Source organism: Phyllostomus discolor, chromosome 10, assembly GCF_004126475.2.
Source record: "Phyllostomus discolor isolate MPI-MPIP mPhyDis1 chromosome 10, mPhyDis1.pri.v3, whole genome shotgun sequence".
Lineage (NCBI taxonomy): Eukaryota > Metazoa > Chordata > Mammalia > Chiroptera > Phyllostomidae > Phyllostomus > Phyllostomus discolor.
In genome coordinates this window covers 34359818-34431906 of record NC_040912.2, presented here as the reverse complement: position 1 = coordinate 34431906, position 72089 = coordinate 34359818, and the positions used below count along the sequence as shown (strand labels likewise).

At 40.1% G+C, this 72089-nt stretch overlaps 1 protein-coding gene and 1 pseudogene across 2 annotated transcripts; both read right to left on the bottom strand.

Moving 5' to 3' along the window:
• Positions 1 to 3389: 3389 nt before the first annotated feature.
• Positions 3390 to 4036, bottom strand: LOC114508032 (annotated as a pseudogene).
• A 14235-nt stretch (positions 4037 to 18271) lies between these two features.
• On the bottom strand, positions 18272 to 41143 carry STEAP4 (STEAP4 metalloreductase). 2 transcript variants are annotated; one of them, XM_036010647.1, is made up of 6 exons: positions 41004 to 41143; positions 25943 to 26400; positions 24724 to 25251; positions 23314 to 23478; positions 21453 to 21787; positions 18272 to 20622 (listed from the first exon to the last, which is right to left on the bottom strand). In XM_036010647.1, the coding sequence occupies exons 2-5, from the start codon at positions 26396 to 26398 to the stop codon at positions 21524 to 21526; spliced, it is 1413 nt and encodes a 470-aa protein (XP_035866540.1). In that variant the 5' UTR covers positions 26399 to 26400; positions 41004 to 41143; the 3' UTR covers positions 18272 to 20622; positions 21453 to 21523. The 2 variants fall into 2 exon arrangements, with proteins under 2 accessions (XP_035866540.1, XP_028381629.1); XM_028525828.2 differs by having other exon boundaries at positions 18272 to 20628; positions 21459 to 21787.
• Positions 41144 to 72089: the final 30946 nt, after the last annotated feature.

Here is a 72089-nt window from a genome sequence, read left to right as displayed (position 1 = left end):
TCTCCAGCATTTGTTGTTTGTTGATTTGTTTATGATGGCCATTCTGATTAGTGTGAGGTCTTATCTCATTGTAGTTTTCATTTTAATCTCTCTGAAAACTAGTGATGCTGAGCATCCTTTCATATGCCTGTGGGCCCTCTGTATGTCTCCTTGGAGAAGTGTCTGTTCAGGTCCTTTGCCCATTTTTAATGGGTTTTCTTGTCTTCTTGGCGTTGAGTCATAGGAGTTCTTTTTACATTCTGGAGATCAAACCCTTGTCTGAGGTATCATTGGCAGGTATGTTTTCCCAGGTAGCTGTTTCCATTTTCATTTTGATGATGTTTTATTTAGCCATGCAGAAGCTTTTTAATTAGATGTAGTCCCATTGGTTTATTCTTTCCTTTATTTACATTGCCCTGGAGGATATATTGGTGAAAATATTGCTGCATGGGTATCTGAAGTCTTACTCCATATGTTTTCCTCAAAGACTTTTATGGTGTCATGGCTAATGCTTAAGTCTTTTATACATTTTGAGTTTATTCTGGTGTATTGCATAAGTTAGCCTATTCTCATTTTTTTTGCATGTACCATTCCAGTTCTCCGAACACCATTTGTTGAAGAAGCTATTTTTACTCTATTGTATACTCACGGAGTAAAAATGCTCATATACTCATGCCCCCTTTGTCAAATATTAATAGACCATAGACACATAGGTTTACTTCTGGGCCCTCTGCTCTGTTTATTGATCTATGTGCCTGTGCTCCTGCCAGTATCAGATTGTTTTGATTATCATGGCTTTGTAATATAGTTTGATGTCAGGTATGGTGATCCTTCCTACTTTGTTCTTCTTTCTCAAGATTGCTGAAGCTATTTGGGGTTGCTTTAGGTTCCATATAAATTTTTGAAATATTTGTTCTTAATCTGTGTAATATGTCATTGGTATTTTAATAGGGATTGCATTGAATCTATAAATTGCTTTGCATAATATGGGCATTTTAATGATGTTTATTTTTCCAATCCATAAACATGGTATATTCTTCCATTTATTTGCATCTTCCTTAAGTTTTTTCTTCAGTGTTCTGTGATTTTCTGAGTACACATCTTTTACCTCCTCAGTTAAATTTATTCTTAGGTACTTTATTTTTCTTGTTGCTATAGTTATTGGGATTTTTTCCTAGTTTCTGTTTCTCATATTTCATTGTTGGTCTACAAAAATGCCTTCAATTTTTGAACATTGACTTTGTATCCTGCTATTTTGCTAGGTTGAATAGATTTTCAGTTGAGTCTATAGTGTTTTCTATGTACATTATCATGTCATCTGCAAATAATGACAGTTTTACTTCCTCTTTTCCACTTTGGGTGCCTTTTATTTCTTTTTTCTTGTCTGGTTGCTGTGGTCAGAAGTTCTAATAATATGATGAATAAAAATGATGAAAGTGACCACCCTTGTCTTTTTCTTGATCTTAGTGGGAAAACTTAGTTTTTGCCTGTTGAATATGATGTTGAGTATAGGTTTCTCATATATGGCCTTTATGATATTGGGGTATGCTCCCTCTATTCACACTTTGTTGAGCATTTTTATCATAAATAGGTGTTTTACTTCATCAAATGCTTTTTCAGCATCTATTGATATGATCATGTAATTTTTGTTTTTCATCTTATTTATGTGGTATATTATATTTATTGATTTGTGAATATCTTTGCATCTCTGGGATGAATCCCAGTTGATCATGGTGTATGATCTTTTTAATGTATTGCTGATTCTGGTTTGCCAGTATTTTGCTGAGGATTTTTAACGTCTGTGTTCATCAACAGTATTGGCCTATAGTTTTCCTTCTTTGTTGTGTCTTTACCTGGTTTTGGAATTAGGATAATACTGGCCTCATAAAAAGAATTTGGGGATGAATCCCAGATGATGGAAATTCTTGAATTTTTTGGAATAGTTTGAGAAGGATAGGACTTAATCCTTCACTAAATTCTTCACTAAATATTTGGTAAAATTTGCCTGTGAAGCTGTCTGGTCCAGGGCTTTTGGGTGCCAGAAGTTTTTTGATTACTGCTTCTATTTCACTAGTTGTTATTGATCTTTTTAGGCTTTCTACTTCTTCTTCTAGCTTTAATCTAGTTTTGTAAGATTAAATTTTCTAGGAATTTGTTCATTTCACCCAGTTTTTCAAATTTCTTGGCATATAGTTCTTTGTAGTAATTTCTTACAGTCCTTAGTATTTCTGTGGCATTGGTTATAATTTCTCCTTTTTTGTTTCTGATTTTATTGATTTGGGTCCTCTTTTCTTTTCTTGATGAGTCTGGTTAAAGGCTTTTCAATTTTGTTTATCTTTTCAAAGAACCAAGTCCTTGAATTATTGATCCTATGAATTGTTCTTTTAGTCTCTATATTGTTCAGTTCTGCTCTGATCTTGGTTATTTCCTTCCTTCTACTTGCTCTGGGCTTTGTTGTTATTCCTCTAGTTTTTGTAGATGTAAGGTTTGGTTGTTTATTTGAGGTTTTTCTATCTTTTTTAAGTAGGTCAGTATTGCTATGAACTTCCCTCTCAAGACTGTGTTTACTGTGTCCCAGAGGTATTTAGCTCTTGTGTGTTCATTTTCATTTGTTTCTATAGTTTTTTTATTTCTCCCTTGATCTCATTGTTAACCCATTCATCATTTAATAGCATATTATTCAGTCTCGATGAATTTTAATATTTTTGAGTTTTTTTCCTTGAGATTGGTTTCTAGTTTCAAGCCCTTGTGAACTGAGAAGGTGTTTGATATGATTTTAATTTTCTTGAATTTGTTAAAGCTTGTTACTATATGGTCTATTTTTTAAAATTTTCCATGTGTATTTGAAAAGAATATATTTTGCTTTTGGGGGGTAAAAGTTTCTGTATATATCAATTAAGTCTTTTTAATCTAGAGTGTTGTACAATGTCACAATATCCTTGTTGCTTTTTGCTTGGAAGGCCTATCCATTGTAGACAACAGGGTGTTGAAATCCCCTACTATGAGTGTGTTGCTGTCAGTATCTTTCTTGAAGTCCTCCAAAATTTTACTTATATATTTGGGTACTCCTATGTTGGGTGCATATATATATATTTATAAGCATTATATATATATTTTATTTTGGTCATAAATGTTTATTTTATATAAATGCATAAAATTGTACAAAGATGGTATAAACATACACATTTGGATTTAATTGTCCGCACCTCTTCGCTAACAAATATGCTTTGCTGTCAATACAGTTCCTGACAAAAGTTTAAATAAAAAAGAAATGATAATGACGTGATGCCATACAGAGGCTAGACACTCCATATCCCTGTCATTTTGTAAACTTTGTTCTTTATGTAGTTAATATCCTAATTCACAGGGAAGATAAGTAATTCTAGTTTAATATGTTGTCTTAAAGAAAATTAACTACTCACAAGCTGCAGTGATGTCAAATATTTTTTTCACCACAAATACTTCTTGTAGGCTGGTCCCAATGCACATAGTCCACAGTAGGAATACATGACTACATGCACAGCTGTGTTTACAGAGGCGTGGAATGTTCCCAAACCACCTGCAGCAAATTTGACTCCAAACCACCAGGTCCATGGCATGATGGTATAATGGAAGACATGCAGAAAAGTCACTTGGCTATTCTTCTTATGCAGAACAAAAGAGATAGTATCTAGTAGCTCGATAAATTTGGAGGAGAATAGGGCCAGCAGGTGCGTACCATCCTCAATGCTGTAGGCGACTGTGAATAGTCAAAAATTTCACATCAAAATGAATAACCAGTACCCCAGCCAGACATTATAAACTCATAACACATATACAAAGAAAAGAGTACTATGAAAAAATTGTACGTTATCATTGCTTTCTTGAGTTCAAAGGGCTTTTGATTTTCCATGAGCTCTGGTCCCAGGGAAGTGACAAAATAGACATAGAGTCCCAAGATGATGGTTTGTGACAGAGGCGAGAACATGAGAAACCAGTCTGTAACTCTTGGATCAGCATGCTTGAGTCAATTACCATAAAGATTCACTGTCCTTGAAGTAAGATTGCTGAAGGCCATTTTCCACTGGATCTACTGGCTCTTACAACAGGTTCTCAATATACAGAAGATGACCTGGCAGAAATCAGGTGTTATTTACCTCTGTATCTCACTCTTTCCCCAGGTTTATGTATTCTTGATGGATTATTCCCTTAAGTATTATGTAGTGTCCTTCCTTGTCTCTTTTTATAGCCTTTGTTTAATAGTCTATTTTGTCTAATATAAGTATTGCTACCCCAGCTTTTTTTTAATGTCCATTTGCTTGTAATATTTTTTTCTATCCCTTCGCTTTCAGTCTGAGTAATTTTTTGTTCTGAGGTGGGTCTCTTGTAGGCATGTGGGTTATGTTTTCTAACCCAGTCAGCTACTCTATGTTTTTTGATATGAGCATGTAATCCATTTACATTTGTTTATTATTAAGAGGTACTTATTCTTTGACATTTTTCCCCTTTGTACCTGTGTGTCTCTCTCTCTTTTTCTTCACATTCTTAAAGTAGTTCATTTAGCATGTCTTACAATGCTGGTTTGGTTGAGATGTATTCACTTAGCATTTTTTGCTTTTGTTTTTGTTTTTTTTTTTTGGTCTGGTAAACTCCTTCCATTTTAAATGAGAGCCTTGCTGGGTAGAGTAGTGTTGGTTTTAGGCCTTTGCTTTTTATTACTTGGAATATTTCTTGCCATTCCCTTCTGGCTTGTACTGTTTCTGTTGAGAAGTCAGCTACTAGCCTTATCAGAGCTCCCTTGTGTGTTACTTCTGTTCTCCCTTGCTGCCTTTAAGATTCTTTCTTTGTTTTGGAATTTTGCCATTTTAATTTTGATGTATCATAAATTGGGCCTCTTTGGGTTCATTTTGATTGGGACCCTCTGTGCTTCCTGTACATGTGCGACTTTTTCTATTATCAAGATAGGGAAGTTTTCCATCATTACTTTCTCAAACAGGTTTTCTGTCCCTTGCTCTTCTTCTGTTCCTTCTGGTATCCCTATGGTATGAATATTATTATGTCCCATTTTGTCATGCAGCTCCCTTAAACCCCTTCATTCTTTTTGAGACTTTTTCATTTTGTTGTTCTGTCTGGGAATTTTTTCCTCTCTTGTCATCCAGCTCACTGATTCAATCCACTGCTTCACCTAGCCTGCTTTTTTAAGTCCTGCTGTTTTCTTAATTCCAGATATTGTATTTTTCATTTCCTCCTGGCTCTTCTTGATAATGTCTATGTTCTTGTTCATGCTGGTGTATTTTGCAGTAAGTTCCTTGTAGCTTCCCTGGAATTCTTTGTAGTGCTCACTGAGCTCATTGAGCTTCCTTATAATCATTATTTTTAACTCAGTGTCTGATAGTTTGCTTGCCTCTATTTCATTTAGGACACTTTCTGGGGATTCCTCCTTTCCTTTCGATTGGGGGTATTTCTTTGTCTCCCCATTTTAGACGAGTCTTCTTGTTTGTTTCTGCTTCTTAGATTGATCTACTTTGATTCCCTGTCTTCATGGTGTGACTTTCTGTGGCAGGAGACCTGTGGGATTCATTGGTGCACTCTCCTTGATCTCTTGAACTTGATGCTCTTAGGATGCCCTTTACACTGTTTATGTGGACTCTCTGGTTGTAATTGGGTTTTGACTGTTGTTGCATTGTTTTTTTGGTGAGTCCTTTCCTCCAGCTGGCTGACTGAGAGTCACTCTACTCACCATGTATGTATGCATGCTGTTGTATAGGTGCACAGTCTTTGTTCTGGGTCTACTCCTCGTGATGTCAGATGGTGTCCCCGTCTGGCCCAAGGCAGCCTGTTTGAGACTACCAGTAATTACAGTATATACACTGTCTCATTCAGTTGTTAATATAGTCAATCTGTAATCATCAGTGAGGCTTAAGCATCACAGGGTGGGGCAGAGTAATTATTGTCAGTGGGGCTATTGTTTTCCCTCAGGCTGATGCTGCTTGGAGGGGACAACTCTGCTTGAGCAAGATAGCTCTTGTAGTCTAGGGAATGACTCAGCACAGGGATCCTATGGCTGCTCCCTTAGCCTGTCCCCAAAGCCACCACCCCAAGACTTTCCTCAAGCATCTCTAGTTCACTGTGCCAGAACCCAGGGTAAGTGGCTGCAAATGAAATTATATGTGTTGGCCCTTTAAGAGTCTCTCTTTGTCTCCAGCTGTTTCTCCCTGGCAGACAGAAATCCTGCTGCTTTTCACAGCTGGATGTTATCTGGGTTCCTTTCCAGCTGTGGTGCAGTAGACTGGGAAGCACAGCTTGAGGTTTAGATCCCACACTTCTTAGGAATAACCCTCTAGCTGCCAAAATTTCCCTTTGGCACTTCAGCCACTGCCCGTGGGAGCTCAGCCAGCCTTCTCTCATCTACTCCTCACTCTGTACCAGTCACGTTGTGGTGAAGTGGTTTCTTCTGTCTATCTGTGCTTATAAGGCTTCTCTCCAGCTAGTGTTCAGTTGCTTATTCAGGGTGATTTCTCTGCAATTTATTTGTACTTCCAGATGGTCCTGGGAGGAGGTTAGTATAGCTTCTACTTACTCTTCCATCATCTTGGATCCTCCTGATAATCTTTTGCACAAACAGGTGCCTCAGACTTAGGGAGTTTTCACCTGGAGTATAGGCTTCTCTGACTTGATTGACTACATTAATGTAATTGATGATATTCAACCAATGTACCTAGATGGAAAGCCACCTGATCCAGCCTCCAGGGGGGACCAGTATTCGTGGGTGAGTTGCTGAAGCTGGAGATGAGATGTGGACCCCAGGCAGGAGACAAAGTCCCACTCCTAACCCGAGGGAGCACAGTGACTCATGCACTCCACCTGCCTCTCATGCCGTGTCCTGCTCTACACCCCAAGAGAATCAATACTTTAAATGGCTAATTATTGCTTCCTTTCCTTTTCCTATCCCCAACCATTCAATTTAATTTTTGTTTTAATTTTAATCTTTAATTTTAAAAGGACAAAATTTAATCTGTATATTCTTTTAAGTACAATTAAACTACTGTTATTCAGTTTATCAGTTTCAAGTGATATACTTAGCTCACATTTCTTTCATTGGATAGGTTAAAATATACAGCTAGGAAGCTAATACCTAATATTCAGAATTTGTATACTACCCATAGATGTCATCACCTTTATCCATCCTTTAGTGTTTGTTCTGCAGTTGAATATATTCAGTGCTTACCTCTCTACCCTATGATACATCTTCAGTAATCCTCTTGTGCTGGATTGCTCTCTAGTACCTTCTTCAGGAATATCTTATGGGAACAACATTTCCTGAACTCCAGGATGTTTACAACTCTGTCTGTGGCCTTTATATTTGAAGAGCAATTTCAGCAGATATAAATTCTTAGCTCATATTTCCTTTCATTGAGTATCTTAAAAATATTGTTCCTGTGGTTTCTTCTATAAAATGTTGCTATTCCTGAATGCTTAAGCAATATTTTTCCTTATCTTTAAAGTTCAATGATTTTCTTAAGATATGTCCAGTGCTGACCAGTTTGTGTCATTTCTCATTGGTATGTAGATCCAAGAGTTTTTAAATTCAGGAAACTTTTTTGAATTACAGTTTTAATGATTTTATTCATTCCATTTCCTAGTTGCCTTTTATTTCTTCTTCTTGTTTGATTGCCTTGTCTAAAATTTCCAGTTCTATGCTGAATAACAGTGGTAAAAGCAGCCATCTCTGTCTTATTCCTGATCTTAAGGGAAATCCTTATAGTTTTCCCTGTTGAGTATAATATTAACTGTGGCTTTGTCACATATGGCCTTAATTATGTTGAGGTATGTTCCCTCTATTCTAACTTTGCTGAGAGCTTTTATCATAAATGGGTGCTGGGTTTTGTCAAATGCTTTTTCTGTATCTGTTGATTTGATCATCTGATTTTTATCCCTATTTTGATTATGTGGAGTATCACATTAATTGATTTGTGGTTATACCAACCTTGCACCCCAGGAATTAATTTCTCTTATATTAAAATAATGTCCTTAATACTTATTTATGTTTAATATTTTATTGATTGTGTTACAGTTGTCCCAATTTCCCCCCTTCTTCCTTCCCCAACACAGCAACCCACACTTCCTCAGACAATCCCCTTACCTTTGTTCATGTCTGTGGCTTACATGTATGACTTCTTTGGCTACTCACTCCATTTCCTATGTTGTATTTTATGTCCCCATGGCTATTTTGTGACCACCAATTTATACTTCTTAATCCCCTGACCTCTTCATGAATTCCTCTCAAACCCCTCCCATCTGGCAGCCATCAAAATGTTCTCCATATCCATGATTCTGTCTCTATTCTTCTTGTTTGCTCAGTTTGTTTTTCTAGATTCAATTGTTGATAGGTATGTATTTATTGCCATTTTATTATTCATAGTTTTAATCTTCTTTTTCTTAAATAAGTCCGTTTAACATTTCATATAATAATGGCTTGGTGATGATGAACTCCTTTAGTTTTTTCTTGTTTGGGAAGCTCTTTATCAGCCCTTTGATTCTAAATGATAGCTTTGCTGAATAGAGCAGTCTTGGCTGTAGGTCTCTGCTTTTCATGACTTTGAATATTTTTTGCCAATCCTTTCTAGCCTTCAAAGTTTCTTTTGTGAAATTGGTTGACAGCTTACTGGAACTCCCCTGTAGGTAACTAATTGCTTTTCTCTTGCTGCTTTTAAGATTCTCTTTTTATCTATAGACTTTGGCATTTTAATTACGATGTGTCTTGGTGTGGACCTGTTTACATCCATCTTGTTTGGGACTCTCTGTGCTTCTAGGACTTATATATTTATTTCATTCACCAAGTCAGGGAAGTTTTCTATCATTATTTTTTCAAATAGATTTTTAATTTCTTGTTCTTTCTCATCACCTTCTGGCCCCCATATGAGAATGTTGGACTTCTGGAAGTTGTCCCAGAGGCTTCTTACACTATCTTTGTTTTTTTTTAGATTCTTTTTTCTTCTTGTGGCTCCGCTTGGTTGTTTTTCTTTTTGTATGTTCCACATCATTGATTTGATTCTTGGCTTCATCTACTTTACTGTTGATTCCCTGTAAAGTGGTCATTTCCATTAGTATATTCTTCATTTCTGTCTGACTTTTTAAAATGCTGTTGAAGTACTCACTGATTTCCTTGAGGATCCTTATAACCAGTGCTTTGAATTCTGTATCTGATAGATGACTCATCTCCATTTTGTTTAGTTCATTTTCTGGAGTTTTGATCTCTTCTTTCATTTAGGCCATGTTTCTTTGTCTCTTCATTTTGGTAGCCTTCCTGTGTTTGTTTCTGTATATTAGGTAGAGCTGCTATACCTCCCTGTCTTGGTAGTGTGGCCTGCAGGCTTCAGTGGCACAGCTTCCCCTGTCACCCAAACTGAGTGCTCAAAGTGTACCCCTGTATTAGCTGAGTACACCCTCTTCTTGTAGTTGTGTCTTGATGGTGATTGGTAGGTTTGTGGGAGGGATTTACTCAGGCCAGTCAGCTGTAAGGCCTGGCTGTGATCACTGACCATCAGACTCCACCCTCTGTGGAGGATTAGCTGTGCCAGAGCAGGGTGTTGGTTCTTTGATGTGGTCTGTAGCTGTCCACTGGGTGTGCAGGCTCTGAGGTTTCCCAGGTAGTTCAGGTCAGGGTCTGCCACTACTTGTGTGCTACCCAGGGCCACCCAGTATGAGCTACAAAGCAATCTGAGGATGGTTGCTACTTGTGCTGGGCTTGGAGTTTACCAGGTGGAGCCAAACTGTGATCCAAAACTGGCTGCTGCTAGTGCTAGGCCTGGGGTGCTTAGCCAGAGGTATGGGACTGGGGGTTGGCCCATAAGTTGGGTGGGGTAAAGGCCAGGGTGGGGCAAACAATATAAGCTGAACTGATGAAGTCTCAGATATGGTTCCTGCCTTCCAGTTCTGTGACTCAGTGAGGAGATGGCTCAGAAAAGGCACAATGGCCTCTGTCCACATTTCTGTCTGGGAGAGAGCTGTCCCCTGGCTCTCGCCCTGATGCCAGACACTTCACTTCCCCTCTGTATGCTACTGGTGCCTTTCAAGTTGCTACCCTAGTGATACGGGAGCTCAGAGGGACTGCATCTGAGTAAGTTGGGCAGGGACCCTTTAAGAGGAACTGCTAAGGAGTCCAGTAGTTTTTTTTTCTCACTGACTCCAATCCTGTTGGTTTTTACAGCCAGAAGTTATGGGGGCTTCTCTTCCTGGCACTAGTACCCTAGGCTGAGGGTCTGGTGTGGGGCTGGGACCCCTGGCTCCCAAGATATCCTTCCTGAATTTTTATCTACCACACATGGGTGTGGGGCCTGCTTGTTCTGCATATCCTACCCTTTTGGATTGATGTGGTTTCTTTAGTTTGATGGTTGTGAGATTTCCATTGAACTTGATTTATGATGGTTCTAAATGATGGTTTGTAGTTTAGTTGTAATTTTGATGTGGTTGTGTGAGGAGGTGGGCCGTGATTACCTACACCTCCATCTTGACTGAAAGTTGTATTTATTATTTTTTTATTATTAACACTATTACACATTTCCCTCATTTTCCCCACCTTTGCTCAGTTCCACCTAGCTCCTCCCTTCCACCCCCCAGCCTTCACCACACTATTGTCTGTGTCCATGGGCTATGCATATATGTTCTTTGTCTAATCTCTTCCAGTCCCCTCCAAACCCCCTTCCCTCTGAGATTTTTCAGTCTGTCTTTATATGGAGAAATATTCCAATAGGAATTAAATAATGGACAACTTTTTGTTGTTGGATATTTCTAAAAATGTCTACTAAGAATTTAAATACTATTTTAATTAGAGATATGAAAGAAGGAAACAATATTTATCATTATTTAGTATTATAGTACTCATAGGCAATTTAAATACACTATTAGATAATTCTGTTCATTTAGTCTTATTTGTCTTTTTTTTACGGTAAAGTACTTAACCACTTTATCATTGACAGGAAAGTCCAAAATTGCTTACTGAATATGCTGTTCTGATCATTCTGTTCTTTTGAGTTTTCCGGTCCAAGGACTGGAAAACTCCTGCCTGGGAATCAGGTCATCTGTGTCCTAATTCTGCTTCATTGCAATGTGGTTGTATGAGCTTGCAGAAGTTATTTACCCCCTTGGGCTTCAGTTTCTACATCTGTGAAGTGAGTTTATTAGTTTAGATAATCTCCAGGCTTCATCCAAGTTAAAGGTTATGGATAAAATGTTTTCATATTTGTTATAAAAAACTAAAATAAAGACATAGAAGCTATATTTAAGAAATGAGTGGGCAGCACGTACATTAGAAAATGCAATTAATTTAAAAAATTTTTCCAGGCTGGAAAGAGAGGTTATTTCCTGTAAGATAAACTTTAATAAAAGATATGATGTTATTTTTTAAGTAACTCTTATTTTAGAACAGTTTTAGATATACAGAATTGTTGTTGTGTTACAGGGAGGAGAGAGAGACCTGAGTCAAGAGGCTCCCTCCCTTGCCTCAGTTCTTGTTTTGCTCGCAAGAGAGTAATTCAAGCAAGCGACAAACACATATAGTGGAAATAAGCTAGCAAGTTTACTTATGAAACACACAGGAGCGCAGAGCTGCAAGCAGCCACCCAGCTGTTCTGAATGTCCCACATTAGTGGAAACGTGTTAGAAAGTTTGTTCTATATGTTTGTGCCGAGGCTACAAGTGGGCACCCAGCTAATCTAAGTATGCTGACTATTGGGGTTCAGGGGTTATATACCTCAGTCAGCTTCAAGGTTCCTCCTTTCTCCCCTTCTAAATTTTTGCAAAAGGTTTTCTTTCTCAATTACTAAAGACTCTTTCTCAGTCACTAAAGACTCTTTGTCTTAGTGAAATTTTTACAGAGGCCCCTTTCCCAGCATAGGCCCCCTCTTTCTCCTGTGCAGTTCCCTCTAGTGATGTTCAGAACGCCCAGCAATCTTAGTAAGATTGTTACAGAAGCCCCTTTTCTGAGCACAGCCTCAAGGACTCTCCCCTTCTCCTGTGCTATTTTGCTTGTAATGCTCAGGACACCTGGCAATCTTATCAAATCGGGCTTAGATCTACTGAGTTAGTTGGTGAGACAGGTTTCCCTTTTGTTCCTAGTCTCCTGCATTAAGTTCTTGGTTGGATTGTAATGGTGAGGGCCCTGCTTTATTTTCCCTCTGGCCACTCATTCCTAGCTACTACTTAGCAGTTGAAGATAGTACAGTGATTATTTGTTTTTGTTTCATACTTAAGTCTAAATATGTGCATGACAATCAGTGTTAGGTGTATGGTATCAATGGTGGAAGTGGGCAGGGTTGGGATTGATGGGGCAGATTGTGGAGAGACTGGACTTAACATTTTATGTGAAAACAACTCAGGCATATTATGGGATGTGACCCTGATATTATGTTAAAAAACAAACAAACCCTAATGATAGCGTAACTACATTAATAGAGATGCACTATCTAGACAAAATAAGGGAAGCAACAATCACATTTTACTCTAACCCAGCTGTAGCTCATCTGGAGTTCTGGGTTTGGTTCAGGGCACTATGTTTTAAAAGGAACATTGAAATGTTTATAGGAGATACAAGGAGGAGAGAGCAGGGTGATGAAAGATTTGGAAATTATTATATGAGGAAAGAGTGAATGAGTTAGAGAGGTTTAGCCTGAAGAAGAGAAGACTTAGCAGAGATATGCAACCAATTACTTTTAAAATTAAATTTATTTTAAAAATTAGGTGCAGTATTTATATAATTAAGAAATCAAAACGACATGAAGATACACAGTGCTTCCGCTCCTGTTTCTGCTCATGTGTTCCTCATCCTGTTTAGGTATGATTTTTTATTAGTTTCTCTCAAATCCTTATAGTGTTTCTTCAGACAATTATAAGCAATCCTACATATACAAAAAAATCAAGCTGTATGTGTTATTTTGCACCTTGATTTTTAAAAAATTTATAATTATGTATTTTGGAGATCTTTTCATATATGAATTGAGAAGGCACCTCATTTGTTCTAAATAGCAGCATAGAATTCTATTCTGTGAAAGCACCAGAGGTTGTTTAAGCAGCCCCAGTGATGAACGCTTGGGTTCTTGCCCCTATTGTTTTTTATGATGTTATCTTTTACAAGGAAAAAAACCCAACAAAAATGAATAGTAATGTCTATTTTTCATCTCAAAAATGCTTGCAGGAGTATCTACAGGATACATTCTCAGGAATGGGGACCCTGAGTCAAGACTTAACTACACATACTCATTTTTAATTTTGAAAGATGTCACCTAATTGCTGTCCATAGATGTTGCTCCCTTTGTACACCCAGGAGCAACGTGCAAGAATGCACATTTTCACGGCCTCTCCCAGGCTGTGTGCGCAGGCTCTTGGATTTTTGCCCTTCTGGTAGGTGAGAAATGGCCTCTCAGTGCAGTTCCAGTTTTTGTGCATCTCTTCCTAAATGAAGCAGACTATCTTTTTTGTGTCGAAAAGCCTTTCTCTGCTGTGAACTCTCTGTTCATACTCTCGGCACAGGTTCCCATTGGACTGTGTAGCAGTTAGTTGTTGGTTGTTAGTTGTCACTGTACCTTCACCCTGTTGACATTCATTCACCTCCAGGAGCAGAAAGCTGCCTGTGTGAACACCTGTAACACTGTGCCCACAGGCTGCTTTTCCTGGCTAGGGTGGCGTACACTGCTAGAGTACAGGGTAAGTCAGAAGGCCCGGAAAGCTAATGCCCTGGACGCTTTTATTATCCAATAAAAAAAAATAATGGATTTCATGCACCGAACCCCCATCTCTCTTCTGCTTGAAGGAGAGAGCTCTGAGGTATACTCGACCCTGCTTTTCAGCATTTCCCCGTGGAGTAGGGCCCACAGTGGTCACTGGCTTGAGAACCCCCATTTTATTCCTTTCCTGCTCTGTTTATTTTCCCATTCCCATCCCCCATACTTAATCATCATCTCCATAGTGAACTTTGCTTTAGAATCCTTGCCTCAGGGGCGGCTTCTGGAGGAGCCCGAGCCAAGCCAGGTTGGGAGGCCCACCCTGCATGCTCCTCGGAGTGCAGTGTGCCCTGATGGCGCAGTGTGTGCCCTGATGGTGCAGTGTGTGCCCTGCTCGTTACCGGTCTCAAATCTGGAAACTGAGCTTCACAGTGTAGAAAGTCTTAGAGCAATTTGATGCTGCCATAATATTTAAGTGTGTGGTTAATTTAATTTACACACATATACGCTGTAGTTTGTGATCAATTGGGAAAAGAACAAACAAAACATTGGCCTTTATCTCGGATATTTGCAGAAGCGCTCCTTTAAATGATGGCACCAAGAACGATGGGCAGAAATACAACCAGAAAAATTTTAGTGAGGTATCGGGGGAATTTTCTAACTGCCCAGAGTGCCTAAAAATGAGGGAGATTTCCTGTTGGTGGCAGGCAGTGCATGCTTACCATGAGAAGGGGTGAGCCTGCTTGGCTGGCTGGCTGGCTGGCTAGCTAGCTGCTGAGACTATAAAGAATCATTTGGTGGCAGATCTCTGCCATCTTCACAAGTTTTCCTACTCTGCCTTATTGAAATGTGAACAGTGATGTTACTTACCAACTTAGTTGTCCGGACCCCCATGGAGGGGACCTGGTCCCAGGAAGGACCCTTTGCCCTTCCAGAGGTTCTTTCTCAGTTCGTTGTCGCAGAGCCAAAACACCAAACAGAAGCTGAGCAGTGAGCAGTACATGCTTCATCCAATGCTCAGAGACCAGACAATGGAGAAGCGGGAGTTGCCCTCACAAATCAGCTGATCTGAGAGAAGTCTTGGGGAGATTATTATGGGGGCAACATAACGAGGGGAGGCATATACACTGGTTTCCAGGGAGTGGGCCCAATATTCTTTCCAGAATCAGGGTGCCACCTTTTTCCTTCCCTGACATGCTCCCAGACAGGCCTGTCATGGTGCCAGTGGGTGTGCCAGTCTGTCCCTCAGCTAATGTATTATAATCAGGGTGTGATGAGGGTCGTGGTTGGCTCTGGCTGTGTGTTTTTGTTTTTAAATCCTAGACTTCTTCTGTTGAATTTTTCCTGTAACTGGGATGGAAAGGCAGGTACACAAGGTTTCACCAGTGGGGTCCTACTGCCATGGTGACAGTAACTCTGTCATTCTTTTCTCTCTCTCTTAAAAAAACCAGACTTTTAGAGTAGTCTTTCCTTTTCTCCAAGTATTCTAATTTATTCGCTTTCTCTAATTGTTTCTTTTCCTTCTCTTTCTGTGAAAGAAAAGATTAGTAAAAATGAAACTACAGTTGCCCTTGGAACAACATGGGAGTTAGGGGTGCCATCCCCCAAGTATTTGAAAATTCTGTTTAACTTTTGACCCCCCTGAAAAACTTAACTAATGGTGTTCTGTTGACTAGAAACCTTACCAATGACATTTGCAGTCAAATAATACACATTTAGTTATATTGTATTCTTAAAATAAAGTAAGCCAGAGAAAAGAAAATGTTATTCAAAAATCATAAGAAAGAAAAATACATTTACGGTATTTATTGAAACTCTGCATGTAAGTGGACCAACACAGTGCAAGAGTCAAATGTAATTCACTGGTTGTGCTCCTTAAAAACCAGTCAGCTCTCTAAAATCATAGGGGCAAGTTTAATTCTAGTTGGTCCTGTTCTGATAGTTTTTGATATACTGTGAATTCCATTTCAACAGCCCTTCATATTTACAAAACTGAGAAACTGGCAACTCTAGGTAATGGGAATGAATCATCTTTTTTAACACGAAGTTTTCTCAACTAGCATTAAAATACAAAATGAAAGGCGTTATGAGATTTCCTGGGTGCTCACTGAATCTCGAGAACAAATATGTTGACATAGTACACAAAGCCCTAAGCTGAAGGCAGAGAAGGAAAGCATTTGCCTTGCAGCGCCTGGAGAATCTGTGCTCTCCTTGGCTGATACTTGGAGTCCTTGGGTTAGGGGCTTTTCCCTCCTCCCCCTGAAGGAACAAAGTTCTCTTTGATGCCTAGGAAAGCTTGTGGCCAGACTGGAGTGGGAAGATTAAAAAGGCAGCTACAGCAGAGTTGAAGTCCAGGCTGAAACTAGTCTCCTGTCACTATAATATTTAGGGTGCATTAACATCAATGACAGGCTAGCATAATCAGGAATATTTAAAGTGCTAATAAGCATCCTTAAAAAATGCTTGTAAAAAGGTTCCACTGTAGTATATGGATCTGGAGACATTGAGGAGGGCGGCATGAGTGTCCTTCAGTGTCTTGTGTTATTGAAAGGGAATGGCCATGGTTCAGGTCTCACTTCTGCTTCTCATAAGCAAAGGCACTCAGTGTGTTCAAGGCCCAGTTTCTTCTGAAAAATGGGGATAATAAGAGGATATACTGATAAGAAAAAATTATGAGATGTCTTAATGTAATTTCAGCAGGTTGGATGGAGGGAGGAAGAGACAAGAGAGGTTAATCTGTTAACAAATGCAGGTCAAACCCAACAAAAGACTGTTTATGTTCCTGAATGTACGATGAAACTTTGAAGCAATCTGCAAGTGGCTGTTTCCCTGATTATTTAAAGAGGATAACCAAGCAGCCAGCTACCAGGCGCCTCTGCATCTTGCTTATGCATGAACTTTCTAGACTATTTCCACAACCAATTTAAAGGGGAAACACTTCTTCCTTATGGACTCTGAACCTTTCCCAGAACGAGCCTCACTTTTCCTCCTCTCACTGGCTTTGTCTGCAGCCATCATCAATTCTTTCAAAACAATTTACATCTTTCTTTTCCAATAGTGATGTGCGAAAGGTCCACCAACTCCAGGCCTGCGGCATGTTTGTCTCTCCCACCTGGCCTTGCCTCTGGTGGTTCAGGCTACACGTTCCCAGGGCCAGGTCCTTTGTCCAGCCAGCATAGTCTTATAGCTCAATAAACCCTTTCTTTTGGAAAACCTTTTGACCTTAAAAAGTTTTTTAGTTAACAGTTCTTTAGAAAATTGCTTATGAGGATTAAATAAGATAACATTTATCAAGTTTTTAGCTCAGTCTTTACTCGTAGTCTTATATACAATAAACATCTTTAAAAGCTTTCCAAGATTCCCTTGTAGCAGGAAACATGCAGCACAGGGTGCCTTTGTCCTGGTTGGGCTGGGCTGGGGTGCACTGTCCCGCTCATCCACGCTTCCTTTCCCTCCACCCCCTGTTCCTTTCTCCAATGCCCTTGAGCCTTCTCCTGCCTCATTTGGGTCTTTTTCTTACTTCCTCTCACCTTAGAGCTCAGGTCTTCTCTGTGAACCTCAGGAACGGTAACGCGTACGAGAATGACTTGTTCTCTTTCCTAAATTCTACTGAGCAGATCTTTAGAAGAGCAGAGGACTTTTCTGTGTGGCCATCCTAACTCATTGTACGAAGTCAGAGCAGGCTTGTATCAGGATATCTTTGGTGCGCGCATGTTGGACAGGTGCTGGGACAGGTGCCGGTTGCAGTGATGCAGAACGAGAATCCTGAGCCCTGTCTATTCATCTGCCCTGGTCTGGGGAGGGGTCCATCCTCAGTATCCTGGCTCTTCTATGATCCCAAACAACAAACACTTGCCGTTCCTAACTGAAGTAGCTTTTGAATAGGGGTTTTTCTACTCTCTTCTAGCTTACTCTAGGTTGACAAACGTCTCTTTATCAGTTTTTATTTTGCTTTTGAAAGAATGATAACACCCACTATGGCTGCAGCTGTCCAGTTGTGTATGGAGTTTAATGTCTGGTCCCACAGACTGAAATTTAACCTGAAGTCCGTCCACTCATTAAGATATTGGCCCTATCTGATCTGGATAGCAGCCACCTGGAAGAAGGAAAGTCCAGTGAGGGGTAGTATATTCACACCCATCGGTTTGGCCAGCTGAACATGCAGGCTATTGGAATGCATCTCTGCACGGAGCTCAAGCCAACATTGAATGAGGCTGCAGATCTGTTAATGTGCTTTAAAACCCATGTAAGGGCCTCTCCTCTTCTTTATTTCTGAAGTATTTTTAGTTCCAATTGATGGAACTACTGTGATTCAAAATCTTTTTATCACTTTCTTTGAAATGCTGATTAGTTAAAACCAGAATTAAACAAAGCTAAGACATATTTTTAAAATAATATTTAATGAGTACACATTTACAAAAGCAGGCATCTTTTAAAATGGAGAGAACATATAAAAATAAAAGGTCTATGAGCTTAATAAAACTTTTCCCAGAATACAAGAAACATGCCAGTTGTGAAAAATGTATTTTTTTTTAACTGTGGAACAGTTTGGATGTGTTAAAAGGAATACAGCTCACCATTTCCATCTCTTCCTGACTCATTCTTTCCCCCTTAAGTAAACCAGAGGGATGGCTGTGTTAGGATGGCCGAACTGGGTTGATGGTTTTCGGGGAAGAAAGTTGGGGGGGGGGAAGAAAAGGAAACTGGCCTTTCTGCTGGCATGTGGGGTTTGCAGCCTTTGAGGTTGAGGCTGAGGGTCAGGCCTGGCCATGCAGTGTTATGTCAAAACCACCAGGGGGCTGCGCTCTAACTTCTAGCTTCATGGAAAGCTGTTATTAACGATCCAGGTAGAGCATTTTTGCTAGGTTAGAAAAGTAGAGTCATTTTACTCCAGGAAAGCTTGGTTACCTAGGTGTAGTATTTTCTATTCTTAGTAAAAAATTGTGAGCCGGTAAAAACATATTGCTCTGTTACTAAAAAGGAGCATAGTTAACCCAAATGGCTTTTTAAAATATCAGCCTAGATAGTCCTTAACCAATCTGCTAGCCAAAGGGCAGGCTCCAACGCTTGAACACTTGGCTGTCTGGAATAAAACAGAGCGGATGAGTACTGACATTTTCCCTGTCCTTCCCATTCACGCTTTGGGCCTGCACCACACGCCACGGCTCTGCTCAAAGTCTTCCAGCGTTCTGTATCCTTGCTGGGCGGGTCAAGGATACAGCGATGGATTGCGTGTTCTGTCTATCTTCTCCGTGAACACAAATTGAAACAAAAACCAAAATCTGTAAGGGTAGGATGAAACCAATACCCTTATAACCAATACTAGTGACGTTGACAAGGTCATTTTAGATATAATTTGGCAATATATATCAAATCCTTTAAAAGTTTTTTAATTTTATAATCCTGTGTCCTGAGGAAATAATTTGAAGTAATGAAAAAAGTTGTAAGTGCTAAGTTACTCTCTGAAATATTATTTGTTTTAGTAAAAAACAGCATACAACCTTCATGTTTAATTAGGCAGTGGGTAATAAATGTCCATTTGATATAATATTATGCAGTTATAAATTAAATATATATACTGTGTAACTAAGAGAACAATGCTGATATATTAAGTGAAAAAGGATATAAAGTTGAGTATACAGTATAGATAGACATATTTTAAAAAACTTTTATAGATAAATATCCTGGATTACTAGTGATGTTTTAATGCATTTTAATTATTTTGTATACTGTTATGTAGAATATATGATAAAAGTAATAAAAAAAGAGAGAAAAGCAAATGGCCTTGATAAAGCAGGAGAGAAATGTCAAACCCAAAGCCTTTTTATTCTTTCAGGATGTGAGAAGATTGTGCATAAGGCTCCTTTTAGCTCCATGTGGGAGCCAGGAAGGCTAATCCTGGTGAAGGTCATCTTGGAAATCGAACCATCCTCACAGAAAAGCAGAGAGTCGTCCTGCGCTGCGGTGAGGACGCGAGAAAGAGCTGGGTTTCATGGAACAACTACGGTGCACACCTCTCTGCCCTGAGGCTGCCCACAATTCTCCCTAACCTGCATGTCTGTCATGCTTACACATTCATTATTCATTTAATTTCACTGCTTAAAATGACAATGAGCTAAGACAACTTATAGAAGCTACTTTTTTATGCTAGAAATTCATTTCATAGGGCATTACTAATGAATAATATTTAGAATACATTATTTACAAAGCATATCACAATACCTAAATAAAACCAAACCTAATGTAGTGTAACTTTACAATATTTATTTAGCTTGCTATCTACAATTCTGGTTTATTTGAACTTTTGTGCACAGGCTTTTATCAACCTTTCCTTGCTCTTTGTACACTGAGAAAACCCAAGTGGGTATCCTTCGATGTTTAACTCAGCCTTTCTTGTAGAGGAGGGATCTTTGGACAACTGTACAGATTTGCATATATCTGACCCATACCTCCAATCAACTGTAGTATATTTTTGTTACAGTATACAATAGTTCCCCACTATACACATTGATACTGGTAAAAGCAAAATCAAAGAAGACATTTCACTACAGAATTCGCTGTTGCAATATTTATAACCACTTTCATGTCCAAAAAACACAAAAAAACCCTTCTTCCTTTCACTTCATTTGCCCCTCCTCTTCAGCCCTACCTACTAAAACCTTTATCAGTGGCTGCCATTTTACTGTTTTCTCTTTCACTCCACTCAGCCTGTGAGCCAGAGAAGGAAGTTGCATATACTTCCGCTGGAATTTGCAAGACATTACGTTAGTATGGCGCCCACAACGAGAAGCTTCTGAGTGTGAAGCCACAAAGCTAATCTGGAGCTCGAGGTGGGGCCTGCCTTCATTCACCACTAACCCAAGGTAAAATGCTGTTCTCTTCCAATCTCTCAAGTTCTCAAAGTCAGGCAACATTTCCTTTGTTGTTCACAAACTTCAGGCTGAGGTGGGAGTATGGGGAGGCTCCACCCAAAGGGCCCCCCCTGGCCACCATGGATGAGAATAAGTCTACCAAGTCATGGTCTTCTTGGGGAGGAAAGGTGGCTAATCTCTGAAAGGAGAATGGCCAGGATCCTATTCCTCAATGGGCTTATATTGGGTTCATTTTGCACAGGAATACAGGTAAAGCTCATCAGTCACTGTCAGGCAGTAAGGATCAAACAATAGATAGCATATAAAGAACTCTGAGGGCCTATTCTGAGTCAGGGTCTGTTAGCTAAAGGGCTACAAAACTTTGGGAAACAAACTCATTTCCTTCTCAGACCCTTATCATTTAATTGAGAGCATTCTTAGCAAAGTAGGTTTCACAAGACTTTATGCATTCTTTCTTAGGCCTGATCACCCAGGGAACCTGCCCTTTCCAGCACAGGGCTGCACTGCCCTTGGTCATTGTTTCAGGCTTAAGTCAGGCAGGGGAAGTAAGGCGGCCGAGAGATTAGGAGACTTCTTGCAGACAGAATGAGGACTCAGGCTATGTCAAAGCTGAGGGGTGAGGGTCCATCACCCCCTTTTGTTATAACCTCCCAAGTCCTTCCCTGGGGCCTCCCTGTGATTGTGCCTGTCATAGGTCATTCCCCACTTGGGAAATTTTACCCATCATTGGCTAACCAATCAAGCACTGGGGGCCAGGCAGGGTGAAGTAAAAGGAGCAGAGGCAGCACCCCAGCCAGGGAGATAAGCTTTGTCTCCTTAGTGGCTTATGGTTCGAAGGTCACTCACTTGGCCTTCTCCATGAAGGAGTCACAGCTTCTGAAACCAGGCAGGGTGGTTCCCAGCATGGGAGAAAAATGCTTTCTTGGCTAAACCCATTGTTCATCTCTAAAGACTCTGGGAGAATTGAACATTGATTTAAATGTCTGTTTTTCCATTCATTGCTGATTCCGAGGATTTCGAGCTCCTTTCCCATCCCTGTCGGATCCATGTGAGGACCTTGTCTATGCAAGGCAGGATGAGAATGAACTTGATCACCAGCACGGTGCAAGGAATGATGAGTGCTATTATGTGAGTTGAAGGAAGATACCACCTGAGACTCGAAGGACTGAGGAATCTCTTTCCGCCGTATATCAGGGTGTGAGCCGTGCACAAGATCAGGGTCAGGTAACCTAGTTTGGACTATACAAGCAAGAAACAAAAATATGCACGTTAACACTATTTACATTTTAAAGCAAAACACTGGAAGCCAATGAAGAATATTTGTCAACAACAATAAATCTTTGGAAACTATCTTATTTAGAACAGTTTACTAAGTACTGAAAAAAGCATCACCCCTCCTTCAGGATGATAAATATTTTATTTAAAACAAAATGGATTGTGCTTACAAATGGTACGGTGGTTTCACCTTAACCTGGCTGGATGGGAAAGTTTCCCAGGAGTCAACTCTTTTGAGTTTGAATAAATAAGGTGCCTTGCTTCCTTCTTCAGTGGTAAAACTCCTTTTTTGATTACCTTTTCTGGAGGTCAGAGGTTAATAAGACACCATATGTCCCCAAGAAGTACCACATTAATAGATGTTACTGACTAAAACCAGATACTAAGCTAATTTCTATCACAATAAAGAGAAGTTAGCTAACTTTACTTTTGTCTGTTTTGGCCTAAATACTAAAGCTCAGTGTTTATTTCTGTCTTAATACCTTGAAGAAAAGTGTTGACATGAGACACCGTTGACTGCATTTGTCCCTGGAAGAAACAGAAGACTTGAGAAATTTGAATTGTTCTATAAAACCCAAACCAAATACCAATTACTGGCGGTCTATTCCATTACACCGATGCATAGTGAACATGCATCAGGATAATCTTGCAGAACAAATTGCTGGGTCACGTGTGGAGTTTCTGATTCATTAGGTCTGGGAGGGCCTTGGCATTTGGTATCTAACAAGACCGCAGGTGGTGCTAATGCCACTGGTCCAGGTCCCACACTTTGAGGACCACTGGTTTATAAGAATAGTTCAGGCCCTGGCCAGGTAGCTCAGTTGGTTACAGTGTCATCCATGTTAAGGTTGTGGGTTCGATCCCCAGTCAGGGCACATACAAGAATCAATGAGTGAATGCTTATATAAGTACAGCAAATTGATGTTCTCCAAAATTAATAAATTAAAATTGTTTTTAAAGAATAGCTAAAAATCCCCTTTAATGAGGTGCCTGGTTGATGTGTGAAAAAAAACAACTTCTCCCTGTCACAGACCAGCATTAAGTCTTGTACGCTGATAGTCCAGCACATCGTGTTTGTGAGGCTTTGAACTCCTTCAGTGCACTGTGTTATAAATCAATGTGTCCCTGTCCTGTGGTTGACTTTTGGAAGTAGAAACTTTATCTCTGGGTTTCTTTTCACCTTGCACCGAGTACATCTCCACAATATATAATAGTTGTTGGTGCTTTTTGTTCTATACTTATAGCTATGGCCCTGGGAGCCAGGGATCTCAAATGCCCTGCTAGGAATCCAACCATTATGGAATCTGCCTTTTGTTTCCAACATTTAACATTTTCTAACTTGAATTTGTTTCAGTTGCTGCTTTTATGAGATTGCTAGGGAAGTGATGGAGCAAAATGAAAATTTATGCCTGGTATGAGAGAAAAATGAGGATATTTGAAAAGAAACTCTCATTTTGCAATTACAGTAGACTAAATCTTGAGGTCCTTACCTGGACAAATCGGAATTCTCTCCAGTTGACCGAGTTGCTAACTGATGGCAAGGAAGTGATCCCCAAGAGGACAAAAAAGAAAAATCCGAGGATTCCCAAAGATATATATGAATCATTAAGCCAGGCCGTAGAGGTGCTAAATGGATTTTCTTTCTTGGTTATTGCCTATGAAAAATTATAATCAATTTAAAAAAATTTCATTAGTAAGTAAACTGCCCAAACTTTCAAGGGGATTGAAAATACCTCTGCATGGTTCATTTGCTCAAGGTAAATTATATGACATTTGTTAATAATCATTTGAAAATAATTGTAAAGAAAAAAACACTTAGACATTATTATTTTTTTTGGTAGAAAAAGCAATGGATCTGGTGGAAGTTCATTATGATAGTTGATGCCAGGAGTTGTATACAGAGTTTTAATTAACCCTATAAATCCTAAACAAGGTAAACATTTACTTAAACCATCTTTACCACATGGTTTCCTGTCCTCCAAGCAAAACTTGATGTTCTCAGATGATTACATCAAGATTCTGTTTTTCTGCTTTCTATGCTGATTAGTCACACAAAAAGTTGGGGTTCTTTTTTGTCTGTTATGTGTAAATCAGCATCGAGTTTGTCACACCACAGGTGGAGAGAAATCAGGCCTCTTTAATGTGATTCTCACCCCAAAATCTCCCATGCATTTTTTAGGGAAGTAACATAGGGAAACCCACAGAAGCACCATCACTGAGTTATTGAGTGAGGCATAAACTTTGAGACTGAAGTAAGGTTGGTCAAAACCACTCATTTCCTGAGGAGAGCTGATGTGTTGCACTTCTACTGGGACTGCTCTTAGACTCCCTGAGTTAGTTCTTTCTGAAGTTTTGGTTATGCAGAAAATAGTATTTGCCATTTGCTTAGAAAACTGAACAATGGAGGACAATCCCACGAGCCAAAACATTAATGGGATTGTAAGCACTGTTTTGTGACTTTGTTTACATTCTTGTGACACGTGTTGGAACAGCCCCCTTACTTACTTACAGGATGGTTAGGTGTTGACTTCCGAGAGGAAGTGGCACGCATAAAAACCAAAGCTCAAAAATGTGCCGGTTTACATTTATTAAATGTGCACAAAGGAATTTCGCTGGGTGTCACTAGGCTGCCTGGGCCTGCAGCTCTGTCAGTCTGTCAGGGTCCCAGATGTGTGGCAGCACAGACCTGGATCCAGGGGAACCTGGGAATCTAACTTTCCTTGTCAAGTGGATTCACTCAAAAACCAAAACCAAAAACAGACATAGGGTCTAATTCTAGTTACTTGAAACAATAAAGATACTTAGAAGACTGGTTTTCTATAATTGTAAAAGAGAGTATCAGACAGCAAGTTTTCCCTTTGACTTAAGGAATAGGAGGGTACAAATGAGTAGAGACTGACCTGGGTAGCAGTTGCGTTTCCCAACCTCCATCGTACATAGTAACGAATCGGAATCACAAGTGTGTAGAGGACGTGAAGGAAGGCAAATCCCAGTCCTAGCAAGCCAAGCTGCTTCCTGCAGAGCATCCAGCGGTCCAGCCAGTCTGGGAAGCGGCGGTACTTGGTTCCTCGGTACAGTTGCAGGATGGCAGCGATCACACCAGGGAGGTAAACCACCGCAAGCAGTATCAGCGCCACCATTGGACAGACGCGATTTGGAATGGAAACAGCCATGCGAAATGTGATGTCCTTCTTGTCATTAACATAGGAGTAGATTACTTCTCTGATAACACAGTAAATAAAAAAGAAGACACACAGACAAGCAGACAAGTAGAAGGGGACCTTCCACATTGGAAACAGTTGCAGGGGGTAGTTCTCAATTTCCTTGGCTGCCCTGAGGGCTCCTTGGTCCAGTGGAGTCAGCCCAAGAGTATGAGCTATGTCCATCACTTTCTGCTTGGCTTTGTTGTCATTTCCACAGACAAACACCTGGGTTAAAAAGAATTATTTGCTATTTATTTTTCCATCAATAATTATTTTGAAAAGTCTATACAAGTACTGCTTAGAATGAGGACATATAGTGCTGAACTGCTTTTCAAACAAGGCTGTTGCGTGCACGTGTTTAGTGAGATGATGCTTTGAACTTGCACATGGGTGCTGGGTAGCTCAGTGCCGGGGTTCAAGCTGAGTGTGGTTTCAGGCTTGTCACACTGACAGGGCAGGACTCTGCCTTCCATGCGGGAGCAGCTTGGTGTTTCTCCTGTGTTCCTGGTGCCCCAGCACTAGGATTGCTCCCAGCCTCAGTGAGGAAATGGAACCAGTTTCACACAAGGTGCCGGGGTGTGTGTGTGTGTGTGTGTGTGTGTGTGTGTGTGGAAAGGATACCTAGCAACAATTTTAGGTGTGTTATTCTCCAGTACTAGCAAGAGGCCCCCCTCGGAGACTCACACCACTGGGGTCCACCAAGCCAAGAGCTTTGCAGACAGTGGGAAATAAATCACATTTGACCACCCCACATGGTTAAACCCAAGAAAACTAGTCATGGCACATTTTAGCAGAATGGAATATTTAGTGGGTATTTTCTTTTGGAGTTATATTTTGGAATCTTTGAGTTGAGGGCAGATTAAAAAATTCACTTATTAAAGATTGAGTGTGAAGTAGATTCACCGTTTAATCTTACCTGCCGACTTGCATCCAGTGCCCCTGACTGGAGAGCCCAGGCGGAGAGGGTGTTAAATGCCTTCACTACATGGGCTCCCGGCACCAGCTGAGCAAGGTATTCTGCATTGGATTCTGGGTATTGATTGACTTTGAGGTTGTTGCTGACATCGACCAATATTTTCCCCTGGAGAACCTCAGTCAGTGCTGTGAGAAAATCATAATGTTCCCTGTGGATGGCTATGATTATGGTGTCAGATTTCTGAGCCGCTTCCGAATAGCTCAAGACATCTGCGCCTTTGGGCAGCAGACTGGACATCCTGGGGGTTCGACTTCCAAAAACAATAGAATAACCGCACTGGAGCATTCTAAGTCCCAGTGATCTTCCCATATCTCCAGTTCCAAAAATACATATCGTCTCCCGCTCTTCTGAAGAAATCATGGTAAGAGGAAGTGTATCTGTAGAAGTTTTCTCCATGCCTGAAAGATAATTATAAAACAAATACCAGCAAAATATGAATGCTCTGGGCATGGAAAAATTAAGAAGAATTATCTCCAGGAAACAGTGGTTGGCTGATGTTATTCTAAACTTCTAGTGAATTCCCCACAAAATTAGGAAAGAGTAAAAATTGTCATATAGATTCTCCTGTGTCTTATTTAACAAAATCATTGATAACAACTTCTGTTGGATAAAGAGATGCATCAAGAAAACCAAAACACTGGTGGGCATTTTAAACTATGCACATGTTTTGCAATGATATTACATTTATCGAACACTTACAGTTCCAAGATTTCTCAGTCTGCCTGGCTGTCTCCTCACTTTTCTGTTCACTTATCCTAATATATTATTTTTCTCTCTCTTATGCTGGGATGAACATTTGCAAAATACAGATTTGATCAAGTTGCTGGTGCCCTGTAGTGAGACGGGTGCTGTGAATATTGACATGTTCTCACTTGGATCATCTTGATCACTGCAAAGAGAGTGATTCTGGACTCTGCATTGAGTATTTAGCTACCACATTCATTTCTTCTAACCTGCCATAAACTTTTTAAAACAAAGATACTGACTACACCATACTATTTTTTGTTTTACCTACCACTAGCAGCGTGCCCTTGAGTAAGTTACTCAAACTCTTTGTGTCTCAGTGTCTTCATCTTTTTTTTAAATCCTCAAGGATATGTTTTCATTGATTTGAGAGGGAGGGAGGGAGAGGGAGACAGAGATAGAGAGGGAGAGGAGAGAGAGACAGACAGGCAGACAGGCAGACAGGGACACATCGATGTGAGGGAGAAACATTGAATGGTTGCCTCCTGTTCACACCCTGACTGGAACCAAACCTGTGACCTTTTGGTGTAAGTATGGGACAATGCTCTAGCCAACTGAGCCACCCAGCCAGGGCTCAGTGTTCTCTTCTTACAAATGAGAAATTGATACTACCTACTTTGGAGACATAAGAAGGGTCAGATGAGTTAGTGTATCTTAAAACAGTTTTTGATACACAGCAAATTGGTCATTAATAGATTACTTAATGATCTATTAGTTACCTAATATCAATCTATTAATTATAATTTAATATAACCTATATGTTATATAGGTTATATAACAAATTCCATAAATTAAGGTTTAATTATTCTTCTATAAGTGTTTTTATTAGAAATATATAAAATTTGTCTGAAACAGCATTCAATAATTCTTAAGAAGCTTCTGCCATACTCACTTATTTCTTGTAAATAAAATCCTATATGACATGGCTTTAGAGCATATATCAAAACGTAGGTATAAGAACAGCTCAAGTGTGAATTTCTCATAATTCTTTCACAGTTTTTTTTGTTTGTTTTGTTTTTTTCTATTTTTTAATCATTGTTCAAGTACAGTTTTCTCCCTTTTACTCCCATTCCAGCCCACCCACCCTTTTTTTCTATTTTTTAATTTTAATCATTGTACAGTTTGTTTTAATATTTCTCTCTTAAAATGTGGCTTGGCAATCCAATGTAACATACTTGGGCTGTTATCCCCACCATTAGAATTTATTTTCACTCCTCACCCTTCAGAGACATCACTGGGAAAATTAAAGATACAAAACCAGGAAGGAGATGTTAAATATCACTGGCTGACAATGGAATGAAATATAGTTATTCCACTGGGCAGTGAGTTACTCCTTACTAAGTTGCAGAATTTCTTAGGTTGACAGTTGTGTTGACCATATCTTGAGCTCCACCTCAAGTCCCTCGGTTCTGTTTGCAGTCCTGGGCAGTCACCGAGTGCTGCCCAGCTTCCAGTGCCTAACAGAGGCTCACTCTGGGGCCCTCCACCTTCTATCTCTTGATTCTTGTCCTGGGGCTCTTCTGGCCCCTGTACCTGCACTGTAGCACTCAGAGGTGTACAACCCATGGGGCACCCATAGACCAGCGGGGATCAGGACTCCATCGATCAGTGGTTCCCTTTCATCTTCTGGCACACAGTTCTGACAAATATGACGAGGCTGCTCTGAAAGTCCCACTGGGTCAGAGCACTACTAGTCTGTAGCAGTGGCCAGAGTGACATCCTCTCCCTGTCTTTCCCACCTCCCCTGGTTTGTGCTCCTGGCCCCTCACTCCTGCTCCCTGAAATAACTTCCCTAATAAACTATCCACACACAAGTCTCTGTTGTAGCTCTGCTTGCTAATCAACCCAGGAAAATACAACATTTTGACTATTTTTTATGAAAAAAGAAAGACAATCAGACCTAAGATTACCATAACTGAAATGATGAAATAACATGTAAAACACAAAAAGTTAGTCATTATTGGGAAGAATCTAGTTTCTAACTCTTGGGGAAATATCCTAATAATAGGAGTACGTAAAAATGAGAGGTATGCGCACACACTCTAAACCACGAGAGGTCATTTTACAGTAAGTACTACGTAAAGGAGGAAGTCACACCCATTTCCGACTGTTTGTAACTGAAAATACCTCGTGTGTAAACATGGAATTATGGAGGTAGTAAGGTTTCTTGTTTAAAAACTTTAAAAAGAGTTTCCTGGTCCTGATTTCCTCTTAGATGTAGGATGGAAGGAATAAAGGAAATGAGAGAGGTGGCGAACAGGAACCAGAGTTATTAAGGGAAAGACGGGTTAAAGTAGTTACAACATAGTGGTCTCCTCTGTCTCCTTCACCTCTTCCTAAGCCTCAGTTACGTAACAGGAAATGCAGCAAGAATATCTCCTGGTTTGGAAAATCTCCAGGACTGGGTTTGCCTCCTATGGAAGCACCTTCCAGACAGTCTCCTTGTGAGGAGAGCCAGACAGGTAATGGGATCCCACTAGGTGTTTGTAGAGATTAGAAACTGGCTACCAGTGACGCGGATGCAAAGAGGGCCAAGATGACTGCCAAAGCCATGGTAGCAGGCACCGCTGAGATGCGTGTATGTGCGTGGCTGCATAGGTGTGTGATATGAGGGGCCGGGTGCTGGGCAAGTAGAGTCTTGCTTATCGTCTCCCTCTGTCTGCAGATCCTACCCCAGGTTTTGGGAAGCTGAGGCAGCATTCTTCTTGGGAGTTCCTAACTTGGCGTCCCATGAGGATGCTGGGGTCAGTCTGGTGTGTATGTGTGTTAGCTTCTCTCACCTCCCAGAGGCCCAGGCCACTTCCAGCTTCAGAAAATGTTAGCATAATAAAACCATGGGACTGTCCAAATAGGATTACAAAAATTGCATCTGTTAAATGCTTATGCTTAACAAATCAGTGATATTAATAAAAAAAGCTTTTCATCTGAAATAATTATAGACTCAAAGAAAGTTGTCAAGATAGTATGAGGCCCCTGGGCAGCCTTCTTTCTCCACTTCCTCTGATAATGGAAAAACATAAAATGGAGTAGGCATTGCTAAGACAGTCACTTCATACAAAACAGAGTCAGGAGGCTCCTGAGGAGGTGGCGCCTGTGCAGATGTTATGAATCAGTTCTCAAAGCTGCCAATTTGCTAAGCCTGTTGCTAAACTCAGGTCAAGGATGACTCACAAACATCCTGGAACAACAACTGCTCTGTGGACACAGAAGGACTTGAACTCCTCCTCGTAGCTTTACCCCCTCATTTGCATATCTAACCATCTCTGCTAACCTAGCCAGCAGTCCTTCGTTTACATGGAAGAATTACACTTGATGGTGTTTGCCTTCACAAACTCTGCCTTTGTTCTCTCTGGAGGGCAGCTTGGGTCGTTGCTACCTGAGTCTGTGTCTCAGGGGTTCGAATCTTTTAAAGCTCCAAATAAGCTTTTAAAGTCTTTTACATACTCAGATCTTTATTGGTTAACACCTGCAATGGTTACATTCTTATATACCTGTGGTACACTATCAAAACTGGGAAATGACATGGCTACAAAGCGTGTATCTGGTTCTGTGTCATTTTATCCCATGTGTGGTTGCCTCTATCCACTGCCGCCATCCGAGGCCAGAACCTTCCCAGCAGCACCCTTCCCTAGGGATGCCTCGCTCCTCTCCTCTGCCTCTCCTGGTCCCCGGACACCATCAATTTGTTTGTTCTCTAACTCTACAGCTTTGTCATTTTGAGAATGTTGTATAAATAAAACCCCACAACATGTAAATTTTCTTACTGGCTTTTTTTTTTTTGGTTCCATAATGCCCTTCAGATCCATCCAAGTTGGTATCTGTCAATAGCCTGACCTCTTCATTTGCTCATTTGCTACCTGTATGTTCTGTTTGGTAAAAAGTCTGTGTACGTCTCATTCCATTTTCTAGTTGGATTGTTTGTTTTTTAACTGTTGAGTGCTTTTAATTTTTTATGTATGCTAGATGTGAGTCATTGGAAGTTACATGTTTTTCAGCTATTTTCCCCCAGCCTGAAACTTGTTTTTTCCTCATCTTTAAAGGGTTGCTCACAGAGCAAAGGTTTTTAACTTTGACAAAATTCAAATTGTTTTTGGATTGTGCCTTTGATGTCATGTCTAAGACTTTTTTTACTAAGCCCTAGGCCATCAATATTTTCTCCTAAAGGTTTTATAGTTTTATGCTTTACATTTAAATCCATTATTCATTTTGAGTTAATAGTTGAATAAAGTGTGAGATTTAAGCCGACTCATTTTCTTCCTATCATTTGTTTAAAAAGATCATCTTTCACTGAATTGCTTTTCACCTCTCAAAAAAATCAGTTGTCTGCTCCTGTGTGGGTCTGTGTTTGGGCGGGCGCTCTATCCTGTTCCACTGGCCCGCGTGTCTCCCCTTCGCCTTTGACTGTAGCTATACAGTGAGTCTTAGAAATGCGCAGACTAATTCTTCCCAGTTTATTTTTTATTTTCAGAACTGTTTTAGATATTCTAGTTACTTTGCCTTTCATTGTAAGTTTTAGGATAATCTGGTATATATGTGTGTATATATATGTGTGTACATATAATGCTTATACTTAACAAATCAATGATTTTTAATGTAATCCAAAAATATAATGCAACCTATTTGTTTTGTTTAGGAGGTAATCTCATGATGTTTTAAATATATTTTTTAATGTTTTTTTTTTATTTTAATCATTGTTCAAGTACAGTTTTCTCCCCCTACTCCCATTCTAGCCCACCCACCCAACCCTCCCCCCTTTCCCCCCATTACCCGCCACCCCTAGTTTTTGTCCTCTGTTTTAAATATTAATTCATACTAAAGTATAATATCCATGTATAGATATCTGATAAACGGCTACAAAGTTAAAGTTGTATAATGGACTTATTTTCATCCTAGCAGTCTATTTCTGTATATTCATAGACCTCATTTAGAAAATATACCAAAATAAAATTTTAAAGTCCTGGTGTAACAGCAGCTAGGGACAAATGGTCCTTTCCCTCTCCCCAGCCCTGGAATAGACTCATTCTCCACTCCTCTTAGAAAGAAGAATAGGGTTTGGCGACCCAACCATGCCCTCTAAAAGGTGGCACATTCTTGCCTTGCTCTTGGAACATAAACTATTTGTTTTCCCTAGTGTTTTCCTAGAATAAAGAAGAAAATATATAAATACTTATGTACATAAGACCAGTTGTAGAAGAGAAAAGGAAGAAAAATCTTCCTCTCTGTGGTGCAGATAGGGCTAAAAGAAATTAGCTTTCATGGATTCCTCCTATATCTTTCATTCTGAGAAATCCACAGAAAATGCAAATTAAGGTGAATTATGTTATGTAAACATTCAACCTTATTTACATTATTAGAAGTCTTATTTGTTTTTAAGCTCACCCATTTTTACATATATATACATACTTAAAATGCAAAAAAAATGTTTCACATAAAAAAGGTTTGGAGGTAATCATAAAAACAACTGTAATGACGAAACTCTCAACATTACAGCATGCACACTGTGGAGTAATAGAAGTAGTGTGCTGAGATCCATAACAAAATCATAGGCAAAGAAAGACACCCTCCCCACCTCCGTCACAGAGGTGGGTTTGGAAAGGAATGGAAGGAGAAGGGAGATGGTGGTACAGGCGGAAGTCCTGGCATTCCTTTCAATCTTTCATTCAATCATCAAAGCAACTTCTTAGAATCAGTAAGGCTTAGAAATGCAAATACCTCTGCCAAGGATTACTAGAGAAACCAGTGTTTCTCAGCCCTGGTGCACACTGGAATCACGGGACAGCTTTTACAAAATACTAACGACCAGACTCTTGGAGTCTGAATCAATTGGTCTAGAGTAGGGTCAGGGATTGTTTTTTATTTTTAATTTTATTTTTTTAAATTTAAAGCTTCCCCAGATGATTCTACTGTACAGCCAAGACTGCAAACCATTGCTTGCTAACTTTCAGTGGTTCTTTTCCCTGGTCACCATTAATATCAGCTGGGCAACTAGTAAATGCTAGGGCATCACCTGTTGAGATTCTGAATCAACTGATCTAAGGGAGAACTCAGACTTTAAAAAAAGAAAAAAAGAACAAAAAGAGAAAAACAACAACAACAAACGAAGGAGGACCCAGGGCCAAGAACCACCAGGAACGTAAAGGATGATACTATCTTCTTTGAAGAGGGATGATGGGAGGAGAAAGGCAGAGGGAGAACAGTGAGCCAGTCAGCCGGTAACGGGATGCAGAAACATTTTACTTGCTTTACAGTTTTCCCCCTAAGTAATTGTTGACTTGGTCTGAGCATCTGGAATCTTCATGTTATGAAAACCAGAGGCAAGAAGGGTGTGCAGGCCCCACAAAGAAGTGAGTCAAGGGAGCCAGACTCATGACTTGGTGTCAGGCTGTAGGTAAGCTTTGCTCTGGACCTCTTGCAAGGAAACCCTGAAGAGTTGTCTTCCATGAGCCACAAAGTTATAGTTTGATTAAATCCATCACTTTCCCTGGCGGGGGGCTCAGTTCATTGGAGTGTCATCCCGTACAGCGAAAGGGTGCAGGTTTGATCCAGGTCAGGGCGCCTACCTAGTTTGGGGGTTTGATCCTTGGTATGGGGGGGCAAATCAATGTTTCACTCACATGAATGTTCCTATCTCCCTTCCTCTCTCTCTAAAATCAATAAACATGTCATCGGGTGAGGCTTAAAAAAAATAAATCCATTCATAAATCTACGTCCGTCTCCTTAGTAGCCACTCCCACATACTGCATACAGTACCTTGTTTACCATTTGGATAGAACTTTCATTAAAGACACTCTCTCCCTTTCTGAGGATTCAGCTTTGAATTCTGAAATGATTGTTCATACAAGATATTGAATTCCTCGGACAGTATGTCCTTTGGGCCCGCGCCCACCCTTTGGTGTGGTAGCACACAAAGCAGTTTCTGGCTTGGCAGCTTCCAGGGAGTTAGAGTGGAAATAATGCTTCTAAACTCTGTAAGATGTGACAGAATTTTTCATTTTAATTTAGTACCTGCAAACAGGATTTTTTGTTTTTATTTTTGAGTCCTTCCTTCTGTTTTATTATTCCTTTGGAATTTCAACCTCAAAGCCCTACATGACATATATATATATATATATATATATATATATATATATAAAATGTACTGAAGCCCATTAATCAAAATTTTTTTTTGTCTCAAAGTATATATTGGGCAGGAGGGAGTTCTACAAGTATGCCAGCCTTCTTGTGATTCAGAGCATTTGTTTGTTTGTTTGTTTCCTTAATCCTCACTTGAGGATGTACTCATTGATTTTAGAGAGAGGGAAATAAACATCAATGAGAGAGAGAAACATTGATTGGTTACTTCTCATATGTGCTCTAGCTGGGACTGAACCTGAGACCTGGGTATGTGCCCTGACTGGAAAATTGACCTGTGATCTTTGGTTTATGTGACAATGTTCAAACTAACTGAGCCACCCTGGCCAGGGCCAGAGCATTGGTTTGGATATATCCCAGGGACAATTGGAAAGAAAAAAAAAAACTTACACTAACATGTGAACCCACCCCATTTACTCACTGAGCTACCGTACTTAAGTATTCAGTGAGACCAAGGCTGTTTAGGGAAAGCCGACGTCCACATTCAAGCAGACATTGTTTTACTGACAGGTATTCTTCAGCCAAATCAAAGGACTTCAGTTTCAACAGGCCACTGGTTACAGTTTATGAAAAAAAATTACTGTGCCCCCACAAAAATCAGTGGGTTTCTCTACCAATTTTTTTTGTGGATGGTTCAATTTTCAGTCTATATGTTATTTGACAATATAACAGTATAATTATTACTTTAGTCTTGTAGTTAGATGTAGGTCTGTTAGTAATAGTCATAGACTAACAGAAATATATCATTGAAAGTTCTTAATCTAAATAAAGAAACCACTGTAGGTAGGTTGCTTAAAAACTAATTATTTCAATTGTTTTGTGAGAAAATGTTATGTGCCTCATGGCAACTTAATTTTCTGATGATTAGTTTTTATGCTACCCACTAGAATGGCACAAAAGGAAATAATCTTATTTTGTACAGTTTCATCAAGTCGCAAGAGCATAACTAAATATAACCTTTACATTAATGGTCTGTGGGGATATGCCCTTCCATGTGAATTGCTAGTAATCAGAATCAGCGAGGGCTTGTGCTGCAACTTAAATGATTCTGTTAGTAACATCTCCTTACCACCAGATGAATTACCAGGAGAACAAGGTAATACAGACCTATATTATCTATTTTAATTGTACTTTAGGAAAAAATACTTCTAATTTAAATTATTTGGTGAAATTCTAGTTCAATGAAAAGTCTTATTGATATATGTTTTCACGCTTAGATCTCAGTGGCACCTATCAAGATAAAGGAAGATTGTATTCTGATTCCCTGGCCAAGAATTTCATTAGGTAAGTTCATTATCCAGTCTATGCCTATTAGTTCATTTGAGGAAAGCCCGGGACTCATGACAGCAAGGCCAGGAATTCAGTCATGTCAGATTTCCTTTACCTTGACATCCATTTACATTGTAATTCCTGAACCACCTCTTACAAATCTGTGATTCACCAAAGATTCAGCCAGAGGGCCAGGACCTGGTTCGTCACTATCGGAGAAACAACGCCCAGTGATAGAGTGGCCTTTGGCTTGTACACATGACGTGGTCACTGCTGATTGGGTGATTTGGTGATCACAACCGCTCACTTAACATTTAGTGTAAACTAGTAGGTTTCGCTTTTCTAGGACTACAGTAGTCAGAGATATTAGGGAGTGATTTAATCGTTTCGACTTTGAATTAACTTGTTTAAATTAATTTCCTGTGACTAGTCATTAATCTTTACACTGAGGCGACTAGGAATTATCTATTTGATAACTGCCAGGTCAGTCTGAGGGCTAGAGCAGTTTTGCTGTGGATCTGATCCCGCCCCTCGCACCCCGTTGCTGGGAGAACTCCATTCTGCTTCAGAGCATCTCCTCACCATTTTTAGAAATCTGCTGGGGGTGGTTCACACGTTCTTATGAACACAGTTAGTTCCCTTCACCTTCTTCTGGATACCGTTTTCTTCCATTTTCAACCTGGCGCCCAGAGGCAAGGACTCCCAGCGGCCACAGAGCCTCTGACGTTTGCCAAGGCCAGCTCGAGCTGTGGGGCCAGGTCTGGCCTGGTCGCTGCCCCGCTTCTCACCTCGGGACAGAGGGTGCTCTGGAAACTCCCTGCCCCTTCCGCCACTATGCTCTGATAAACAAGCCTGAGTGTAGTGCTGGCTGATAAATATTTTTTAAACAAGACGTTTAATTCCTAGGTTTTATTTATTTGTTTTTACCGTTGTTGAATTACAGTTGTCCCACATTTTCCCCGTTGCTCTACCCTGACCCCCACAGTCCACCACCATTCCGTTGTGGGCGCCCACGGGTCCGCTGTTTCTGTTCCTTGACTGGACCCTCCGGCTTCTTTCTTCCCTGTCATCCACCCCCACCTCCTCTGGCTACTGTCAGTTTGTTCTTTAGAATAGCCCTGTCTCTGCTTCTATTTGCTTGTTTGTTTGTTTTGTTGCTTAGATTCCACTTATAGGCGCAATCATAGGGGTGTGGCCAGAGCCAGCTTGCCAGCTGAAAGCTCGGAATCATCTGTGAGGGGAATTTTCACACCATGGAAATTAGCAAATGCTACAGATTAGGACTTTTTTCCCCTCAGAAAGCTGCTTTTCAGCACTCCACTGGGGATGTATTGCTCATCCCTTTCTCCCCGAGACTCTGGTGTGTGATCATAGAAATGGAAAATAATTGGGCTGTCAGAATGATTCATTTTTTCAATCCTGACTCTGGACGTTAGGCCAAATTCTCCTTCCCTAGGGATCTCTCTTCTTGGAAGACTCCTAGATTCTTAATTAAAACAGTATTCATGTGGCTCCTTCTACCCCAGAAGGGTCCCAGATTCTCTCTACCCTACGCATGGAGTTCAGACGATTTGGGCTGTACATCTGGTACCACTGTTAGACTCTTGGTTTCCTCAGGGAGATACACACAGGGTCCTTTTTGTGTACCTGCATCCCCAAACACATATCTTCCAAATCTTCCAATTTCCCACACATGCCTTCAAAGAAATGATGAAAGAAAGAAAGAAAGAAAGAAAGGAAAGAAAGAAAGAAAGAAAGAAAGAAAGAAAGAAAGAAAGAAAGAGAAAGAAAGAAAGAAAGAAAAAAAGGGAAAGGAAAAAAAGAGAGAAGTCCCTCACAGTTTGGGATCTCAGCCTAGGATAAGCAGCTAGTGGCACACTTTCATTAGAACTGCAGCGAACCGTTTACCAACCTGCTAACTACTTTCTGTTCAACCTCCTTCCGCTTCCCATGCCACACATGCCAGGGCAATTGAATGGGATGAGGAAATCACTTTAGCACTTGCGTACTGAGATAATTCAGTACTGAGAAGAAATAACTAGAAGCATAATAATTTTTTATAAGAACAATTTGATATAACTTAGTTTTTTTGAACTCTTCAATGGGCTTTATATCTTATGACATGTCTTGAGGTATTACAGAAAAGCTGAAGTGTTTTACTTAAGTTAAGCTAATTAAAAGCTTTAGAAATTCAATATTCCATTTTTTATGACCTCAGTTAAATGCCTTAGTTGTATTATGTCAGTCTTCAAAATGAATCACTGTTTAAACTGAATTAGACTCCAAAGTGTTACAAATTTACTATGAAACTTACCCACTCTGGCAACATAATAGGGTTACTAAAAATAAGGTTAATGCCTTATTTTTAAGGTTCCCTTGGAGAAGAAACACCAAGGTTCCTGCAATTTCTTTCTCTGTTTAAAAAATAGTTATAATAATTTCCACTCTTTACTTTAGATGTATTAAACAATATGAAGCAACCTCATGCTTCTCCCCAAAAGGCAGGTAGTTGAAACCTGAACCCTTAACGGTATTAACCAGTACAGTACAGGGGACCTCCATGCTCATAACCTGCTATGCCCATAATGATCAGCATCTTTCACAAATAAAAATCTGGGTCACCAACAGTATCTTGGTAGGAGTTCATGTTTTTGACAGAATTATTGCACAGCCTCTTTGTGCCAGGCTCTGTGCTATATGCAACAGGGGCGAAGTGATAAATGAGACCCTCCTGGTCCTCAGGGTGTGTCCGTCATGGGAGGAAGAGAAACATCAAATGGGCACAACACAGCCTGTGAGGACCTGAGCAGAGGCAAGTGCGGCGTGGGCCCCAGGCCAGAAAAGGGGCACTAATCTACCTGGGAAATAGGACAAGAAAGTTTATCAAAATCTGTGCAGACTGACTTCAGTCACTGATAAACTTGGCTGAAAGCTGTCTCCACACCTGGTCAAAAGAGCAGGCGCAATGAAGGATGCATACGCATTGTCGGTGGCTAATCGGCCCCTCCTATGGCCGTGCTCCTCAGGGTTAGTGCCATCACTAAGGAGGACACCATGAATGTGTAGTCAGCCTTTGCAGCAGAGGCCAAAGAGACTATCTGGTTTGTGTTCTAATGGCCCTCTAATGTCTAAAGAGGTGTGGTATTTAGTTATATTAAATGATCTCTTAGCTTTCTTTGTACTCAGAATGATAGTTCCTAACTTTTCTAAATTGTGAACTTTCTTTCCTCCTGACATTAGCATTGAGCATGTAATTTACATTTAAAATAAATGTATTTCTCGTCAAGCTTTTCAGAAATACGTGACCGTCCAAGTACAATGTGGTAAGACCACTCCACATGCTGTTGAATAAACTATCCTAGAACGCTCTGGAGAAGCATTTAGAATGGATGTCAATCCCCTGCTTAGTTCATTAGAGTAGAGATGAACTAATGTAGACTACTGCATTCTTTCTGCAGTGATAGACTCCTAAGAGATGATTTTCAAATAGTGCAAACACTTTTTGTTCTTTTTTTCCTTAATGATTTTGGAAGAATACATTGTTTCTATGTATAGGTCAAGTATGTTTTCTTATCATGTATTATTTTAAGCATTAATTATCCTTCAGTTATTTACCTAGCTTCATTCCTTCCAGGACTGATTTCTTAAAAAAAAAAGTATTAATTCAAGTCATATTGGAAATTACCTAAAAGTCATTGAAAATACTTTGAGTCTGTTTAGCACATCATGTGGAACTTCTCAAGGAGTCTTCGTAATGAACCAATGACCTCATTCATTCTCGTTGGATGTACAAAGAACAGTCAAACAGGTGACCTCAGAGGTCTTGTCTTTGTAAACCTTATTTTTACTATCTCTGGCCTAACGATAACTCCAAGAAAAAGTCCCACCCAGAAAAACCTTATTCCTAGATTTTTCTACTAGGAATTAAAGGTAGATGTGGATGCGGACCCTTATCGAGTGAACTCTTCCTCAGAGGATGACTGAGAGGAAGCCAGCTCTCAGGTGCCCTAGCAAGTCTTCAAATTTGAAGGGTGATTGTATTCTTTTTTGCCAGCAGCTCATTAGACTTACTAAGATTTTAAACAAAAATTGATTTTTAAATAGCACTTTGCAAGAGATTCAAGGGACTTACAAAGAGAACTAGATGGTGAGCATCGTGTAATATTGAACCGTGTATCTGAGGGTGACTGCAGTACTAGCTACTGCGGAGACTTTAAAAGAACAATCTGTGTCCTTTTAATAATGGTAGAGTGACACAGGGGTGGTTCTTCAGGAGGCAGGGAAATGCAGAGTGGCTGCTCAGGGGTTCTTTAATTTTGAAATTCTATGACAAATGAATCCCTTTTTCTTAAAACTGTTTACAACAAGGCTCAAGGCCCAGTGTATTCAACTTACTAACAGGCTTATAAAAATTTGTTTGGTTACTTATAACAATAGTTAGCAAGCTCAAGCGAGGCAGAAGTCTGGAAATTGTTCTCGAGTTAGGGGATAGGCCTTGTACACGCTGGTTTCTGAACCTCAAGTTGCTATGTGAACTTCATTCAGCAGAAACATAATGTTGTCAAATGGAGAAAGTGCTATTGCCCAATCTCTCCATACACATGTACTTGTTACCATAAAACCCCAAGGCCTGACAAACAGAGAGGGCTTCGTCCTATTTTATGGGTTGGCAGCGTTTGCCATGCAGGTAGAATTTCATACCATGCTCAGTCCCAGCATTCTGAAAAACGAGGGGCTTTGCAAAAGGCCAGATCTCAAAGAAGTTACTACAAATAAATGTGCCATTTTATAAAATTACACCTACTGTATCAGAAAAAATGTCCTTTAGTGTGAGTGACATTTATGAGACTGCCATTTATGGGGAATAGGACATTCTGACATAGCAAGGGAGGTGGTTGTGGAAGCTGAGAGTGTTCTCTGAATGATAAATATGATAGAAGTCTAAGATACTCATATGGGAAGAGACTCTCCATTACTGGGTAGTTTTCCTATAAAAATGAAACCTGCATTATTATGAAGACAGTAATTACTTGGTCATACCTATAACATTAATAAGGTTGTCAAAATATTCATACCTGCAAGCATCTTTAGTCATGAATTTTCACCTTGTTAGAGTTGGACTTTGTGGGTCCTTAGGCCAATACCCTTCTATTTTACATACGTGGAAACTGGGGCTGAGGTGTGGAGCTTCTAGTTAGAACCAGGAATAGAATTCTCCAACCCCCTCTCCAGTTCTCCATCCAGAGAAAAAACCACCTTCTTGCCACCTCTGGACACACGAAACCAAGGCTTAATTTACTCTTCATAATAAATACATATTTCAAATAACATTTCTCTGGCAAAGCAATCGCTAAACTATAGAAGGAAATTTAAATCAAGATCAAGATGGAATCGGTTGCATATATCAGGTTGCAAATATCGGTTGCAAATTTCAGCGCTTGGGCAAGAAGTGACCTCAGATCTGAGACTGCAGAGATTGCCCAAACCACATTCTTCTAGGCTCCCTTTTCACGGGCACAGCAAGATCGTGCTCTCCAGGAGTAAGATACAGAGAGGAATCCAAATCCCTAACTTTTTCCCTTGGAACTTCTCTGCACCTTGGTGTGGAGATAAGTGATAAAAAGCCAGGAAGCTAGAAGCTTGCTGAATTGCTTAACAGATTGGGTGACACCTTTGCCTGGCCTTTCCAGGAGCAGGGTGTGGGGGCGCACTGGGAAATTTGCCAGCTCCTTCTTCCAGTGCCAGCGAGCTTGGGGAGTGGGGTCCCGAAAGGAGGTCCTCAAGGTTGACAGAAGCAGATAAGGGAGGCGGGCCCTGTGGCGGAAAGACAAGGCAAATAGCCAGCAACGTGACCCACCTGCGGCAAGGGTGCTTCCAAGCTGCTACGGTCTAGGAGAGTTGCAGCTTGGCGCGCAGCTGGCTGGGCTAGGTGGGAGAGGCTTCGCAGCGCTGCAGCTCAGGGCTGAGGCTCGTGCTTCTCACCCGTATAAGAAGGCAGAGAGGGGAGGGAGGGCGCGCTAGATTTCGCAAGAGAAGCGGTGAAGAAAGCGTTTCCAGGAAGACTTCAAATTGGGAATCCCGGGCAGCAGGAAGGACCAGAACTTCCTGTTCTGCCACTGCAGTTTTTGCTACACAAGTTGCCGCTAATCTCTGGCTAGTGAGGTTTCTAGGGGTTTTCCCCAGAGCCCTTGGGATCTGTGCATCCCAGGCAGGGCGGGGCTTGGAGACTCTGAGGAAGACACCTTTACGGAGGGCTTTTGAGTAGCTGGGGAAACACCACCTGGTCTAGGCTTCTAGGTATTTCTCTTCTTGTCTTCTTGTCTCAGTTTACTGTAAAAGGCGAGAGCTTTCTCCCTCTGCCTGGAAGCCCTGGGCTCCTATGGGGCTCAGCTTGGATGATCTTGATGTTTTAATTTAGGTAGAATTAAATCGGTCAAAAGAAACAAACCAAATGAAGGAGAAGGATGATGATGAGGATACCTTATTGTTGATATATAACTATATAATATTGCATAATAATATGCAGTAATATACAGGGTCTGGCAGAAGTAATGCCTTATATGTGGTTGGTAGGGTAATGATACAGTTGTAATAATTTACAGTTTTAATTTGAACATTTCTTCTACAATGTCATATGGTGTGCTTGAATGTGATATTGTTAAATTACAGAATTACATGCTTATGATTTTGTAATAAAAAAGGGGTGTTATTTGTACCAGACCCTGTATATTGCATAATTGGACTGAAATCTCTCTATATTGAGGGAGCTCAAAAGCCACAGCTATCATGGTTTAAGATTTAACCAATGATGATAATCTAAGAGGCAAAGCACCCCTGTACTCCCAAACTCTGGTCTAGAGCCCAGAGTCCTCCTGATCTGCCTCTCACCCAGCCATCTGGTCTTAAGTTCCATGGCACACTTGCCAAGGTCCAGATGTCCAGCCACACGGGAGGCCTGTTCCAGCACTTTTGAGTCAGCTTTCCCTTTGCCTGGATCGCACCTCTCCCCAGAGTATCTCATGGAGTCAGCTCAGAGTCCATGTCTCCCAAGAAGTTTTCTCTGAGACACTAGTTGAAATTAATCTTTTCTTTTTCCATGTAGCATAGTTTGTGCTTCTAATACAGCAATAGGACAGATTGCCTCTTAAAAGAGTTATTGTGTGAGTATCTCCTGTCCTGGACTGCAGGCTCTGGGCTTTGACACACTATCCTTTTCAGCCTGGAATTTTCCACCACACCTAGCACAATGCTCAATATGTATTTCACTCACTGACAAGTCTACTTCCAATTAGCATATTAGTGCTTGCAAAAAAGGTCATCTGATAGTATTCCTGGGGCAAGGAAGAACTTAAAAGGTATTTATTGATTTTATAGCAGCAGTTTCCCCAGATTGAAGACTGTCAACGTGAGACGAGGGCATGCAGTTAGGAAACATAAGGCGCCTGGGGCATCCCTAAGAGGCCTCAGATTTTGTCAGCACAGTCTTGTGACTACCCGTGGTCTAGTGTCTGGCTCTAAGCCCTGTGGGCACAGAAGCTTGACTCAGTGTATTGAACCCCATACCAAAACCAGGATCCTGATTTGTTAGTTGTCAAAGGAATATAAGCAAATAGTTACTGTGAAATCACAGCATGAGACACTGTAGGCATTACATCCTCTCCTTGTAGGCACATTCTGTGGAAGCCATTTTGTGCAGACGGCTGCTCCCTACACAGGGGAGTGAGTTGCAAATTCCAAGGTTGCACATCTATTGCATCATGGAGATATATGCAGCACCAGAAGCAAACAGTTGGAGTCTGTGGGCCAGGGTCACTCTGGTTTTTGGGTTATGTTTGTACCCATTATAAGTTGACTTAATGGAGAATCATATTTCCATATGTGGCCTCCAACTAATAATAAAATCATTGCTTTATGTAGGTATCATTATTAGGTGGACAAATATTTTAAAACCTCATTATTATGAGAGGCAAGTATATTTCAATTATATAAGCTCTTTTTTTGGCAAATGCAACTAGAGTCCCAGAAAGAGAAGATTAAGTTACTGGTATATGAAGGAGAAAAAAATTTATTTATTAGTACCAAACAAGAGGTATTTGACTTGTTTATCTTGTGGTGTAAAGATGATTATTCCCTTAGTCCTAGGAGGGACATGTAGTTCATAACTCTCCTAGTGTGTCCTTAAACCTGTGCTGTAGGGGAAATTAGCTTTCAAAGATGCCAACAACCCAAATACCCAAGAACTTGCCTTGGCAGGATTCATCCTTCTCCCTGAAGTCTTACCAGAACTCTGGATAAGCCTTCCCAGATGCTGCACATCAACAAAGAATTCCTGTTTAGGAATTTCCACATTTTCTGTGCCCCGAGTCTTTCTTGCTACATCTTTACTCTCAAAATTGACCCTACGTGAACCAGACAATGAATGTTTTCTTGAATATTGCCCCCATGGGGCTTCCTTGACCTCCTCTTGTTTTAGCCTTACAGAATCCATTTCCCTTTTTGCTAATCATATTTTCATTTTTCTTTGAGAAATACCCTTGCACAATCTCAGTTCTTGCAGTCCAGGTGGAAGGGACACACTGCTGGGCTTTCAGGAATAGACCCATGACTTAGGCCTGACCATTCAAAGCACACAGACTTGTCCACAGTGATTGGTTCAGTGATGACATGTGACCTAAGCTGGACCAATAGGAATCTTTCCTGGAACAACCCAGAAAGAAATACACTCTTCAAGGAGGGTTGTTGAGCTGCTACAATATAAACCAGCTAGCTGCGAGGAGAGAGCCAGCCTGAGGAAGAAGCCACTTCAAGGGAAAGGAGAGCACAGTGATGGGAAGGGACAGATTTCTGAAATTGTTGGAACTCTGTACCTGAACAAGGCTCTATAGTTATATGAGTCAATAATTTGGTGTCTGTTATTTGTATAGTCTTACCTAGTAAAATGGGATTGGGCAGAACGAGAATGGCACTTGCTCAGTCTTGCTTCTCCAATTATACTACCTGCTAAGGTGGCTTCATCACAGTGTGCAATCAGAATGAGAATGCAATTTGTTGTTAAAAAAGTGTTTTTTGGGTTTTCTTGTAGCAGGTGTGGGATTTGGGTAAACAATTAGTTTCCTTTTATTCCCCTTTATTTTTGTTGTTGACAGCATTACAGATGTCCTCATTTCTGTGCCCCCCTCTGCCTGCCTCTACCCAGCCCCCATCCTCTGGCCAACATCACACTGCTGTCTGTGTCTATGGCTTACGCGTACATGTTCTTTGGCTGAAGTTTCTCAACAAAAACTTCTCCTCTTCTTCCTTCTTCATCCTCACCTGAGAACATTCCCCCCCCCCCCCCCATTGCTTTTAGAAAAAGAGGAAGGGAGAGAGGAAAGGAGAGAGAAAAACATAGATGTGAGAGAGAAGCATTGATTGGTTGCCTCCTTTATGTGCCCAAACCAGTAGGGATTGATCATGAAACCTGGTATTGTGCCTTGACCTGACTGGGAATCAAACCCTCAGTCTTTGGTTTATGGGATGATGCTCCAATCAACTGAGCCCCACTGGCCAGGGCAGAATTTTCTCAGCTTCCTGCTAGTAGACTTGGAAATTTAATTTCTGGTCCCAGAAAACTTCTTTTCCTACTACTTTCCTACTGTATGGGAAATGAGCTAAGAGAATCCCCTCACCCCTGCAGAACTGTGAAATTGCAAAAGGTATAGTAAAGAAACCCAGGCCATTAACCTGGCTTTACCCCATTCCTAGGATTCCTGCCAACACAGAACAGGAAGCAAATTCAAACAACATTTTGCCACCCACCTGTACCTAAAAAAAGTCCTGATGGGAAAATATGCCAGACACTGGCAGTATTGGAGGCTGGGTTAGGTGATGATGTCAGGCATGACAATAAAGAATCTAAAAATAAGACATGCCTTAAAGAACCTAACTCTGTCACTAGAAATTCAAGGCAGGGTTAAACTGGAAAAGTTGAGTATATGTGTAAGATGAATGAATAAAAATATTTTAAAAAGTCACTGACTAGAAGTGAAAGGAAGCTACTTCTGGGAATTGGAAGTGAGCACACATACACACACAAATCCCTGTCCTCTTTATCTTATCTGTGACTCTCTGAATCTCAAAGTCTTTGTTAATTTTGGAAGCTCCTGGGGTAAGGGCAGGCTATGGACTGACTGATCACTGCTAGAAAGCTGGACATCACCCAAGAGACACCCGGTGACCTCAAAGGAGGTGTTATGATGTTATCAAAGAACATGATGTTCAAAATAGTTTGAAGAGATGGAGAAACATTTTAGTTAAATTGATTCACCCATGGGTGGTGGTTACTGTTACTACTGGAAGTATCAGTGGTAAACAGTTCCAGCATCCTGCCAACCTGTGCCGAGTGCCAGTATGGGAGATTTGGTGGGATTTCCACATACAAAAGAGGGGCCAAAAAAATTAGAGTGAATGTAGCTTCATTCTTTGACCTGTTCACCTTCCAACAGAATTAGGAATGAGGTGAGTATAAAGTAGGTCCTAAGAAGGGCAGAAAATGATAGGAATAATGAAATAATTCTTTAAAGTAAAAACTTCATTTTAAAGAATTAAAATATCTGAAAAATTGATGCACAGGTAGAAAATTCAAGATATGAAGGGGATCCATTAAGAAGTATTTTTCCCCAGACACTGAATTCTCCTGACTGGAGGCAACCGTGCTGATGATTTACTGGGCTCCTTACATAGACAGGCTATGTGCGTAAAAGCAAATGTACTTGTTCTTAACAAATACAAGTGGGAGGTAGAGCAGAGTGTCAAATGTACAAGTATGATGATGGAAATAGATTTGACTTCAGGTGATAAACACAGTGCAGCATACAGATGATGTATCATAGAACTGTACACTTGAAACCTACATAATTTTATTAACCCATGTCACCCCAATAAATTTAATATAAAAAAGAACTTGAGCCTTCCTTCCCCACCCCCAAATACAAGTGGCAGCCTACTAGTCCCATCCTTCTGCATCTTGCTTTTGTTGTGTACCAATATAACTGGGAGAGCATTTAGAACAGAGCGGTGAAGGCAGAACTGTTTAAAATCACACATGCGCACACCCAGCTCCCTTAACTTGCTCCCTCTTTCTCTGCTTGAGTTCCTCAGTCCTCATGACTGCCCAACACATAGTAATTGAATTATTCCTTATGTTTGTGGTTTGTCTTTCCCCCTGGATTGCAAAAGCCACAAGGACAAAGAATTTTTGTATAATTTGTGATCTGCTGTATATGTAACACCTAGAATGGTGGCTGGCATATAATAGTGTCTCAAAAAGGCATAATGAACTGGTTTGTATTTATTTCCTGTTTTTCAACCTTTTCCCTTACAATTCAAATATTATTTTAAAACAGATGAAACTTAAGAAAACATCAAATGATGTCTAATCTTCACTGAATTGTTAAACTTTTTGAAAATACTGTGACTTTTTGCTTGTCGCTCCCCTTTCCCCTTCACCTAAGTCAGCAACTTTCCTAAAATGAGTTTCATTCCAGCAAGAAAACTTCAAAGTGTTATTGTTAGCAGTTATAAAATATTGTTTTATTCCCCACATATTGTTTGAAATATTTCAACAAATATTGTTGAATGAATGAGTGAATGGTTTGAAGGGAATGCGATGGTCTGATAGAAACCATAAAAGAGGTTCGTAAAAATTTAAGTCTTTGAAACCATTCATGTAAAAAATATATTGATGGGATTACACCTGTGCTCCACCAGCTGAAGTGGGGTGCTCGAGGAACCACCTCTGCTGATTGCCAAACATTTTTGTGATAAAATTGTTCAGAAAAGGCCAAATGCTTCCAGCTACTTTATCTCTTGCTCTTCCCAGGGAGCTGCTTTTTTTCAGGTGCCCTTTTCATCTATGACCTTTCATTTAATTACTTCTTTTTCAGCTCCATATCTCCTCTGTCTATGATAGCATTTTGTGAAAATGTAATAGAGTTCCTGGGCCTTGTTTTTCCCCAAGTGTCTCTGTGGTGAGAAATGCTTACTAAGTCCCAGAGCAGCTGCTGTGAACAGTCTGTGGAAGGATGTCCAGCATCCGTTACATCAGAGGGAGTAGAGACTTCGTTTGCTCTTCACGTAGCAGACCTCGGCCATCTGAGTCTTTATATAAGAATTATAGGGAAGAGGGATGTGAATATTTGCTTTCAATTGGTGTAAGGAAAAATTTTTATCATAAAAAAAGGAAGACCAGGAAAACAAAATAAATGGCTTATGGTACCAGGTCCTTTTAGATATCTTATTTGGTTGGGCTAGTGCTATTTGGGAATATTCTTAATTTGTGGGGTGTTTTTGTTTTTGCCTTTTGTAAAACAGTGATTGATTACATGATAAGTTTGATAGATGAGAAAGACCCAATGAAAGAATATTTGGAGGCAGAGGAGAGGTAGGTAATAATTTTCGATGCCATTCAAATGTGAATTACTTAAAACCCTAGACCAGCATAGCTTAACTTTGAACTGATATCCAGGGCCAATCATAAATTAATGGCTACTCCCCATGAAAATAATTCATAAACAAGAGAAATATTTTAATTGAGAACTAGAAATTTAAATAGAGAAGTTTGTCAAATCTCACCAAAATTCAATGACTAGAAATAAAAGCTTATTTATTTATGTATTTATTTATTTTGGTGGGTTCTATCTGTCCTGGTGCCTCCCACCCCTCTTCAAAGAATGAAGCTTCATTTGACCAGAGGGAGGGAAGCCTCTTAAAGGACACCTAAGAAACCCAAACTCATTCAGTCAAGTTCATGGACTTAGATTGTAGGCAGGCCTTTAAGGCCCTCACTCAGGGACGCTTTAGTTAATTCTAAGAAGTCTATTTTCAGGCTACGATACCTAAAAGGAACAAAGGAAGAGACAGGAAAACTCTATGTAGCAGACCCACTGGCTCCAAATACAAGTGTCTGGATGGTCTGGTGCAGGGGCACAACAATCAGAAAATGCTGAGGAAAGTACCATCCGTGTCATAGTAATTCATCTTTGTATTGATAACCCTGTTATGACTAGAAAAAATTTTGTTTTGTCTACTTAAATAATATAAGAAATGGTATAAAAACCATTTTAATGGTATTTTTATACAAAATGATTATATTAAAAAATTTAAAGTCATTTTTTAGTCCTGATCTGACTTCCTTCTTCCTTAGATACCACTCACATGGTCACCGCATCTACCTCTTCATGACTAACAACTGCCACACTTTCATTTCAGACGTTTCAGTTCATATCATTAACTCTTGCCACCCAGCTCACTTACCCTGTTTATCTTCCTCTTGCTAGCTTCTAACTTCATCGAGACCTCCAGTCCCTGCCCTTGTCATTGATCTTTTATATTCATCGCTTGCTCTTCCTTTCTCCATCTTTTCACTTCCCTTCCTACCCAGCTGAGATTTCCTGTATACTCTGGCCATTTTCTTGCAAATGCTTCTTGATTTGCTTGGCCATGCCTTTGTCCATTCTCCTTGCTTGGCAAAATCTCAACCTGTTTTTCACTCAGCTAACTGCCCACTTTGCACCTCCATTCGGGCAGCTGAATGTTGCTGGAGAAAGATCAAACGATTGTTCTGGCTGGAATCACTTCAAGGCCATGACCACATGTGCCAAAGGACCCCACACTAAGTGCCATCCTACTGTACCTGCCAAGCATGTTCAGTCCTAACTCCTTAAAGCTCGCTCTTCTTCCTTTCTCCTCCCTCACTTGTTATCGTCTCACCACTATCTAATCTCCTACCACCATATTCATGTTCATGTTCTGCCACATCTCTTCGCCCCCATCTAAGGCCATTCCCTCCAGATATACTCTGGATCCCAGTGTATTCTACCCCAGAGAGGCTTCAGCCCTGCAATTATCCCCTTTCTTTCCCCAGTCACTAGTTTATCCCTCTCCACCAGGAGATATCTGGCAGCATTCAAGTAATGACTTAACACACCAACCTTGAACATTTGTTCCCATGGGAAGATGTTTGCATATTGTAGTTGCTCTGCTTCTACTTGGAAAAGTCTGCTTAGATCTGCAAGTGGCTGTCTCCTTATTTTGGTTTCAGCTTAACTTTTCTTCTAGCCTGGAAGGACCTTAGCTCAAACGATCTCTCCCACCTTTAAGGCAATCACTGTATGTCATGTTATGCAATTTATTTTCTCTATGGTATGTATTATCTGAAAGTACCTTTTTAAAAAATTGGTATGCTGATGCATTCCTTTTTCCACTGGAGTATAAGCTTCTCAAGGGCAGGGGCTGTCTTTTCTTCAGTTTGGTGTTACTGTGCTGCTAGAGAACAGTGTATGGCACACAGTAGGTGCTCAATAAATAATGACTGATGCATTGACTGGTCAACTATGTAAAGGCAGTGACTTTCATCATTTGGGAGACATCATTCACCAGCAATGCAGAATAAGAGATGCATTATTTACTCCTTCAAACTTATTTCTAGAAATACAGTTAAGAATAACAATACCAACAGGGCCACTAATAAAAATGCTTACCTAGAATGTTTCATGTGTCAGACACTCTTCTGAACACTTTCCAAATACTGACTTATTTAACCTTCACATCAACCCTCTGATACAGGTACAATTGTATCCCCCATTTTACAAATTGCACAGAGTATACCTGTATAATTAGGTGTTCTCTAAACTTGGATGTCACTGTTGCTTCAGTGGGAAACATATGAGCAGTGTCTATTCAATGTGAATCTTTCATATCATCATGTGTGTTGGTAATACTTTCCACAAGAAGGAACAACCATTTAGTATAATATATTAGGAAGTCTTTTAGCTGCCACTGGTCATGGACTCACTATATACCAGGAGCTGTGCTAGGTCCTGTCAGGTATACCAAAGAAGAAGACAGGGTCCTTTCTAAAAGGCAGGATTAACCTGTTTAGTAAGTCTAAGGACTATACATGTGCAAAGAGCTATATAATGTCATTAAATAAAATGGATAAATAGACTGATAAAATATTTATACCTTTACATGTACACTTCTAATGTTTACATGGAAATATGCTTTTTCTTTTGAAGACATGGAAAATCTTAATCAAGTTAGGTATGTGGATAAGACCACATTACCATACCTGGGGACCTAGCTTTCAAAATCTTAGGATATGTAAAGGGTGTTGGATCCAAACAAGAATATCTGTGTTTGGGCATCAGGCGGTCTCCCCTCTCTGATCAAAATGACCATAGGCATCCGTTGGCCAACCCAGGTCAGGTACCATTTGTCTTTGTAGTACATTCAGAGCATTTTTAACCCAGTATTTCAGGACTTCGTGTGAACATAAGAGCATTAGCTTAGAAGAGTTGGCTACATACCACGAGTTGAACTAACATGATTTTAAACCCATAAAGAAGTAACTTACAAACAAATAGAGACAGCATCTCTTAATTCAATCATCGCTTCAGCATGGGTTATCCAACCCATGATGACTCAGCCTGTTCTACTACAGAACTGGGAATACCAATACCCCTGGATGGCAGTGACTAAGGGGACATGTGTTTTCACTGTGTTTTACATCCTAGGATGGCCCATACCCTTCAGGGCTGGCCTGGACACATCTTATTTCAGAGAAGATTGCTGGGAGTTCCTGGTTTGTGCCTGTAATTCCTCAGAGTTAAGTCTTTAAAATATCTTAACTTTCTGTGTCAACTACACAGGTTGTGCCAACTCTATTTCAATTCTATAGCTACATGTATTCCCCATGTTTATTGCATAGATTTGCAAATGCTAGGAATTTATGGTGTGCAGTTTTTAAAAACACAGAAGGATCTATTAATAATGTCTGTAAGAAAAAAAATGCTTTCTGCTTTGCATTGCCTCCGATCATCTTTTACCAAAGCCTCCATACTCCTAGAGTATGTGGAATTTTAGGATTCTTGGGTGTAGTAGGTTAAATTGTGTCCCCCTTCCCACATACACATGAAGATATATCCCATCTTTATCCCCAGTATCTGTGAATGTGACAGTATTTGGAAATAGGGTCTTTGAAAGATAAATGGCCACTGCTGGGATTATACCCTAAGAACCCTGAAACACCAATCCAAAAGAACCTATGCACCCCAATGTTCATAGCAGCACAATTTATAACAGACAAGTGCTGGAAGCAACCTAAGTGCTCATCAGCAAATGAATGGATCAAAAAACTATGTTGCATTTACACAATGGGATTCTATGCAGCAGAAAGAAAGAAGGAGCTCCTCCCCTTTGTGACAGCATGGATGGCACTGGAGAACATTATGCTAAATGAAATAAGCCAGGTGGTGAGGGACAAATACAACATGATCTCACCTTTAACTAGAACATAATCAACAAAAGAAAAAAGCAAACAAAATATAACCAGAGTCATTGAAATTAAGAACAATCTAACAATAGGCAGAGGGCAGTGGGGAGGGGACAGTGGAGAGAAGGGTTTTCAGGAACTACTATGAAGGACACATGGACAAAACCAAGGGGGAGGATGGAAGCAAGGGAGGGAGGTGGGTTTGGAGGGGGTGGGGAGAAAATACAGACAACTGTAATTGAACAACAATAAAATAATTTAAATTAAATAAAAAAAAAATAAAATGCCCCCTCCCAAAAGAAAGAATCTTGAGACGAAGTCATCTTGGATTTAGGTGGGCTCTCAGTCCAACCAAGGGTTCTTACAAGGGGAAGAAAAAAGAGAGTTGAGACACAGAGGTGCAGGGAGAAGCCCGGGAGAATCCCGGGAGAAGACAGAAGCAGACACTGCAGTTACACAGTGCCATGCCAGGGGATTCCCAGGGATGCTGGCAGCCACCAGACACTAGGAGAGAGGCATGGAACAGAGTCTCCCTTAGAGCATCGGGAGGGACCAGCCCTGCCACCATCTTGATTTGGGACTTTGGCTTTCAGATCTGTGAGTGAATAAATGTCTGTTGTTTTAAGCCACCAGTTTTGTGGTAATTTGTTACAGTAGCTCTAGGAAACTAATACACTTGGCTTTAGGTGGGCAAGTAATATATTCGGGCTTGAGCAATACCATGAAGATCCTGTTACTTATTATTGCTTTCTTTATGGTTGTGTCCTGTCTCCTACATTGTCAATGCCCACTTTGGCTACAATACTTGGGTTAAGCACTATTGCTGCCTCTACAATAAAGACAACCCCAAACCAGCAACAGCCTCCCCCACCAACTAAACAGAAATAAATCTGTACTTCTGTGGTTTCGCTTTTTTAAAGTCTTTCACTTGTATTATAAAATTCCAATTATCATATTTTTATTACTATTTTAACGAACGATGCCCAACTTAGAATTTTGGTGAAACAAAAGTCTTCCTTTCTTCTGGTAGAATTTTAATCAAAGTATTGCAGAGGGATACATATTTGGCAACATGACATACACACTTAAGATCCTCTTTGCACATTACGGTTTTCAGGACACAGAAAGCGAATCATGTTGGGCCAGGTAACTGAGAAACTCCACGCCACTCGCCCTCCCTAAGGGACCTTCTGGGAGCTAATTTGGGGGCAAAGTGGATCTCTTGGGCCTTGTTTCTCAGAGTGCATCAGGGCGTCTCCACGCCCACGGACTTCAGACTTTCCCTTGCCAGCTGTGGTCACAGCTGTATTTTGTGCTCTCCGATTACTCACCAGCCTTAATAGTTCTAGAAGGTAAAAGCTTGTGATTATTTAATTAATGATCACAGTGGGTGTGCTATTTCTGAAAGGGACAACCAGAGGTACTTAACCTGAAATCTGTGAATTCAGGTTCACAGCAAAAATTTCTTATGTTCATTAAGCTTAAACTAATACTTAGAATTTTTTTTCAGTTACAGATGTTGGCTCCAAGCCATGGAGCTGAGGAGTGCTGCACTGTGTCAGTGTGCCCCCGTGATTCTGCCACAGGGCAAGTCGCTGGTGTTTCTATATTGCCTTACACATTACATATTTTAAAATGATATTCCTGCTAATTACAGTGTGGAATTATAGTAATTAGCTCTATTACCAGTGTTGTTATAATGTATTAATAAAGAACCTGCATATTGTCATATCACAACATTTTCTTTTAGTAGTTTGAGAGGTGTTTTTCACATATTTTCACTGTAATTCAATTTCAGTTGCTGTTGCAAACCTGTTTTATTTAATGCGTCTGTAAATTTTATTCGGAGGGGCACCACAGGCTTTGGCAGACTTCCAGAGAGATCTATGGCACAGCAAATTGTCAGAACCCTTGCATTAGCTCCGAGAAAGAGTGACAGCTAGAGTCTGAGGCCCCCAAATCATTCACTTCGTTTGAAAACTGGGCTATTTAGCACATTTTTTTTACAAGGACATAAACAAATGGCAATAAGTAATATTGCAATTTTTCAAAATGATCCAAGCTCTTGTTTCCTTTAATTACTTTACATTTTATTTACATTTTGTGTCATAGCCTTTTTTGCTACCATGCTGAGCAAGTTTTATTAGGATTTCTGCTGAAGGGGGCAGCAGGTTATAATCATCAATCTTCTGCAGCTCTCAATTTTGTGTCCGAAATGTGTGAGAGTTTTTCCTCTGCCTTGCTCATACACCGGCCTATCCTATTTGATTTGTCAATGGAAATGGAAACCATGCAACTCTTGGAATGTTAGTGCTGGAAGGCACAGTCACTTTATGGGAAAATAGTGACATTGGAGGAAGGTCATCTGGAAAGTGTGTCATGCAGTTCCTGCTGTGGAAGTGAAAAGGCTCTTTGTTTATGTTACTTTGACTTTTATTATGGCAAAGTATTCTGCTGATGGTATGGCTTCTGAGTGTATAGGTGTGGTTGAATTAACTTAGAAATGATGCGTAATTATATTCCTCTCCTCTGATGTTCAAGTGGAGCATATTGTTACTTTTTGGCTTTCGTAGGCCTAATGGCTATAGAATGATCTCTCTTTTTGGAGCTAACTTTGAAAAAGTTTTAACAACAAAAACTATGCATATATTCACACATGTATATTTGAGTAGCAGATTGCTTATTCATTCAACAAACACTTCTTAAGTGGTGGCTATCTGCTAAGCCTGTGCTGCAGACCGATTGCCTATGCTAGCACACTCATCCGAGAGGATAGGAGACATTGTGCCCCCTCCGCTGTCTTCCTCTGCAAGTCAGATTTCCCTCTCCAGGAACCCTGGTGCTTTGCATCCCTTCCATGATCTTATTTGTACCAATTTCATACCCTTGTGCATTTTTAATCTCTGGGTTCACTGATCCTTTCCCTTCTACCTACAATCAGGTATTCAACATTCAAAAAACAAAACAAAACAAAACAAAACTCCAAAGCCAACCAAGTAAGCAAACAAAAGCAAAAGAAAAGAAAAGGAAAAAGAAAGAAGTGGCTGTTGATCGTGATGATCAAGCCTTTTTTCCCTGCTTCTCTTTATCCCCAAATACACTTGAAAGAGTCCTCATTTACTCCTAAGGCCTTTGCGATTTGGTATTCTCTCCACACTACTGAAAGCGCTCAGTGACTTTCTTAATGCCAATTTTGCTGGCTATTGTCAAATCCTCAATTCTTCTGACCAAGTCGCTTAAACCTGTTGACTGTGCCCTCCTTAAAACGTTCTTCCTCTTCTATCACTGCCATTGTACTATCCCGACGTCCCCTGCTTTTCAGGCTGTTCATACTTCTCCCCCACCCCACCCCATCTCTTCACTCCTAAGCATGGACTGGCCCCAAGCCTCTCGTACTACTTTTTCTCTCTTTTGGAAGGCCTGCCTAAGTGAGTTGTGTCAAAGTCGCCCCATTGAATAATCCCCTGTCTTTCCACCTTGACTGGCAGATATTTCCTCCTTTGCCGGGCAGATAGCTCCTGTACACGTGAGTTCCGACCCTTTAAACCAGGGCGTCTCCCCACTGCAGATTGGAGGCACAGGTCTTAGCACTCTTGTCGTCACCCAGGCCCCAGATCTGGTATGGTTATCTTTGACTCCTCCTTGCCCCATCCCCCTTCCACACAGCCAATCGGTTGCTAAGTGTCATCCAGTCTTGTTTCTCAGCATTTTGCGTACAGATTTTCTCTTTCTACTTGTACCAATCTTTTCTTTGTTAAGACTCATTCCGAATTTCCAGCTGATCTCTCTTATCTATCCCCAGCCCCATCCCCGACTCTCAAACCCATTCACCTGGTTCATTTTCTCAAAACACTGTTAAGATTAGTGCTAAAAATCTGCCCCCCTGCAAATCCATGGCTTCTGTACCGAGCATGTGCATAATTGTGGGGACCCAGGCCATGCCTCTACTTTTCCTACAGTGGAGCACAGTGGGGGTTTGAGAGGCTGTGACTATAGATAACACATATGGAAAATAATTGCCCCTCTCTCCTGTCCTCCCTCCTCCCCTCCCTTCATTCCTGCCACCCTTTTCTCTCTCCTTTCCCCTTCTTCTCCTTTGGCCATTGTATCCTAGTGAGTGGGATATTAACTGGTCTTACACAGGTTCTGCAATATCACTATTTAAGACCTTAGCTTTAAGTAATGGGAACCAAGAAAGAAAATGGGAATACAGCTAGGTGTCACTGGACTGGGATGAGGATGGCAAAGCTGCAACTCCCTTCATGTCTGTGCCTTGGTTCTCTCTGTGCTTCTACTTCATCTCTCTCTCTCTGCAGACTCTTCTGTAACGTTTGTTCTGAGTGGAAGGTGGCCCCTCACAGATCTTAAATTTCCATACTTTATTTCTCAGGACATGGAGAAATAAGTTCTCGCTATCTTAGTGTCAAATGCCAAAGTCTGTCTTTAGAAAACCTGATTTTCTGGCCCGGTTCAGTGTATATTAACTAGGGCCCGAGTGGCGATGTCTGTGGTTCAGCATGGCTGCTCATGGCTCGGTACACCTGCTGGGACACAGGCGGGGTGACTTCCGAGAAAGGAAATGAGGTTAAAAACTCATGGATTGAGAGGAGTTCACAAAGTAGGTTCAGTCAGAAGTGGGGCTTAATAATGGGGTGATGGAGAAAAGTTGGTTTGTCTACTCACCAGTCATGTGGCCTGGGGCAAGTCACAGGACCACTGGGGGAGTGAAATGAAACAATAATCTTAAATTGTATTCTGGAGGTTGTAAAGAACTATGTAGTCCAAAACACGAATACCTACTTTTTCTACCTTCCCTATTTTCTGAAAACGTCTCCTTGTTTTTTAAAAAGCTTAGATTATTTATCACCTTTTCTGTCACATTTTCCCGACAATCTCTAAGAAGTCACTTCATTCTCATGTCCCCAACAGCAATTTGGACAGAGTCCTATAAGCACTGTTTTCACTGTGCTGTAATGATACGTCCTCTGTTAGACTGAGTTTATCTAAGGCTTGAACTATGATTAATTCACTTGGTGTTTATTTCAAGTAGCTAAAGCTAGAGTATGTTCACAATAAATGTTTTATTGATTGATTGATTTGAAAGAGAGAGAGAGATTAATTTGTTGTTCCACTTATTTATGCATTCATTGTTTACTTTCTGTATATACCCTGACTGGAGATCAAACCCACAACCTTGGTGTATCAGGATGATGCTCTAACCAACTGAGCTACCTGGCCAGGGTCCATAATAAGTGTTTATTGAAGGAATGACTGCTAGGATCTAACCTCCCCCAGAGCACAGTACTATAATGAACCCACAGCTGAATGCAATTAGACATTCTCTCATTTTGCACAGAAAAGCAAGAGAACATTCTAGGTAAAAATATGGCCTCCTGAACTAATTGCTTGGGTTGAATTCCAGGTCTGGTTCTTACTAGAACCAGTGTGTGACCTGTGTCAGGTTGCTCAGGTTCTCTGTGTCTCAGCTTCTTTGTGTGTAAAATGGAATATTAATAGTGCCTACCTCACTGAGGTGTTGTTAGTATTAAATGAGATAATATGTGTAAGGGTGCATAGTGCAATGCCTAGCTCATGGCAGGTTCTTAGTGAATATGAACTGTTATGACCAAAAAAGTTTTTAACTCACAGTTACCATTAGGGAAAAGGACAATAATGGAATGAGGTATTTTGCCCTATTGAAATAATATTTTTACTTGTTTTTTCCTTCTCTATTCCCCACATGTTTTCTGCCTCTTTTTCTTCCTCTTTTTACTTTTCTAGTCCCGTTCCCTTTCTTCTGAAATTGAATGGTAGGTGTTAGTAGTGATCAGAGTGAGGATTGGGAGTTGAGAAAGCAACAGTTCTTAGAAGTCACTAGATTAAGCAGAGTGGACTGCTGATAATAAGAGTTTGATATACGTATGTATGGGTCATTTGGAAAGGTTTCCTGGATGAGAGCCTAAAGTTTTCAGATGAAAACAATGTTTAAGATGAAAGCAATGTTAATTGGCAATGTCTGAAATGCATTTGCTACCTTTTACCTTTTCTTGCCATTTAATAGCTTTGTCTAATGCAAATAAAGTGCCACTACCATTTTGGGTGAACCACACTTCCTTATTTACAGATTTAGGACTTCTAAGCTCTGAAGCTGAGATTTCCTTATTTATAAAGAGGTTTCTACTTCAAGGTGTGTACATATCAATTTTCATCTTCTGATCCTTCATTAATTTCAAAATCTCTTCTGGCAAGTTTATTTCTTTATATCTTGCTGTTGATTTGATTTAGTGATTGTTTGAAATATGATCTAGTCAGGGCTGTGTGTACTGTTTGTCCTTGAAATTCTAGGTACTTTGACACCTTCCCTTCAGCTCCTTATAGTACAGTGGTTGTGTGCTACAGAACAGAATGGAAATACAGAGTTCTTTATTGGGAACTTTGATTGATTATTTTTGTCTAGAACTTTCTTTTAGTTCTAGATTAGAACAGTGCCATAAAATATATTTTATTTAATGCTTTTAGTTTAAGCAGCCCTATTCAGTGTAAAACAGGTATTTGCATAGTCAGCCTTAAATTTTATGCGTTTACTATCCCTTCACTGCTACTGTCTTTCCTATATAATTAATTGTTATGGGGAATCAGGAGGGGTGGTGCACAGTACGAGAGTGGTGTGAAGCTGTGACGTTTGAGTGAGGTGGGTTTCAAGAGTCTAGAATTATGCCCGAGCAGTATTCAAGAACTGTGGGGAAAAAGCCAAAAGTTAAAAGACTTTTAAAATGAGTCTTACATGAAGTAATTTTGTTCTTAGTAAGTAGAATGTTTGGTTTGGGAAACAGGATGAGCATGAGAGAAGCATATGTACTACAGTAATTGGAAACTACAAGAAGCTATTCACAAATGACTAGAAATAGGTTCTGATGACATATTAACTACAAAGGTACAGCTTGGGCGACTTATAAGGCCATCCAAATTCAGCGGTCAGAGAGTATACTTGTTCACAGCATTCTTTTATTTTAAAGATGCTGATGGATGCCTCACAAGGTCAATGAGAAGCACGTGTTAAATGAACTGCTCCCTTGGTTTTCTTCAAGGCTTCATTTCATAAAGTCACCTAAATAAAATGTCCTTGTTCTGTTTTAGTTTTCAAAATGTAGCCAAGCAGAAACTTTGAATACATCCTCCATTTTCATGTTTTCTGAAATAGCCTATTTATATAATTTTTTGGATATATTTTCATTACCTTGGAATGCTCCATTTGAGTGCCAGTTGGTTTCTGACACAAAGGTTAAGTTAATATGTCAGTTCTGCCATCAATAAAAATATCACTCTATTTATGGATATGTGTTTGTGATGGAGAACTTGTTCAGTGAGGAGGCTGTTGGATGCGCGGAAACTTTTGAGTAAATAAGAGATTACGGGGGCATTTCTGTTTCCTCTGGTTATTCCCACAACCATAAAAATTAGCAAGTGATGATGGATAAATTTAGATTCAAAGATAAACAACTAAATTTTGCTTGGCTAACAAACTAATATGTAATGCTTGTTTTCCTTTTTTCTCCTTTTTTGGTGATGAAGGGGGAAGGGGTAAGGTGGGAGGAGGGTCTAATGTGCAACATGAATTTGAAAGAACTTCTATTTAATACTCTTTAAAAATATTTTTTATTTATGGTAAAATGCACACAACATAAAATTTATGTGTGTGTGAGAGAGAGAAATAGAGAGAGAGAGAGATTTTCATTGTTCCACTTATATAGGTAGTCTTTGGTTGATGCGTGGATGTGCTCTGACCAGGGATGGAGCCCATAACCTTGGTGTACTGGGACAATGCTCCAATCAGCTGAGATACCCAGCCAGGGCCACCACCTTAGCCATGTTTAAGTGTGCAAATTAGTGGCATTAAGTCGACTGACATTGTTGTGCAATCACAATCACTATGCTTCATCTCTGAAACTCTCCAGTCTCTTTTTTGAGGTGAATTTTCATGTCTCTAATTTAACCTACAAGGGAGAAAGTCAAGGCATAGATTTACTTGATAAGAAATGTGATCATGCTAAAGGTAGAATTTAGCAATGTACAGTTGGCATGAGTAGAAAAAGGTGAAAAAGCAAGTGGGCTGTATTTCAAGTCATTTTGTGGTAGGAGAAAAGCAGCACTTATCTAAAACATACTCCATCTGGCCTGGTCCCTACAAAGTGTCCATCCCTGTAACCTTGTTCTGTGTTTGATTATCAAAGGTTAACTTAGATGCTGTGCTGTAGGCTGTTTTGGCTATAAATTGGATGAAAGGGCAGGGGTTATAATTTCTATTCTGGGGTTGGAAAGAGGCTCTTCACAGATCTCTGGAGGTTTGATGACTCCTTCTTATGTCAACCTCATGTCTCCCATGTCCACAAAGGGAAGAACTTTAGGTCATAGAGAGGTCTTTTTTTTCCCCATGAAGAGGCTTTCATTCCCCACACCCTACATGTTCAGAGAATTGATGAAAACAACGAGTAGCTGATGCCAGGACTAGAGATCAAGGTAGTCTGATTTAATTGGGAACCTTTGAGAAGATACAGGAGTCTCTGTTTCTCTTTGTACTGAGGGAGTACACTATAGGGCTGACACTGTAGCCCTGTAATGCTGACACTACAGGGCAGGAATGGGCTGAAAGGTAGCCAGAAATGGAAAGGGTTCATATTTTTCTCATGTATACCAGGTCCTCCAGTAATGCTGTTTTGTTCAAAGCCATTTCATTACAATGTTAATGAGATGCCATTGGAACTCAATTCTTGTTTATACCAATTAGCCTATGGTAAAATTGGTTTTGTTATACATCACTTCAGTTCAAGTTGCTATCAACAATGTTAAGTGAGGACTTATGGTAATTATCTCATTGAAAGTCTTGGTTATATAGTATATTTTTCAAACCTTAAGCCATAACCCACTAATGATGGTGAACTCAATAGTAGATTGCTACCAACATTTTAATAAACTAAAATAAAAGAGAGTAGAGAATATCATAATGAGTGCTATATCATGAAACATTCTTTTCAGTGTGTGTATGTGAATATATTTGTTTGTGTATGCATGTGTAGGTGTAGATGTGGTATTGTAGATGGGTGCCTGTGTGCAATGGGAAATTTATTTCTTACCAATAAGTCACTGAGAAAAAGGTTTGAATCTACTGAAGTCACAACTGCTCGCTTCCAGTTTTACAGAGTCTAATTTGTTCAAATTGCACTAACATCTGGATGTAATTAAATCATATCTGTAAATTTTTTCCAGATTGCTCTGTTTTCCGAGCACTAGTCAATATGTGGAAATGGTAATTTTCTACTAAAAATAGCTAATATTCATCATGTTGCCCAAGATTGTTCTAAGAGTATTCTATGTATTGATTCTTGCTATAATTCTCTGTGATGGGAAACATTGCCATCCTTACTTTACAGATTAAAGAATGAAGGCACTGCAGCGAACTTTAGGGAATTGCTCAAGCTACATAGCTTTTACGTGGTCAGGATTCTGACCCAAGCATCTGACTTCAGAGTGTATGACCTTGTCCACTATACTATACTGCCTCTCACTGTATTAAGCAGAGGCAGTTTGTAAACAAAGACGCTATGTTTCTAACATGACATTGTGGATTTAATTTTCTGATAATACCTGTTCAAAGTGATTGAAATAATGTAATTACTACTCTTCTCTGATAACCCATTTCAGAAAATATTTGCCAGTGATACCCTTATTCATTGGGGTGGTGCATGAGGTATGGCATTATACTGTCTAAAACTAGGTGAGTTGACAGTGCATTCCTGCCTGTGTGAAGAGGAATGGCACCTGTGGGCACTCAGTGGTCTTTATTGCAGAAGTTGGCGTTCAGTTCTCAGTTAGACATTTCTGATCAGCAGGTGGCTGCTTAATGGAGCCCAAAAAGTGACAATGCCATTATTACACCCAGAAAACAGGCAAGGGCCATGGAACTCAACTTCTCAGGCATTTTACTGTTCCGTGGATTTATATAAAAAATAGAGTTGGAAGTAGAAACAAACTGCATGAAGCTATCCAGTGTAGGTGGTTGGAATAACTTTGAACAACTAAATATGTACTGTTTGTATTGTTCACGGACAATGCCTTGTTGTTACACTAAGGGCTTACTATTTCTGGGTGGACCAGAAGACCCCAACTGCCTGTGTCTGGATCAGTGTGCTCGAGGTCTGCTCTTGAACCATGGCGCCTGCTCCTGTGCAGCCACCTGCAGTTGTTAGAGTATTAGCCATCCTGGAGTGGCCCTCGAGTGACTCATGGAGACCCTAGTTTCCTTACACCTAGTGTGGGATGAAGTAATTCTGAAGTGTAGATTGATTTAGAGATTCCCTGTTGTATTAAATTCCAATCTTCTAGTATGGCTCCTGGTGGTGGTAAAATAACCACAAATTGTCCCCCTCCCTGTCACATGACACTGCAGAGCCCCTGTTAAAAGTGGAGTCTAACCCTATCGGGTGGCTGATTTCATTGGAGCATCATCCAGTACACTAAAAGGTGCAGGTTTGGTTCCCCAGTCAGGGCACACACCTAGGTTATTGGTTGGATCCCAGGTTGGGGCGAGTGTAGGAGGCAACTGACTGATGTTTCTCTCACATTCATGTCTCTCTCTCTCTTTTCTCTTCCTTCTGTCCTTTCTAAAATCAGTAAGCATATCCTCAGGTGAGGATAAAAATAATTTTAAAAAAGTGGAGATTCTTTTCCCAACCTTGAATCTAAGTGATCATGCAAACTTGTTCTGGCCATTGGGTTTAGCAAGCATGAACCAATCAGAAGACTGAAAAGTGCTCGTCTGTTGGAGCTTGTTTTCTTGTGCCATTTTGGAACCTCAGGCTAGTCTGTTGGAAGATGAGGGGTGACTTTGAGATGAGCTGTTCCAGCTGAGACCAACCATTAGCCCTTTGTGCCTGACCTTTGAAGCCCGCCTAGCCCTAGAAAAGCTGCCAGCTCAAAGTAGAGGTCAGCTGAGCTGGCCCAGACAAGAAGAATCATCTGGATGACTCACAGAGGTGTGAGAAACTGTACCTGCTCATTTTTTAAAGTCAGCAGGTGTCGGAGTGGTTTTTATGTGACACGAACTAACTAACACACTCGCTTAACAACTTTCGATCAGCTGCCTTCCCTCCCCTAACTCTCTCCCGCTTGCACTTGGAGTTTCCTGGACCTCACTCAGCTCTTTGCCTCAGGATCTACTTCTGGGGGACCCCAAACCAAAACACTCGATTAAATTTTTACACACACTGAAGTCTTTTTCCTTGGGAGGAATTCTCAGCAGGGACTGTGAATTGTTAAGTGGCACTGGAGGAGAAATGGAGCACAAACAGACTGTGCCCATTTGAACTCTCCCACAGTGTCTTAGCCTTGACACATTTCCTGATTTCTCCGAATTGGAGTGTGATGCCTGGTTGCAGTTCTTCCCCCAGCCTGACAGTATGACCCCCTCATAAACCATTAGGTGGAGGAAGATTTGTCCTAGGCAGGCATGAAAGTGTATATTTGGTCCCACTCCTCTTTGCAATAAAGCAGGTGACCATTTCTATGAAACTTTTTTTTTCTATGAAACTTTGACTCCTTCTTTGATCAATTTACTATCAATGTGATTTGAATAAATAAGAGAAGTTAAAAAACTTAGTGGACTTATGAATCAAAGAAACTCAATTTCCTTTGGATTTTCCCTATTTAGCAAAAATAAACAGAAAGCTTAGGTTCTATTGTAAATGGATCACCAGAAACAGACAATTTATCAGGTAAAGCTGCAAAAAAAATAGCAATGGCAATGGTGTGTGTGTGTGTGTGTATTGGGGAGCATGCAAGGCTGGGATAGGGAGAAATTAAAGAAGGGAAGTTACATTTGAAGAATAGATATGTTTATAAACTTGCAGATATAATTATTTCATACATCCTTTAATACAAATAAATTCTTAAATGCGGTTATTTATGTGGATCAAAATTTTCCTAGTGTTTTTCCTTTTACAGACTCTTTATATGATCATTATACAAATCTAGGAACATAACCCTGTAATACTTATCATCACACATCAAAAATTTAGTATAGTGATTGATGTCTTAAGTGCAGCTAAAACTTAATTCTGTTCATGTAAACTTACCAAGAGCACTATTTACCAGAAGTCCAATCTTATATTCTTGATTGTTTATTATATGAGCACCTCTCTCTGGGGAACTTTTGCATTTGCTTGACACATGACTTTGGGGCTATTAATATTACTTTGGCTTCCCATTGCAGCGCTCTGACACTGCTTCATTGTAAGAGTGGTTGTTATTTATTATCACTTCAAGGTGGCAAGATAAGACTATATTTCTAAGAAGTATCACCCAAATTATTCTGTCACCCAATGAATACAGCTACCTTTACCCGATCTTCTATTGCACATAGAGTGCATTTTCTTTCTCATAGAGTTGAAAACATATAGCATTTTAATTAAAAGGCAATATACATTCATTATAGGTGATTTTTGGAGAAAAATATAAAGGCAATAAATAAAATTTATGTGTAATTCAAATTCTTAGGAGCAGCCACTAATAATATTTGGTGTATTTCCTTCTAACAATTTTTGTTTAAATAAAGATGTACATTTATTTTTAATGAAATTTGTATTATAGTATATAAAAATAGAATACATTTTAAATTTAAAACTGCACTGTAGTTCCCTATTTTAACATGATGTTGATGGCTTCAGCATCTCTCTCTGCCTGGATGTTCAGTTCATAGCTTGTTTTAATCAGTCCTTATTGTTGGACGTTTATGTGACTTCCAGTTTTTCATTTATAGTCACACACATGCCAAAAGAATTTTAACTGAATTTTTGTGCACATCTATTATTATTGTCTCTGTCTAGCCATTTAGAAATAAAATGACTAGATCAAAGAGTAGGAAAATTTTGAGGCTTTTGAAAAATCTTAAAGAGATCATCTCTGTTTTCACCCTCTTGGGGCACATTTTAATATTTTTGTTGCTCTTGGCAACATAAATTTTATATTAAATTGTCAACTAGTATGATCTGTAACTGCAAAGTAAAAAAAGAATATCTACCAATGAAGGTACCATAAGGACACATACATCATGTATTTATCTGCACATACTGTACTTTATAAAGAAGAACCGATATTTAGCAGTGATGCGAATCCATCTCTCGGGAACACTGTCTCATCTAAGCCTTTGAAACCTGGTCCTCCGCCCAGGGCCAGTTGGTTTGATCAGCAGGGCGGAAAAAACACCTGCCACAACATGGCAGAAGTGCCTCAGAGTGTGCTGTAACCCGCCGTGTTTGTGTAGAAATCATATTTCAGTCTGATTTGCCATTGCTGTGTAAATCTGAATGATCGTTGTTTTACTGCTTTGGCCCACTCTACTGAAAACCAATGGGGTTTAAAGAAGGTTAGAAAACTGAAACAAAATTCAATTTTTAAGACATAAAATTTAATATATAAGAACTTGGTTTTCTCTTTGAACCTAAGGGAAACCATTTTGTAGGTGGAGTGAGACAATGGCATAAGACAAAGGTGAAAATATATATTTTTGGTTAGATTTCGAAACTCGAATAAAATGTGCCTAGTTAATGCATACCAAGTTATTAGAAAGGCTATTTAACAGGAAGGAAAACACCTGTGGAAGGAGCTTCGTAATTTTCCATTTCAAAGCATTAACCAGTCTGACATCTTCCTGAGTCTGTGTCTCCCTCTTGCACCCCAGCCCCAGTGGATTGCCCTCGTCAGCACTCTTTGCTGCCTGGCTCTGGCTGCAGCCGCTGCATCACCTGGCTCCCCACAGAAGCCCTCCACCTCCCTAGAGGCTCATGGCACTCCTCACCAACTCGTATCCCTTTGTGCTGAAGTGGTATCAGAGGGGAAGCTTGCTCCCTCTCTGGCCTCCGCCTTCACTCCCCTCCTGGGAGATACATCTGCTGCCTTTGTACAACCCAAGGGACACGAGGGACTGAAGCTAAGTCATTCATGGTCCTGAAAGTGCACTCTTGACACTCTGCTGCCCAATGGAAATATCTCAGTGCTTAGATTTTAATAATTTATTTATTATACAGCTAATAAATATAAATGGAGAAATTTCTATGTATCAGCCAATTCTAAATGGTGTGGAATCCACATGGAAAAAATATATTCAAAATAATGACTGTCATGGAGGTTCCAATCTAGCAGGGGTGACATGTAATTAAATATGCAGCAGTTCCCTAACATGATGTTAGGTAGTGACAAGTGACAAGTGAAGGAAAATTAAGTGGACTATGAGGGCAAAGAGAGAAAGAGGGGGAGGAGGGCTACTTTTCTAGATAGGAGGTCAGGGAGAAGGCCTTTCTGAGGAGACAGCCTTTCAGCAGAGACCCGAGGGAGAGAATCTAACCCATGTAGGTTCCTGTAGGGTGTACAGATGTCCTGGGAGGGGAAGCTGTGGGTGAAACTGGGAGTGTGCTTGACGAGAACAAGGAAGCCAGTGTGCCCGGGGGAAGAAGTGAAGGGGAGAGTAGGAACTGAGGGTCAGAGACACTCAGGGATCAGGTATGGTAGGTAATGTAGGGTCTGGCCAATGTAAAGAATAGATTTTATTTGAACTGTGGCAGGAAGCTGGTTGAGGCTTTTGAGAAAGAAGTCATGTGACCTGTTAACCTTTTGTTGCTGTTGTAAATTTTTTCTAATTTTTGCTCTTACAGTCTTATCCTATGCCATTGAGACAGCAGAACCTCCCCCGCAATGTTCTTTTGCTTTTATGTTCTCTCCTTACCAAAGACATAGTTAAAATTTCTGAGGCTTTGTATAAAACTTTACAAAAGACTTGGGGTAGTGAGGCTGTTTATTTTTATTTATCTTTATTTTTATTTTTTTATTTCCAGTGACAGAATCTACCCCAGATTGCTGTAGCAAACTTGATTGGAAAGTTGATGGTGTATCTCTCCAAGGGAGATTTCCACCGAGGCCTTGGGAAGCAGGGATGCTCCTGGGGGCCTCGGCAGCAGCTACGTGTGGTCCTTATTTTGCAGTTTCACATTACTGAGACCAGCAGTTTCTGGGTCCCTTTGTTTAAAAGTCCAAATATTGGGAGAGAAAATTTGATTGGCTTAGCTTGACTCTGGGGTCCTCTTTTGAACCAATCAACTCTAGTGAAGGTGGCAATGACGGCAGAAACACACTTGCTCTGAGAAGACCCCCATGGGTGAGGTGCAGGTTCCAAAGACAAAGCTGTACTGACAAGTTTCCATGGAGTGGCTTGTGACAACTGTGTGGGCAGTTACCCATATGCATTGTTCATGCCTTTTGATGGAGGCAGACTCCTGAAGCAGAGGCTTCTGGGCGGGAGACACATCTCTGCTCTCTTTTTCTATGGAGGGTTGATATCCTGTACAATTTGGTTGCAAAGTCTTGATAGCAAGAGCCAGTTAGTTTTATCCTACTTTATATCTTCTTGCACAAAACAAAGGGCAGAAGGTATTTTTGGTGTTTAATTTTGCTTTGGACCTTGTTCTTTATGATTCTGACACTGTCCTGCAACTATGCACAATTATAGATTCTATTTTATATTCTTGCAAGATTTGCTGATAACTTGGCAGGCAGATACGGGTTTCTTGTGAAGACATTTTTGCCCACTCTCACGTGTAGTGCAGTGCCAAGAGCATGGAATTTGGAGTGCAGGAGACTGTATTAGGTCTGGTTCCTGGGAAACTGCTCATTTGATGCACAAAACCCAATGGAAACAAGGGTGTTTGGAGCACACACATGGTCATAGATAAATTTTAAAATGCTTTTGTGAGTGATTGATATTCATGCACCTTAATGCAAACTCAATAGCACATTTAAATTTGTGTTGCAGTAGAGTGTTTCCCTATTATTTGTGAAAACTCACTTGCACTCTGCTAGAAAATTGCATGTTTTATTCTTCTTTCTGGAAAATAATCAAATGTTACTATTAATGTGTATTATTCGATTAAAGGTGTTACTCCATAAACTGCTAAGTCTAAAAACCTGAATTTTCTCATGTTTATTGTCCCCGTCTGGCTTCACTGAGTACATTTCAGATTCTCCAATGGAGTAAGTTCAGCAGGGGTCAGTGGAGTCTTGCATCACCTGGTTTGTTTACTTTTTATCTGTACTTGACCTGGATTAAAAAGTCAAGCTTTTTTGGCAGGAGAAATTATTTGTAAAGTAACTTTAATGTTGTGGGGATGGTTAAAATGTATCTGAAAATTCTGTCTCTGTAAGTGCAGAGAGCTTGAATTAGTCCAAAATGGTTCCTTTGTTTAACCACAGTTTCACTTCTTAGCTTCAATGACGACATCAAAACGTGTCTATAAGGACTATGTTTCTTATCTCTCTGTGAACCACAGTCAATGGAAAAGGACTGACCTGTTTAATTACGCTTTTGTGGTTTGGACGTGGCTAATGTTTTGGGTGTGATCTGGCATATACACTCCATTTACTATTTATATATAAATAGTACAACATATAGATATATATGTCATAGCTAAGACTATTCTGGTCTTAGAAAAGAAGAATTAGTAAAATCTTAAACATATTATTCTCCCCTTTTGTTCCCAAGGCTATCATTATCCTTTGACTCAGAATTGCGAACAGATGAAAAGTGCTTCCTGGTATAAAATGAAAAACCTATTCAACTCAAGCACATTAAGCAATGCAATCACATTTTCACTCTCTGAAGTGTTGGAGTCAAGATATACTTAAAACAATTAATCTTAGCAATAGATATGATAACAGTAGCATCCTTTGTGCATGTGCTCCAGCCAAAATCCCAGATTTAACTTGGAAATGTAAATATGATGATCCCTCTTACAACACAGGATCAGAGTTCCTCAGCCTCAGGACTATTGACATTTGAGGCTGGATAATTCTTTGTTGTGGGGACTTCCTTGTGCATTACAGGATGTTCAACAGCATCCCTGGCCTCTATGCAGTAGAGGCTAATAGCACCACCAACCACCCCGACCCCAGCTGACAAGCAGAAATGTCTTCCAACATTTCCAAGTGTCCAAAGGGGTGAGGGAAAGGGCAAAATCACTCCTAGAGGAGAATCTGTATTAAAGAGTTTTCTGGGTCTCAGGTAAAGTTAAGTATTACAATCTGAAAGCAAAATTTACCTATGGAAAATATTTGAAAGATCAATAATTTTGGCTACAATTATTTTTTTTTTAAAAAGGAACTGTGTCACCCTGACTGGTGTGGCTCAGTTTGTTGGGCATCATTCCACAAATCAAAGGTCACTGGTTTGATTCCTGCTCAGGACACATGCCTGGGTAACAGGTATGTCCTTGGGCCAGGCATGGGTGAGGGGCAACTGATCAATGTTTCTCTCCTTTTCTTTCTCCCTCTAAAAACAAATGAATAGAATAAACAAAAGAACTATATCATATATCTGGTTGACAGTGGCCAGAAAAACGTCTTCTTATGAACTTCCCAGTGCTGTGATTTAGTGATATGTTTAGAAGGGTAGAGATTACAAAGCCTTTCTGTTTTCAAGCCCACAGAATTCAGTGGCATGTTTGAAAAATTATGGTTAAAGTAACTCAAGTGTAAATTGTGTAATTCTCATATTGATTTCATTTCAAGAAAGAAAATAGCATTTAGATTTAGAGAGAAACAAATCGTCAACAAGTTTGGGAAATCTCTGGGTATGCCTGACCACGGCAGGACCACAGGAAGGAAGCTGTGCCTTTCCTTTCTAATGTTGCAGTGGAGAATCCTATCTTCACCCTTTTGTCCACATCGTTTTCTTATTGCATGGTTTTGTTTTTCTTCTATGTTTTTGGTAAGTTTATTTATATTAATATTTCTCTAGAGTTAAATAAAGTGGACTCAGAACATATCGGCTTTAGGATTTATGACAATTGGCCTTATGGTTAGACTTTTATGCATATGCGAGTGTGTGCGCGCACCTCAGGTGTTGGGAGGACACCCATTTGCCTTCATTGCGGTGCCGTTTATAAGCATTTCCCCCACTGTGTCGTCCACCTAGGGCACGTATGCTGAACATTGAAAGGAAAAGGTATTTTCAAGACCTGCTGACTTTTAACTCAGCCAGACCAGATGCTGCGTCAAAATGCATTTTAGAAGTGAGAATATCCAAAAATTTACAAAGGCTCAGTCACCTTCCTCTCCTGTCAATCTTGGTTTCAACGGCACACGCAGGGGGTTGGCTTCCTCTGGGGGTGTGGCTCCCTCTGGGCTGCTCCTCCCCGGCGCCAGCCCCCTCTCACGGTGGTTTGCCTGCCCAGGGCTGCCTGCTGAGCTGCGCAAGGTCGGGTCTGAGCACCCTGATAGAGTCTCTCTTTGTCAGATTGTGCAGTTTGTGTTTTCCCAAACCATCTCTCCTTTTCTTAAAGATAATTCAGATTTTTCAAACCCTAAAGGAAATAAAAAATTACTCTGAAAATCTTGCGTTCAACCATTGTCTCTCAGCGCTCATTTCCTATCTTCCCTCGGCCACAGTTAACCACTCCTGTAAGTTCCTTATATGTCCTTCCAGAATGTATATATAAAGGAAAATAAGAATATCCTTTCTTCTCTTTCTTACATAAAAGAGAGGATACTATACATGATGTACATCACATAGCTTTTATCACTTAGTAATTTTTCTTGGGTGCTGTTTCCATAGTAGTATAGGAGGGGCTTACTTACTCTTTCTTGTAGCTGTAACTACTATTCATTATATACATACACAATGATTTATTGAATTAGTCCCTTATTGATGGACACTTGCATTGGTTCTATCACAAATCATATCAGCAGCGAAAAATATTTAACTATTTTTTTTTGCACAAATGTAAGTATATATGTAGGATAAAGTCACAAAGTGAAATTGCAGGATCAAATTGCATGAAATTTGAATTCCTTTTAGATGCCCCCCAAACTCTAATAATTTCAGGCAGCATGAAGTCATATGGGGTTGTTCAGAAGGTGAGATCCTCCAGCTACCATTGACTGAGATAGGATGTCGAGGCTGACAGATCAGAGAATGTGCTTAACCTGTGTTGCTCTATTTCTCTTAGAGTGAGCCTGATGTTTATCTGTCAAATTGCTGAATTTCATAACTACTAATTTTCCTTCTGATAACTTATGTATTCCAAGACTACTAGTTTAATTGAATCAGTTGTCTTTATTTATGATGCTGAACACATTCCCTAAGTTCTATGAGTAAGGATAATGCTTTTCATTATGGCAACTCTGAAAATTTTCCTCCACTTTTTCATAAGAAGGACAGCAAAATGAACAGTTTTCCTGTCAAAAATTGTCCTGTGGGTATCATCTTTTCTATTGCTTTTTCTTCTATACAGATGGATGTTGCAGATACCAACAGGTGACTATATTCACATAGGCGTTCGTATAGGTATTCAACAGTTAGCTGATATTCATTGAGGGTCTACTATGCACCAGGCACTTACCGTCATCTATTACAGCCCAGCAATGGCAGACATTTGGGTACTCATCAAACTCACCGCCATGGTCTGTGTAAAAAGGACCATGTATGGATGGATATATTGCTCAGTCTATCAAAAGATCCAGGACTGGCAATTGGGATATCAGGTTCTATTTTCAGATTTGCCTTTATCTTTGCTGTGAGTATTGGGCAAGCTCTTTCATTTCTGTGGGCCTCAGATTTCTCTTCTGCAAAAAATGTGATGTTGACTAGAATAGATGATATTTACATCTCTTCTAGTTTTAACATTGTAAGATCATAATGCCCATATGCTACTTTTATAATGAAAAAAAATACCCCCCAAATCTGCAGCCCCTTGCTTTTGTGGATACCCCTCCAAGTATTCATAATTATTCCTTTTCCATCTGGAGATAGCGGGACACATTTTTAAAAATCTTCCAGGACTTTAAATATTTAACATGTATGGCATATTTTGGGTGAAGTATTTCTAAGTGAATAAAATGTCACAAAACATGAATCTTAGAAAAAATCTTTAACAATAGGCAGACTCTGGAGAAGCTGAAACTGCACAGAGCATGGGTATCAGAAGTAGACATTGTGGTGCTGGCCTATGTTCTTAGGGACCCGCTTGCCCTTTGCTGCGGAAGGATCAGGAACCCCTGGAACGGAAGATATGACAGTCTAGTTCTTCTTCTAGAACCAGGCAACCTGCCTATGAATCTGGAAGCAGTGAATTTGTTTTTGAAAGATGCTGAGGAGCATCCCACAATAGGATTTTGTCAAGTCGTCCTCACCTTTGCTTTTTTCCGCCCTCTTCTTTTGTTCTCTATCACAGTCACTCCAGGGTGTTCTTAGGCGAAGTGCTTTCATCTGCCATGGCAACAGGTCAAACTGTAAACTGAACTTTAAAATTTACCCCTTTTATTGACTTTGAATCAAATCTCAAACAAGTTAAATAATTTCATTGAAAGATCTTTCAAAATCTCTATGAAAGATATTTAGATTAATGATATTAACTTATTGCTTGTCACTTTGGATAAATCATTACCATCTCTTTATTTTCAAATTAATATGATTTAGTGGGAAAAGAATGGATTTTTTTGAGTTTCATTTTAAACACCAGTTTTATCAATTACCAGTTGTAATTTACCAGTTTTATGTTTTGTTTGAGCTTCATTTTTTTATTCTCAAATGAG

Bases quoted from the DNA above. Each gene is read 5' to 3' on its own strand.
- STEAP4 (XM_036010647.1), bottom strand. From the start codon at position 26,398: ATGGAGAAAACTTCTACAGATACACTTCCTCTTACCATGATTTCTTCA. The intron at 23,479-24,723 runs GTCAGTCTCTAC...AATTTTTCATAG, and splicing joins GAAACGCAACTGCTACCCAG to GCAATAACCAAGAAAGAAAA. The intron at 21,788-23,313 runs GTAAGGACCTCA...TTGCTTGTATAG, and splicing joins GAGAATTCCGATTTGTCCAG to TCCAAACTAGGTTACCTGAC.